At 38.4% G+C, this 72,089-nt stretch overlaps 1 protein-coding gene and 1 long non-coding RNA gene across 4 annotated transcripts; both read left to right on the top strand.

Annotated features, from left to right (window-relative positions):
• The first annotated feature begins 16,076 nt into the window (after positions 1-16,076).
• Positions 16,077-26,809, top strand: LOC107761354 (uncharacterized). Of its 3 annotated transcripts, none has more exons than XM_075234237.1 (15): positions 16,077-16,296; positions 17,584-17,708; positions 17,951-18,115; positions 18,281-18,411; positions 18,576-18,720; positions 18,835-19,094; positions 20,342-20,466; positions 22,554-22,597; positions 24,213-24,344; positions 24,453-24,530; positions 25,207-25,289; positions 25,371-25,493; positions 25,754-25,814; positions 25,911-26,089; positions 26,461-26,809. In XM_075234237.1, exons 1-14 carry the CDS (start codon positions 16,203-16,205, stop codon positions 26,076-26,078), a joined length of 1,734 nt encoding a protein of 577 aa, XP_075090338.1. In that variant the 5' UTR covers positions 16,077-16,202; the 3' UTR covers positions 26,079-26,089; positions 26,461-26,809. The 3 variants fall into 3 exon arrangements, with proteins under 3 accessions (XP_075090338.1, XP_075090337.1, XP_016435070.2); XM_075234236.1 differs by having other exon boundaries at positions 16,083-16,296; positions 17,569-17,708; XM_016579584.2 differs by having other exon boundaries at positions 16,107-16,296; positions 17,557-17,708.
• A 569-nt stretch (positions 26,810-27,378) lies between these two features.
• On the top strand, positions 27,379-29,759 carry LOC142171533 (uncharacterized). Its single transcript, XR_012701171.1, has 3 exons — positions 27,379-27,503; positions 27,582-27,664; positions 29,625-29,759. It is a non-coding gene; the product is annotated as an uncharacterized LOC142171533 (long non-coding RNA).
• The last annotated feature ends 42,330 nt before the right edge of the window (positions 29,760-72,089 follow it).

Consider the following 72,089-nt stretch of genomic DNA (forward strand, 5'->3'; position numbering starts at 1 on the left):
AGGATCACAGACTCCTGTCGTTGGTTCCCCAGAGCAACGAGTCCAGGTTGACCAGGTCCTAGAGGTCATACCAGTGCAACAGGTTGTCCTAGTTCTACCTGAGGTTAGGGCAGTAGCTTCTGCGGGGAGCAGCTCAAGCTCGAGAGGTACAAGAAGTATCACTCTCCTACTTTTAGTGGTTCGGCTTCAGAAGATGCCCAGGAGTTTCTTGAGGAGTGCCACCATATCCTCCGTACTATGGGTATTGTGGAGTCGAGTGGGGTCGTTTTCACTACGTTCCAGCTTAAGGGAGCAGCTTATCAATAGTTGCGGGTGTATTAGTTGGGTAGCCCAACTGAGGCAGCTTCACTTACCTGGAATAATTTCTCAGAGATGTTTATGAGGGAGTTTGTTCCCTAGAGTCTTAGGGATGCATGGCGCGTAGAGTTTGAGTAGTTGCGCTAGGGTTCTATGACCATATCAGAGTATGCAATCTGGTTCAGTGATTTTTCCAGGCATGTACCAGCCTTGGTTGATACTGTCAGAGAGCGAGTTCGTCGATTTATCGAGGGGCTCAACCCTGGTATTAGATTCATCATGACTAGGGAATTAGAGATGGACATTCCATACTAGTATGTAGTGGAGATCGCTAGGAGATTAAAGGGTATATGGGCTCGGGATATAGAGGAGAGGGAGGCCAAGAGGCCTCAAGATTCTGGCACATATAGTAGTGCACGTGCCCCAGTTACAGCCCGTCATGGTAGGGGCTTTGTGAGATACCATGTTCATTCAGCACTTCTAGTGTCTAGCGGTATTCTAGCCTCTCCCAGGCCTCAAGTACCCCATTATGCACCGCCATTATCTAGTGCATCTCCTGCATGGGGTGATTTCAGCGGTCAGTCCAGCTAATCAGGCCCAAGCTAGTTCCAGCAGCCACGTCCTCTAAGGACTTGTTTTGAGTGTGGTGACAGTCGTCATATAGTGAGGGACTGCCCCAGACTCAAGAGGGGTTCACCTCCACAAACTACTCAGGCCCCTCATATTCCACAGGGCCCTTAGGCTTCTCAAGTCGTGGTTACCACACCAGTTGCCTCTCCACTTGCACAGCTAGCCAGAGGTGGAGGTCGGACAGGTAGAGGTCGACCTAGAGGGGGAGGCTAGGCCAGATATTAAGCTCTTCCTGCTAGGACGGAGGTGGTTGAATCTGTATCACAAGTGTTGTTCCGGTTTGTCATAGAGATGTATCAGCCTTATTTGATCCAGGCTCCACTTATTCCTCTGTATCATCTTATTTTGCTCTGTATTTGGGTATATCCCGTGATTCTTTGAGTTCCCTCGTCTATGTGTCCACGCCTGTGGGAGATTACATTGTTATTGACCATGTGTATCGGTCGTGTTTAGTTTTTCTTGGTGGTTTTGAGACTAGAGCCGATCTATTGTTGCTCAGTATGGTAGATTTTGATGTTATTTTGGGCATGGACTGGTTGTTGCCCTATCATTCTATCCTTGATTATCACGCCAAGACGGTGACGTTGGTTGTGCCAGGTTTGCCGCGATTAGAGTGGAGAGGTACTTTAGCTTTGTAGGGTAGTGTCTTTCCTTAAGGCACAACGGATTGTTGGAAAGGGATGTGATGCATATCTAGCATATGTGATAGATGTCAGTGTTGATACTCATACCATTGAGTCAGTTCCGGTAGTGAGGGATTATCCAGATGTATTTTCGGCAGATCTTTCAGGCATGCCGCCCGATAGGGATATCGATTTTGGTATTGATTTGTTACCGAGCACTCAACCCATTTATATTCCACCATATCGTATGGCCCCAACATAGTTGAAGAAGTTAAAGGAGCACTTGCAGGAGTTGCTTGATAAGGATTTCATTCAGCCAAGTGTATCACCTTGGGGTGCTCCGGTCTTGTTTGTAAAGAAGAAGGATAGTTTTATGCGTATGTGTATTGATTATCGCCAATTGAACAACGTTACGGTGAAGACCATGTATCCACTGCCACATATTAATCACCTATTTGATTAGCTACAGGGTGCTAGAGTGTTCTCAAAGATTGACATGCGTTTATTCTATCATCAGTTGAAGATTCGGGAGCTAGATATCCCGAAAACTATCTTCAGGACTCGGTATGATCATTACGACTTCCTTGTGATGTCATTTGGGCTGACTAATGCCCCAACAGAATTCGGGCAACAGAATTCATGCACTTTATGGACATTGTATTCCAGCCCTATCTTGACATAACATAATGACGACATTCTGGTGTACTCCTGGAGCCGGGAGGATCATGAACAGCACCTGAGGACATTGCTTCAGACCTTGAGAGAAAAAAAGTTGTATGCAAAATTTTCAAAGTGTAAATTCTGGCTTGATGCGGTGGCATTCTTGGGTCATGTAGTGTCAAATGAGGGGATCAAGGTATATCCGAAGAATATTGAAGTAGTGTAGAGTTGGCCAGACCGTCTTCAGCTACTGAGATCCGGAGTTTTCTTGGTTTGGTAGGGTATTACCCCCGATTCGTAGAGAATTTCTCAACTATTGCTGCACCTATGACCAGATTGACCTAGAACGGTGCTCCGTTAAGGTGGAACGAGGAGTGTGAGGAGAGCTTTCAAAACCTCAAGACTACTTTGACTACAACCCCATTGTTGGTATTACCTATGAGTTCGAGGTCTTATATTGTGTACTGGGATTCGTCGCGTATTGACCTCGGTGCGGTGATGATGCAGGATGGTAGGGTGATTGCCTACACATGTAGACAACTGAAGGTACATGAGAAGAACTGTCATGTCAACGACCATGAGTTAGAAGCTATTGTTCATGCCTTGAATATTTGGCTACACTATTTGTACGGTGTTCCTTGTGAGGTTTATACCGACCACCGGAGTCTACAATATTTGTTCAAACAGAAAGATCTTAACTTGCGACAGCGGTGGTGGTTAGAGTTGCTTAAGGACTATGATATCACCATTTTATATCATCCTGAGAAGGCCAATATGGTGGCCGATGCCTTGAGTCATAAGGCGGAGAGCTTGGGTAGTTTAGCATATCTACCGGCAGCAAAGAGGCCATTAGCATTGGATGTTCAGACCCTAGCCAACCAGTTTGTTAGATTGTATATTTCGTAGCGAAGTATAGTTTTGGCTTATGTGGTTTCTCGGTCTTCTCTATATGATCGTATTAGAGAGCGTCAGTATGAAGACCCCCACCTTCTTGTCCTAAAGGACACAGTTTAGCACGGCGATGCCAAGGAGGTCACTATTAGAGATGACGGTGTGTTACGGATGTAGGGCAGGCTACGTGTGCCCAACGTAGAGGGTTTGTGTGATCTGATTCTTCAGGAGGCTCACAATTCGCGGTACTTCATTCATACGGGTGCCGCCAAGATGTATCATGACTTGAGGCAACACTATTGATGGAGGAGGATAAATAAGGGCATAGTGGAATATGTATCTCGGTGCCTAAACTATCAGCAGGTAAAGTATGAGCGTCAGCGGCCAGGTGGATTGCTTTAGAGTTTAGAGATTCCGGAGTGGAAATGGGAGCGGGTTACTATAGATTTTGTTGTTGGGCACCCACGGACTCAGAAAAAGTTCGATGCAGCATGGGTGATTGTGGATAGGTTAACCAAGTCGGCTCACTTCATTCTAGTGGTGACAAGTTATTCTTTAGAGCAACTGGCTCAGGTTTATATTCGCGCGATTGTCAAACTTTATGGCGTACCGGTATCCATCGCGTCTGATCGGGGTACGCAATTTACATCGCGCTTCTGGAGGGCCGTATAGCGTGAGATAGGCACACAGGTGGAGTTAAGTACAACATTTCACTCTCACACGGACGGACAGTCCGAGCGCACTATTCAGATATTGGAGGATATGTTTCATGCATTTGTTATGGAGATCGGGGGTTCTTGGAATCAGTTCTTGCCACTTGTAGAATTTGCTTACAATAACAGCTACTAGTTGACCATTCCGATGGCTTCGTATGACGCTTTGTATGGGAGGAGGTGTCAGTCTCTGGTGGGTTGGTTTGAGACGGGTGAGTCTAGGCTATTGGATACAGACTTGGTTCAGGATGCTTTGGAAAAGGTTAAATTGATTCAAGATCGACTTCATACAGCCTAATCTAGACAGAAGAGTTATGCGGATCGGAAGGTTCGCGATGTTGTATTCATGGTTGAGGAGCGGGTCTTGCTCCGGGTTTCGCCCATGATGGATGTTATGAGGTTCTGGAAGAAGGGCAAGTTGATCCCGAGGTATATCGGACCTTTTGAGATTCTTGAGAGGATTGGAGAGGTGGCCTACAAGCTTGCACTACCACCTAGTCTAGCTGCAAATCTTCTCGTATTCCATGTTTCTATGCTCCAGAAGTATCATGGTGATCCGTCTCATGTGTAAGACTTCAGCTCAGTCCAGTTGGATAAGGATTTTTCTTATTTTATGGATCTGGTGGCCATTTTGGACAGGCAGGTTCGAAAGTTCAGGTCGAAGAATATTGCTTCAGTGATGGTTCAGTGGAGGGGTCAGCCAGTCGAGGATGCAACTTGGGAGACCGAGCATGATATGCGTAGCTGTTATCCTCATATTTTCACCACTTCAGGTATGTCACTATACTCGTTCGAGGACGAACGTTTATTTTAAGAGGGGGAGGATGTAACGACCTGGCCGATCGTTTTGAGTGTTTGAGCCCCTATCCCCTATTTATACTTCCTCTATGCTACATTGTGATTATGTGACTTGCCAGGGTGTTTGATTTTGGTTTCGGGTGAGTTTCGGAGTGAAATGGGACACATAGTCCCTAATTTGGAGTCCTAAGTTGTTAGAGTTGACCGTAGTTTGACATTTATGTAGACTACGCCATAATGGAGTTTTGATGGCTCCAATAGCTCCGTATGATGATTTTGGACTTAGGATCATGTCCGGGTATTGATTTGGAGGTCCGTAGGTCATTTTGGCGATAATTGGCGAAAGTTGAAAAGTTGAAGGTTTGAAAGATTTGGAATGTTTGACCAGAAGTTGACTTTATTGATATCGGGGTTGGATCTCGATTTTGGAAGTTGAAATAGTTATGTAATGTCACTTATGACTTGTGTGCAAAATTTGAAGTCAATTGGAGTTGATTTGATAGATTTCGGCATCGATTGTAGAAGTTGGAATTCATTAATTTTCATTAGGCTTGAATTGGAGCGTGATTCATGTTTTGATGATGTTTGATGTGATTTAAGGCCTCAACTAAGTTTTTATCATATTTTAGGACTTGTTGGTATGTTTGGTTGAGGTCTCGGGAGCCTCGGCTGTAATTCGGACCTAGTTCGGCGCATTCAGAACCTTGAAGGTTTTGCTGAAGCTGTTGAATTTCCTGATATCTAGTTTTCTTCATCGCGTTCGCGAGAGATGTCTCGCATTCGCTAAAGGCAGAAGGGAGGCATGAGAGGTTTTTTCTTCGTGTTCGCGAAGATGGCCACGCGTTTGCAAAGGTGTAAGAAGTTGTTCATTGCGTTCACATATGAGGGGTCGCGTTCGCGTAGGCTTGGGCTCAGTGTTCATCACGTTCGCGTAAGGAATTTGGCGTTCGCGAAGAGGATTTTGGCAGCTATGTATTTTTGTGCATCGCGAATGCGAGGCTCATTCCGCACTCGCAATGAAGGAATCACTGGGCAGCAAATTTAAGTTTCATATTTTGGACGTAGAGAGCTCGGTAGGAGGCGCATTTTTGGGAGATTTTCAGAGAGATTAATGGGGTAAGAATTCCTAACTCGGCTTTGATTAATTTACATGAAACTATTGATAATTTCATCATCTAATTAGGGAATTGAGTTAGAAAATTGGGGGGGAAATGGTAGAAACTTCTTAGGCCAAATTTTGGGGATTTGAGTGGCATTTTGGTATCGGATTTGAGTAATTTTGATATGGTTGGACTCGTTACCGAATGAGTATTCAGATTTTGTAATTTTGGTCAGGTTCCGAGATGCGGGCCTGGGTTGACATTTTGAGTTGACTTTTTATTTCTTCGCAAAGATCGTAATTTTATTATTCGAATTAGTTTCCTATAGTTTATATTTATGGTATGAAGTTATTTTGGCTAGATTCGAGTCATTCATTGTTGGATAATCGAGGGAAATGCCTACTAGTGGATTGATTTAGCGTGATTTGAGGTAAGTGACTTGCCTAACCTTATGTGGGGGAATTTTTCCTTAGAATTTGTGTTGGTTGTGATAATTGTGATATGTGAAAGCCGTGTACGCAAGGTGACAAGTGTGTACACAGGCTAAATGTGAAAATTAAAGGTTTTAGCTATCATACCGTAATTGAGTTACCTTAACATGTTATAGTCATCATCTCTAGTCTATTTTCACATGTCTACTTGTCTTATTCTCTTACATGCTAATTGCCTTACATGTTTAATTAAAGTTCTTGTTTCCTTTATTCTGCATTCACTATTTGATCGTTGAACTCTTTACTTGAAGTTTTTAAATCGTGGAATATCTTGGTTTTGAAATTGGCATTGAGATATAAAGGTCGTGATTCACATTGAGGCAAAGTGTTGAGTTGTGAAATACCATTCTGTTGAGTTATTCATTCTAGTTATTATTGTTGAGACTCTTATGTACATTGTGGTTGAGGCATGGGCTATTTACTGTGAAAATATTGTATTTGTTTGGTTTCTCTGGCAAAATTGTGATATTGGGCACTTGAGGTGCGATTTGTGGTACGTTGTGATATTGATACGCATGCAGTGGTATAAGATTTTGGGGTTGAAACGCATGCGGTGAGATAAGGTGGACATAATATGCGTGGCTGGTAGGGGAACTACTAGAAGTCATGCGGTGTGATAAGATGGGCTAAAACGCGGGATACTATTTCGGGAAAATAATTTTCAAAACTAAATGTAATGGCTCCCGCGGTGATATAAAGAAAGATTGTGAGTTATTCTTGTGATTAGGACTACGAGGCGGTACCTCGGTAGTGACCCTTGTTGATCTTTCTCTTTTTGTTGTACTTTTCTTTGGTTGTTTATTTCCTTAACATGTCAAATCCTTGTTTCCTTCCGTGATGTATTATTTGCCTTGATTCTTTGTAGTTAACTTGTGGTATACTTCTTACTTGTTTTATTTCCTTTGTCATTATGATTATATTGTTAAATCTTTCATCACGTTTCTTATTATTTCCAGTTGGGCCCTGACCTAACCTAACCTTGTCACTACTCTACCGAGGTTAGGCTTGGCACTTACTGGGTACCGTTGTGGTGTACTCATGCTACGCTTCTTCACATCTTTTTGTGCAGATCTAGGTACCCCTTACCAGTCCGAGCGTCAGTGAGTAGAGTCCGTTTGGTAACTTCAAGGTACCCTGCCAGCGTCCGCATGCCTCGGAGTCTCCCTCCTCCTGGATTATTTTACTTCCTTGTCCTTATTTAGACATTATTGTATAGAGTTATTTCGTATTACTTCATAGGGGCATGTGACTTATATTTTGTCGGGTTTTGGGAGTTGTACATGTTGAGTTGCAGATTTTATTTTATATAATTATTAACGTTTTGAGACTTTAAATTATTATTTTAATTATTCCGCATGTTTGTTAGGCTTACCTAGTCTCAGAGACTAGGTGCATCCTACGGAGAAAAAATGGAGTCGTGACAAAATCGGAGAGATAGAACATTAGAGAAATGATTTGTTGGTTGTAGTTATTGATCTGAAGGAAACTGTAGAGGAATTAAAGAAAGAAAATAACCTCTTAAAGAATTCAATGGAAAAATGCATGAACTCCTTTAAAGAAAGGAAATGGCAAATGAGGCATACCTTAAGCTTGAAAATGAACTCAAAAATGTAAAATTGAGTCTTGTTGCTGAACTTGAAAGAAATAGACAACTTCAGAAGATTTAAGCAGAGTTAAAAATGATCTAGATAAATCTCTAAAGTGGACTCGGTCCTCTTATACAATCACTTACGTGTATAAAGGTAACGGGGGGAACATGCAATAAATTGGGTTCCACAAAGAAAAGGCCCCCAGTAACCCACATAGCAAGTATGTTACTGTGCCTGATAACTGGCTTTGCACTCACTGTGGTAAAACTGTTCATTTCAAAGATTCCTGTTAAGAAAAATTTCAATCACAATAGAAAAACAATTTTTTTCTCGAAAAAGTTTCTACTGCTAAAGAACCTGATTCTCTGAAAAAGAAATGTGTGATGCCTGTGTGGATAAAAAGATATCTGATTCTCCCTTTCCCTCATTAAGAGGGACCCAAACTTGTTTGGGTTCCTAAGACTAATCTCTGATTCCCTTATGCAGTCAGTAGTGAAAGGAAGCAGTCAAAAATAGTACATGAATAGTGGCTTCTCTAAACACATGAGTGAAAGTATGTATGATTTTCTTTTACTCAAAGCCCTGCACGATGTGAGTGTGTCCTTTGGAAATGGCAAAAAGAGATATATTCTGGGAGTTAGAAAAATAGGAAAAATACTCACTCACTCAGTTGAAAATGTGTATTATGTGAATGACTCGAAATATAGCCTGTTAAGTGTCTCTCAAATCTACGACAAAAAACAAAGTGGAGTTCTTGTCAAAGTCTTGCACTATCACCAATCTTATAACTGGTGAAGCGGTTTTGCAAAAAGATTTTAAAATATCTATGTTATAGACTTTGATTCTCTGAATAGTAGTGATCTTATATGCAGGAGTGTCGTTGATGATGATGTTGAACTATGGCACAGAAGGTTGGGACGTGCAAGCTTTACTCTGTTGAACAAGCTAATCAAGAAGGACCTAGTTCGTGGGTTGCCAAAGTCAAAGTTCAAAGATCATAAGATATGCGATGCATGTGTGAAAGGGAAGCAAGTCAGTTCCTCATTCAAGCCAAAGAAGGAAGTGAGCACCTCAAGGCTACTGGATCTTCTTCATACGGATCTATGTGAACCTATGAGGATGCCCAACAGAGGAGGAAAGAAGTACAACTTCATTATTGTTAATGACTACTCCAGAGTCACGCGGACCTTATTTCTCAGAACTAAGGATGAAACCTTTCCAGTCTTTATTGCTTTTGTGAAGCAGATTCAAGTAAAGATGAGCCATAATGTTGTGAGCATTAGATCTGATCACGACACCGAGTTTGACAATGCAAAATTTGATGAATTATGTGCTGAAAATGGTATAAGTCATAATTTTTCCGCTCCCAGAACACCCCAACAAAATGGTGTTGTGGAGAGGAAAAATAGGGCTCTTGAAAATATGGCGAGGACGATGTTGATTGACAGTGGTGCACCAAAGAGTTTTTGGGCTAAAGCAGTGAACATTTCTTGTTATCTGATTAATAGGTGCATGATCAGGTCCCTCTTTAATAAAACCTCGTATGAATTGCTTAATGGGAGAAAACCAAAGGTGACTTACCTAAGAGAATTTGTATGCAAATGTTATGTTCTCAATAATGATAAGGAGGCGTTAGGAAAATTTGATGCTAAAGTGACGATGGAATCCTTCTTAGCTACTCTTCACAAAGCAAGGCATACAAGGTCTACAACAAAAGGACTCAATGTGTAGAGGAAAACATACATGTAATCTTTGATGAATCATACCACTCAAGTGGGAAAGATTCACATGATAAAGATGATCAAGATGGAGATTAATCAAAGGTCTTTGGAGAGGTTATTGATATGGAAAACAGTAAGGCAGATCTAATGAGTCAAGTCAAGGAATCCAATGAAGAAGATTCAGCAGAACTTTCAAGTGATTTGGAGGAACTTGTTCCCTCCATCACAACAACTGAAGTTGATAATAGAGTTGTTGATGGTGTATCATGCACTCCTGGTGTAGATCAAAGAAGTGGTATTCACACTTCCATCGATGCCAATGATGGGTCTCACATGGCGAAACTTGGTCCCTCACATCCTGAAACCCAGGTGTCTAACTGGAAGAACAAAAGCTCACATCCTCTCCAAAATGTAATCACTCCTTTGGATTCAGGGATTCAGACTAGATCCAAGGCAAGAAATATGTTTGATTTCTCAACTTTGTTGTTCAAATTAAGCAGAAAAACATCATGGAAGCATTGAAAGATGCTGACTGGATTGTTGCCATGCAAGAAGAGCTCCATCAGTTTGAGAGGAACAATGTGTGGCACATGGTTCCTCGACCCTCAAAAAGAACTATTATTGGAACTAGGTGGGTATTCAGAAACAAGCTTGATGAGTTTGACAATACAACAAGGAATAAAGCCAGGCTGGTGGTCCAAGGCTATAATCAAGAAGAAGGAATTGATTATTATGAAACTTTTGCTCCGATTGCAAGAATGGAAGCCATCGGAATTTTTATTGTTTTTGCATCTCATATGGAATTCAAACTGCTCCAAATGAATATTAAGTATGCATTTCTGAATGGATATTTGAAGGAAGAAGTTTTTGTCAAACAACCACCTGGTTTTGAATACCATGAACATCCTGAACATGCCTTCAAGTTTGACAAGTCTTTATATGGATTGAAGCAGGGCCCTCGTGCATGGTATGAAATATTGTCCAGGTTCCTTTTGGAGAATGGCTTCACTAGAGGAAATATTGACGATACTCTTTTCCTTTTGGTGCAACAAATGACTCTTTGTGTGAGGAATTTGCAAAGCTTATAGGAAGCGAGTTTGAGATGAGTATGATGGGGGACAAACAAGCAGCAAATGACATTGCAAATTTTTAAAGGATGATGCTCATAATTTCAAAATCAGTCAGGGAACCTGGTTTCCATGACTCAGGTTAGTAGTTCCTCTTACACTCATACGTATGTTTGAACTTCTAGTATTCCACATTATTAATTGCCTCTACTTCTTCTCATATCTCTTAAACTGACCTGACTACTCATCCCTTTTTCTCACACCTTATTGTAACTAGTCCCTCGTTTCCCTCTAAATACCCCAAACCCTCTTTTTGTGTCTTCCCTCTCGCAAAATCAACCATGTATTCACCACAATTTGAGTCTCCCAAATCTACTAAAGAAATCCATGTTGTGTCTCCGTCTCACGAAGCACAGCCATTTGGATTGGATTGTCGGTTCCTGTTATGGTAGATGGTGTGCATGTGTCTGGTGTTTCTGAAACTCAATGTGCTCAGGGGTTTGATCTTAGTATTTTATAAGTTTAGTGGGAGGTTCTTTGACCAATGATGTTATTTCTGGGACTCGGGGGGGCGAACGAGGGAATGGGGACATGGTGCATCAAAATGACCAGGTAGTGGTCTTTACTACAAGGGAGCCTATAGATGGTCCTGGTCCCTCTTCCAAAGAGGAGTTCTCTGCTCCTACTTGGGATGAAACTCCAAGCTCTATTAGATAGCTCCTAGGTAGTACTGACCCTACCTCTTCCCCTCACCTTGATACAACCCCTTTAGAGGTTGTGTACCCTGAAATAAAGTCAGTATCAGAAAGGGATGTTGGTAACAGTGAGGAGGATGTGCCTCCAGTGGATGTTGTAGAGGTTGATAATGAGGAGATGGCACAGGAAATTTCTCCTCTCGTCAGGAAAACATCTAAGAAAGAAGCTTTCGTGAAATAAAAGAAGGTTCTATCTGCAAAAGTTGCTGAAGTTAGTAGTGAGCAAGAAGTTGAGAAGGAGAAGACAGTTGAGAAGGAGAACATTGTTGAGAAGAAGAAACCACATAGAAAGAGGCCAAGTAACAGTGAGGAACCTGGTTCCAACAATGCTCATGGAGAAGAGCATGCCCGTATGAAAGCTGAAAATGTGGAGTTGCGGAACAAAGTGGAGAATCTGAATGAGCAGCTGATCAATGATCAAAAGAATGTTAATGCTCACATGGGCAACCTCCTCAAAGCCCTTGTTTCCTAGTCTTTCCCTTCTCCATCCAGTGTCCCATATCTTACTCCTCTATCAGCTCCTGTTTAATCTTACCATGTCTTGTTGTTGTCATTCCCTTTCGATTATGGTACTCTAGTTTTGTTTTACTTGTGTATGTTTGTAATTATGGTACTGCTACAATGTTCTTCTTTCCCTAACTGAATGAGCATCGTTGTCTATTAATGTATGTTATACTCTTGCGTACAACTTTTAGCTATGTTGTGTGCACACAAGTGGCATGAGTTAACTTTGTTGGACTTCTTTTTGTATTTATTGTCTAATTTTTTTTATGATGCCAAAAAGGGGAAGTAAATTGAAGTTGAAAGGGAGGAAATAGGTTCTCAAGGGAAATATGGCTAATTGTAGGGGGAACAATGTGAAGATCTGGTTCTCAGGGGGGATATCAATTCTAAGTTTGTCATCATCAAAAAGGGAAAAATTGATAAGCTATGTGTCTTTTTTTGATGATTTAACAAACTTCATGAGAGAACCAGATAGGGAACCTGATACAATTGGTTCCTCAGCGTTTAGAGCAAAGCGTAAAATGTCCGGTTCAATTCTCAATGAAATCAGATAAGGGAACAGCAAAGGGAACATATAGAGATCGGTTCCTCCGATTACAATACAAGTCAAATCTAACTGTTGTTAAAGTTGTTGAACCATACATGCAACAGTACAGTAGCACTGTTGAAGCATGTAGTGTGGTCACTCCCTTACATCATCTTGATGACCTCACTTATATATTACCAACATGAGGTAGGGGATTATACATACTTGCAAAACCTATAATTGATTTTCTCTCTCAAGTGTGCAGCCGCCTTCATTCTCTCCAAGGCATTGAAGAACAAAGCAGCAACATAACAAAGGACCAGATTCCAACATTGAATATGTCGTATGTCCTTTAATATTGTTATGTCTTTGTATTGTGTTATAAATTGTAATTCCTACGCGGCTTGTTTAGAAGCATTTCGCAGGACATCTCTTAAACCATATTATGTGTAGTTGTTTTGACTAGAGTTAGTCAAGTGGTTAGCTTTGTAATAGAGTTATTACAAAGAGACTTACAATATAGTTATTATGAGTAGGTAAGGGATTAAGAGTTTAATTCCTAGATTATAATAGGTTGTAATCTAAAGTTTGCTTATTTAGTGAAGTTGAAATCCTACCAATGTAGGTCGTGGTTTTTAATCCCGTGAGCTGGGAGTTTTCCACGTAAATATTGTTGTATTATTGACTTACAGCTGTGTTCTGTGAGAACTGATAGAGAATCAGAAAATCAGGTTCTTTATACAATTTGGTGGACTTTTAGTTTACATCATCCCCAAATTTCTCTTTCAAATCCCCTAATCTATATGTAAAAATCTATGGGGAAACAAGATATAATGTTAAAAGCAAGTAGAAATCACTTATCCTCTTGTCTTGTGTGAAAATTCCTTTCAAAATTGCCCATATCCAAGTCTAGGGCTCAAAATATAAAATAATGGGTCTAGGTCCCAAAATTAGAACTCTTAAAGTGTGCTCCAGATGTACCATTCGCGAGCGTGGCACTGCCTCGCATTCATGAATCACAAAATTCTACAACTTCAAATTACTCCTACGCGAATGCGGCCCCCAGCTTGCAATCACAATGCCCAAACACCATAAGCCTACGCGAACGCGGTCCCCTCCCGTGAACGCAAAGGCCAAAGACCTGACCCTCCTCAGTCGGCCTCACTGATACGTGAACGCGATGCCCAGGTCGCGAAAGCGAAGGCCATTCAGCTTCACCCTAGTGCCAACACGACCCTTGTGTCGCGAACGCGAAGAAGAATATCCTTGTCCTACTAAAAATACTCTGCGATTGTGATCCAGACTCCGCGGTCTCGAAGAATGAACTGACACCAGAAAAATTCACAACTTTTCAAAATGCTCCGAGTGGTTCGGAATCCACCCGAGCCCTCCAGAACCCCATGAACTATCGGATATGGGGTAGACCACCCCAGCATCCAACCACTTGACAATCTCCTTCTTGAAGACTTCTTGCATAGCCTCATTGAGTCTCCTTTGATGTTCAAGATATGGTTTGGCGCCATCCTCCAAATTGATCTTATGCATGCAAAAGGCGGGGCTTATCCCTCGAATATCCACCAATGTCCACCCAATAGCCTTCTTCCTCTTGTGTAGTACTGCCAATGTGGAATCTACCTGCACAATAGTCAAACAAAAGGAAAGAATAACCGGTAAAGTAGAACAAGGGACAAGAAATTCATACCGAAGATGTAGAGGCAATGGCTTCAACTCCAAGGTGGGAGGCTCTTCAATTAGAAGGCTTTGTATGAGGAGTTGCCCTATTTTTAAGATCCAAGGACAATTTCCGGGGTGCATAGTTGTACGAGCCCACTCCTTACAAAGAGTTCACACATTCCATGGAGACATCCATCTCTTCATCATCAATGTTGAGCAATATATCCTCCAACAAATTACCAACATTGATTGTAGCACTTATGTCATCAACAATTACATCGGTCACCAAGTCTACAAAAGAGCACACCTCATTGTTATTTGGTTGCCGTATGGACTCACACACATGAAAAACCACTTTTTCATCACCAACCTGGAATATAAGTTCTCCAGATTCAACATCACAAAGAGCCTTCCCCGTATCAAGGAAAGGTCTTCCAAGAATAATCGGCACCTCATAATCAACTACACAATCTAGAATGACAAAATCTGCCGGAAGAATGAATTTATCAACACGAACCAAGACATCTTCAATCACTCCCAAGGGTCTCTTCATAGTACGATCGGCCATTTGCAATCTCATAGATGTGGGTCTTGGTTTCCCAATCCCCAAATTCTTGAAAACTGAATAGGGCATAAAATTGATAATTTTCCCAAGATCACAAAGAGCTTTAGCAAACTCGGCACTTCTAATTGTACAAATAATCGTGAAAGCACCGGGCTCCTCCAACTTAGGAGCCATTGAATGCACAATTGCACTCACTTGGTGAGTGACTTTGATCGTTTCAAAATTCATTGACCTCTTCTTCATGAACATTGCATAACCAGGCATTTTCTCCAAAGCTTTAACTAATGGCACATTGATTGAGAGACTCTTCATCATTTGAATAAACTTATTGAATTGGTTTTCACCATTTTGCTTGGCAAGTCTTTGGATGTGTAAACTTTTCAATAATATTTATTAATTTATTTATTCTCTTTATTTTATTTTTTAAATTAATTCAAAGTATAAATTCCCTCACATTATCTTCACTCCCCTCTTTCATATTATTTTCCCTACTATAAAATTTTATATAATTATTTCATATAGTATTTAATCCATAAACTACATGTGCTCATACTTTACACTTACCAAAATATGGAAGTATTTTTTCGTCTTCGGAGTTTTCTTTTCCAATTCAAAAACTTGGATTTTATTTTATTTCTCAATTCAAAAGCTTGGATAAGTTTTGAGTTGATTTGGTTTAACAAAATAAATAGATAAAAGATGTATAGATAATAATAATAATAATAATAATAATACAAAACCAAAAAAATACATAAATCTAAATATGTAGCTTAACGCATATGCAGTTGTTTCAAGCTAAATTTCCGTTCTCCTTTATTTTTAATATAGAATATTCAGTTTCAATTAATTTATAACTATTTTTATAACTATTTTTATCTTAGATGCTAAAATTTCGAGGCAAAATTTAAAAGTGATTTACTATTATCTTTCAAAAAAATAGTATTCTCAATTCAAATATTTTTATCTCTCGCTATATATTTTAAATATGTTAGTTAAATTAACTTTAAACCTTAATACTTTAGATTAACTTTATTTGATAATTTTATTTAATTACGCTTTAAATAACTTTATTCAATCACTTTCATTAATTATATTTTCTTTTCTAAGCCTTAATTATTATTTTTTCCCTAAAATTACAAGTGACAATATATATAATAAAGTATTCTCTTATTATATATATTTCGGGGCAAGTGCACAGATAGCCATTTTGAGGGATGATATTTAGAAATTAGTCAGTATTAATTTTGTCCTGAAATATTAAACTAAAAATCTCAATTTTAGGACAATTCAGAATATTTTTGTCCCAAAAATAAAAATTAAAAAATTAAAATTCGAAACGCATTAACTAATTTCTAAATAACAACCCTTTAAAATGACTACACGGTATTATATCTATCCTAATTTCCTGCTATAGTACTAGTCTTATGGCGGACGTGAGCTTTATATAACATCCATCCAACGTAACGAAATTCTACTTTGACTTATTTTGCGACCTGAAGTCGTGAACCGGAACCTACCGAGACTGACAAAAAAATAAAAAATGAAAAATAAAAACACCATAACCACGGAGATCGCCGATTTAATTACCCGCTTCAATTATGGCGTCAATAAGGCGTCTCGCAAGAGCTCTTCACTCTCATTACAGAGTCCTAGCTTCTCCTTCTCCTATCCTTCAACTCCCTCCGCACAATGGTGTGTTCTATGCTTTCTCTCTGTGTCCCTTTGTGTTTTTCCCCCCTCGGTATCGATTATTAATGCTAGCATATTGTTCATATGTAGGCGTTGTTTATGTACTTTCTCGATTGGCTTAATTTCTAGTACTAGTTGTAGCTAAGCCGTTACCGAATTGCTGTAACTTAGCCCAGCCTCGGTGAGCATACATGTGATCATGCATTTGGGACTCATTTACAATTATGCCCATTGTCTCAATTGCCCAACTTCCTGATTTTTTTTAAGATTTCGTGATAATAAGAATTGACCATTTACTTATTCCAAGTTCATGTATACCTGTATAATTTAATTAGAGTTTGGTAGATTATGATAGGTTTAGTTCTGACATAAGACTGCTATTGAATATTAATCCCTGAACCGTAAATCTTAGAGCTATGATGTTAGAGATGGAGCATTTCAAATTTGATTCTAGTTATTTTCTTTTTCTCATTTTCTGCGGAAGCTTCTCTCATTGTTCTTCATGCCAAAAGCAAAGAACATGGGCATGTAAAGGTTGGTTAATCACCAAATATATTGACTATCCTTAACAATTCCTATATTGGCCGTATCCGCGGGACCATGTAATAGTGTTAAAATTAGTCTTTTGTTTGATTTTCCATGATTTCAAAAGTTAGCACGCAATGTTTCTTAATTGAAAAAAAATCCAAAATCTTCTCAGAAGTGCTTTTCTTGTTTTTGATTACAAAAGGTCACATCTTAATTAACCTATGATAATATCATAGAGTAGAGATTGAGCGGCTGCATTTTTTGTTCAATGGAAAGCCTCTACTTTCTAGAAAGCCTCATCGTTAATACACTTTGTTATGTTTGACATTTGTCAGGAGTCTCTTTATTTGGTTAGGTATTCGTATGTATGGATAAGTGTGAAGCTTAGAGAATCTTTAGTTTTAGAGAATCCTTAACCTGTCTTAGAAAATACATTATTGAGTATTGCAATGAAGTGAACCCAATTAGAGTGGTATGGATATGGATGATTCATATATCCGAAGCTTTCTAGTAGCCACTTGGCCTACATCTTACGTTTGCAGACTATTATTGCTTGGGAATATTTATATGCTCTTATAAATGTTGCAACGGATATTTACTTGTTTATATACATATCAATCTACTCTCTTCTCCTTGTTGAGTGATCAAGATTTACTGTTATCATTTCTTTATTCAGGAAGAAACAGAATATTGTGAAACTTCGGGTAATTTCTAATGATCTACTGAAATTTTCAGATTTTATACTAGAATTAGTGTTTACAGGAACTTTTGGGTGTCATAGACATACATTTTATTCAAGATCGTTGCCTTCAACTGCTATTCCTGCCATTTTAGCTGGACTGCTTGGAGTTGGAGGCTTGGATGTAGCTTATGCAGATTCTAATGAGGTCAGTATGCATTATTGATGTTGATTTTTGTCCATAGGTGTTTATGTTGCCATGACGTGTCACTCTGTAATCATGATTAATCAAGCACACCTCATTATTATCATGGAAGCCTTCATAGGTACAAATGATAATACATTTGAATGCAGGAAATGAGCTAGTCACTAATCAGATCTTTGGTGTTCTTAGTTGAGAAAATGATAAAATTTTGAGAACCAGTACTGAGTTAACTTGCTGTTCTATAGGTTAGTCCCAAAGTTCCGGCTTCTGATTCTCTTCCAACTCCAAGCCACAATCCCCTTGAAGAAACAGCAAAAAAGGAGAGACGTAGATTAGAAAACCTGCTCAAGAGCAAAGGAGTGCAGTATGGTTCTTATCCTCGTTTTACTGTTGCTGTAAAGGGTCAAAAGGTTATTTTCTTGCTTTTTCTTCTAGACAGTAGACGCTCAAAGTTTTGTTTGCTTGAGCCATTTAGCACATTCTTCAACAGCTTTAACTTTACTTTTCAAGAGGAATAAATTCATTGCAGACTATGGCTGAGTTTTCACCCTAGCTGAATTCATGCAAATTTGCAGGTCACTATCAAGTTCCAAGTTCCTCCAACCTGTGAAATTCCGCTACTAATTGCAAATCTTGTTTCACGACTTGGGGTAAAACTTGAAGATCCTAGTGCAGCATCAAATATGATGTTACGGGCATGGGACAGGTTAGTTTAATCTCTGCTTTAACGATGTCTGATCATATTGCTCCATTATTACAGTTCATGTCATTTGGAAAATTTAAATTGCATTTTAATATTCATAGCCTGTCTTATTTGCTTCATCGAGTGAATGCCCCTAATTTCCTTAAGGTTTATTCTGTATGTCGCAGTGGGGTTGCCTGGCAACTGGCACTTAGCCATCCTCAGAAGAAAAATGAAACTGCAGCGGAGCAGGCAGGAGGAAAGGATACAAATCCTTATGAGGGAGAATTATGCATTCTCATGTTTCGTCCACTCATTAGCGCCGACAAAGCTGTACATCTCCTTACCTTTTGAACCACATTTGTTGGAGTCTCTTGCATTACTGTGCTTCCTCTTGCTTGCAAAACCTGGCTTGACAATAATGAGAGTTTCTGCAATTATGTGCAGGAAATTGAGTTTATGAAGCCTGGGAGCTTTACTGATGAGGAACTTGACGCTTTGGTATCTGTGCTACAACTAGCAGGACAACAAAAAACAGTGGACATGAGAGCAAGAGGGGATGCTGATCGAGTTCCTTCTGCAGATAAAACAGTTGCTACTCTAGAGTCTATGGGAGTAAAAATCTTTGGTATTAATGCGTCCAATAGTGGTAATCCAAAAGCTGATATTGCCTGGGATAATATTGCTGGATATAGTTTGCAGAAACGGTAAGTGACTCTGATTTGAATCATCACATTTGTGCATTTTGGTTCTGCAACTGTGGTTCAAGATGAAGTACTTATCTTGTTCCGAATTAGCAAACTGTTAAACTGGAGATAAAAAATTGGTATTTGTTTTGGTCTTTCTTTTCCCTGAAGGGTAGACAATTTGGATTATCTAGACAATGGAGATGAAGGGTGGGAGGAAGGTAATTAAAAGAGAAATATCGGTTATTTCCCTTGTTTGATAAGGGAAGACCATTTAGGTGGCATTTGTCCTGAAATTCTTTTAGAAATCTTGCAAAAAGTTTTTCCAACGATGTGTTTATTATAGCTTTTTCAAGAAGTGTTTGAAAAACAGTTTGTAAAGGTCTTTTTCCCTGAAGTTCTCTTTAGGGTGTTTTATCAAGAAAAGGTCTTTTTCCACCCACAAATACTCAGAAATCTTCAATAAAACTATGGCTATCCAATACATTTTCTTTCTGCACAAACGTTTTTCCCACTTTCACAACTTTGCCAAAAGGTTGTCCAAATGGCTACTTTATTTCCCCTTCCTTGCCCTAATCATCCCTTTGATAAGTAGGAAATGTGATCTAAATTAACAAACGAGAATTCACACAATTATTTGATCATACGAGAACATCTTAAATGACAGGCTAGAATGTTTGAAAAGTTTCAAATTGAGTAATGGCCCTTTGTCAAGCTTTAGATGGATCTTCATATGGACAGTAGGTGCATGTGATCTTCCAAGTCTGTGATATCAAAATACTAGTAACGTGGGTACCAAGCTTACCTTTTCTTTCTTTAGGTTGTATTTTTGACAAAATATGTGTTTCTAAATCTAGTGTGACAAATCCTTCCTCTAATCTAGATATTTGTTGCCTAAATCAATTGCTTTATCTAATAAAACCATACCCTACCATTTTCAGTACTAGACATGCATAGTTAGTTTGGATTGATTTAATTCATGAAAAAAATGTAGAGTTGAATGTAGCTGTTTCAACAATAGCATATTTGAAATGTTCTCAAAAGAATAATAGTATATTTGAAATCATGCAAGCGTCTAAGTGACATTGACTTCAATACTAGTATATACTTTATTGGTGAATGTGCATGTGCCAAGAATAGTACAAGTTTACTGGTGAATCTACGTCTCGTCGAGCATATTACAAGTTTACTGGTGAATGTACCTGTCGTCAAGAATAGTATCTACATTGTCTTGAAGTGTCACCTTTTGTTGATTTTCTAATTTGTAGGGAAATTGAAGATACAATATTGCTAGCTTTGCAAAGTCCTGAAGTATATGATGATATTGCTCGTGGGACCCGGCGCAAATTTGAGACGAACAGGCCCCGAGCAGTCTTATTTGAAGGTCCACCAGGTTTGACCCCTATGCCTGAATGTTGAATGCATATATCTGTTCAGTGCTGAGCCTATTCAAAATATATTGCTCTGATGCTCTTGCATTTATATGTGTATTTATGTTATCAGCCTGTTGTAATTATGATGCTCAAATTTTACCTTTCCTTTATATTCATCTTGATGCTTTTGTATTTGTGGAATCAGCCTGTCGTAGTTATGATGCCCAAATTTTAGCTTTCCTTTATATTTATCTTGATGCTGCTGACATGCTAACAATAGCTTTGCCTACTAGCGCTGTTAATTTTTCTTTGTTTAATTCAATGGTGAATGGACATGGAATGACCTAACTTGAGTTTGACTGCTTTTATTTCTTGCAAATCTATTCTAGTGTGCATGTGGAAAAATAGAGATCTTCCAAACCTTCTACTAGCTTTCTTTTCTAGTGTGCATGTTTTTTTTTTTGTTTTTTTTTCCTTTTTGTTTTTATTAGCTTTCTTGTCGAGGGGGTTTGAATTTGCCAAGTTGGCATGAGCTAATTACACCAGCAACTGTACATGTAAAAAATGACAGCCTGGTGCACAAAGCATCCCGCATTCACGTAGAGTTCAGGGAATATAGTTTAGAGTAAGATGTTGGTCCCACAAGGATTAGTTATATATACTTTACAAACTCACCTTGCCTTTAAATTATCTGGAAGTTCGATTAATTGTAGGTGTATATGTGAATCTGCAAATAACTATTGAACAAGTTAACTTATGGACACATGAAAGAAGGGCTAGGATTAAGGCTTTAACGGTGATGAATGAGATAGGCAAATCAACTTCACTCTAATGGTAGATCAAAGATTCATATGCATATTCTTCACTTTTTAGCTCAATAAATATAATTGGTTCTCTCAATACTATAAACTATTATAAGCTCAGGAAACATATTCCTTTCTGTTAAGTTATGTATTTAGATTAGATCGTTCATCAAAGAGAATGCATTAAAAATCGTATTAACTTACATCAAGTGGTAGGATTCCAAATATACTACAATGTCCTCTATTTTGATAGATCTAGCACAAAAGGCTTCTTCCTCGGTTAAGGTCTAAAAAGACCATCTTAAATACTTTTGCTTTATTTGAATCGAACAAGGTTATACACTTATATCCCTCTTGATTTAGGATTTATCCCACCATCTAGTGTACAAGCCAAAATAATGTAATATTAGATGGCTAAGGGCCCTCACCAGCTATCATTATCTATTGCTCAAAACAAGTCAAACACACATGGATCTACTGCTTAATGCAAGCACAAATGAAGGTCTAATTATAAAACTTCAGATCTGAACAAAAGGATTCATTATTCCCTAGTAAAAAGTGCTTTCTCCATTATGGAGTTACATGTGATAAGGGAAAGCAAAAAAGTTGAGAAGATATGATAGAAATTTCAGATTTTGGATCTCTTTTTTTTTTGGCCTCTTCTTTCTCCCTTATATCTCTCAACAATGAGTGGTGTCAAAGCTTCTATCTCCAAAGTTCCAAAAAAGTCCCTAAGTATCTGAAAGTCCATGTATCTCACCAGCTAGGGGCGTATGTAGCATTAAGATGATGGGTTCAACTAAATCCATAACTTTCGATGCAGAGCATAAATTTATGTGTAAACATTTACTAAAATTATAACAAATAGTAAATATTAACCCATAGCTTTAAAAGTACAATGGTTTCAATTCTAAAAATCTTAAAGGTTGAACCCATAGAGTTTAAATCCTGGATCCACTCCTGGCACCAGCCAAAAGTAACTTGAGAAGATGTCTGCCTGTGGCAAACACCATCAGGCGCCTTGACACTCACTTTCGGGCGATGCAGCCGGCACAGCGTCTCGTGAAGCTGAGTTCAAATGTGATCACTATGGCGCCTGGGAGTCCTACTTCCATCCAGTGGTTGGGCGTTGAGCCCTCCAAAATCTTGACTGTTTTATTTCAGATTTTCTTGGACCCTTATGCAAAACCAAAAAAACTGAACATTTTAATTAATTTTGGGGGGTCTGAAGGGTGGTTTATTCCTGCAATATCCACCTCTGCTAGGGAGTTAATAATGCTTGTTCATCTATGTACTTCTTTTAGGTACTGGAAAGACATCCTGTGCACGTGTTATAGCTAATCAAGCGGTACGCCAGTTAAATCTTTTATAGCTTCATCTACCATTTTGTTGGTTTGTGCTGTTGTTCGCCATCACCTGCAGATGTAGGTTTGTCAATGTAGAACACATTGTCTCTCTGTATTTATATTATGCATACTGGTCTTTGATTAATTTTTCTTGCTGAAGATCAGATGTTATATCTAAGAAGAACCCTTGATTCGCAAGAAATTACTGATTTCTGTCCTAATCTTAAATCATTTGTCTGCCATAATAAACCCATCCAATGAACCAAGTTCAGAATATGGATAGTGTAAATTAGTGTACATAAACCTTGTCACGCCGCAAAATGGACTGCGGCGTGACCGGCTCCCAGTGCCTACCAACTTGCACCGAGCGAACCATTGTAGCATAATACATACCCCAACTCGTAATTGTGTAGCTCAATCCATTTAATTAATTGCAATATTAGATGAGAGAAATGAGATAAGCTTCATTAACAATAAAAGTTCTTCAAAAGCATAAACTAGACATAAGTAGAAATGTCATCCGCGATGCCATGAGTACCGATTACTCCAAAATAATACAAATCCTCTATGGAGCCTCTATGACTCTACAAATGAAATAATAAAGTTACGGGGCTTGCCCGCGCTATACAAAATTATACAACTGAAATAAAGTGGTCCCACGAGTACGAAGGTGGGCTCACCGAAAGAGAGGAAGCTGCAGGAACTCTAGCCTATGTGCTGACCATCTGAAGGAAAATGCCAGCTTATGCATTTCGGTCGTTGAATAGATGTAAACAAAAATTGCTTCTATGACAGATATTACCTTCCTGAAACTTAAATTCAATTTTTTGCATCTTAGCAGGCTTTTCTCTGCCGCTGCATCACAAAAATCATCTATGTCCATTTATCCCAAAAAATAAACCATAAAAGAAATTTAATTCCATTTGCATTTCACTTTAAAAAGCAAGTGTCCGAACCACATGTATAGGGAGAATGTCTAACCAAGTAATAAAATGATTCATACGCTCGATTTATGTCGGTGGTTGCAGGATTCTTATAGAGTGCAGCCAGGATGAATCTAAGAGTTGGATCTATACAGAGGTTGTAGGGAAAATTTGGGTTAGACTATTAGTCAGTGATGTCACGGGAGTAATAGCACGTGCTGTACCCGCCAGTATGTAGGAACTAGGAAGTTAATACTAGTATTTTTATGCGATTTACCTTATAAAAAAAGTATTTATATGTGATCTATGTACTTGATAAGGCTCAATTAATATTTCTGTTACCTTCAGGAAAATAGTTTTTGCATCCACTTGCTTCCCTCAATCTTGAACATGACATTGCCTATCTAGGTGAAACTTCGTAGTGCAAATGTGCCCATGTATACCGGGCCTAGCATCGTGATTATCTTTTTACGTGCTTCAACAATTAGAGATCCATACCCCCATACCTAAAAAGCAGGAAACTTATAATCGTAGAGACAGCGCGGCGAGTTAGGCAGGGTTCATGGGTGTTTTGGAGTTTTCATGTTAATCTATTCTAGGTATTACTTTTCCACCTTGCCCTGTGCAGCAACAATAGTTGTGCGGCTTTACAATATTTTGGTTGGTTTGATGAGCTTCTCTTCTGATGTTGCAGGGTGTGCCATTGTTATATGTGCCGTTGGAAATTATTATGTCAAAGTATTATGGTGAAAGTGAACGCCTGTTAGGGAAGGTGTTCTCACTTGCCAATGATCTCCCAAATGGTGCTATAGTGTTCCTTGATGAGGTAATCCCTGAGACTGCAGAAACATAATTCTCTCTATTTAATGTTCAAGATTGTCTTCCAACAAATCCAATATCCTTGTATCAATTTTTTGAACCACACATATGGCAGGTTGATTCTTTTGCCACTGCTCGTGATGGCGAAACACATGAAGCAACACGCAGACTTTTGTCAGTGCTATTACGGCAGGTATTGTTGGAAATCCTAAATATGCTTAATCACTAGCATTAGTATATGTGCATGTGATATGTGAAAGAGTTGCAAAGGTTCAGACATAGTTAGTACCCCTCAGGGAAATTGTTAATATTGTATAATACCCTGAAGGAAATTGTCAGTACTCTCTTGTAAAATACAGAAAGGCTTTGTAACTCGAGTCACATTGTGGAAGAAATCACATCACCTAGCTTTATTATGGTTTATTATTGGACCATAGCTCCCTGTATTGCTAGACACTTGTTGGAAAAGATTAAAGGAAAAATTTGAGCTAATAGCTTCTTAAAGGATGTCTTGGAGGATTAGCTTGAAACAAATGTTGCTTATTTTAGTTTTATACTCTTTATGTGGCTTAGTTTGACTGGGCACAGAGTTTAAGAAAGAAATAAAGATTGTTGGAACTTGTCTTAAACCATACCATGAGATTTCTGTGGCGCTAAAAACATGCCATTAAGGGTAAAAGAAACTTAAAATTAAATTGTTTCCAAATATGAAAAAGTGCCGTTATTTTTTGAATGGACTAGTAAGAAAAGAGTGCCACATAGAATAATGGGGAGTATTCATTTAGAAAGTGCTTCTACTGCTACATTTATTAATATGATGACATTAGAAGGATTCATATGGTGGATTCTTAAAAATTTACTTGGTGCAGATTGATGGATTCGAGCAGGAGAAGAAAGTAGTGGTAGTGGCTGCTACTAATAGAAAGCAAGACCTTGATCCTGCTTTAATTAGGTAAATGAGGTTTTAGATGTCTGAATGATACCTCATGAAATTTTGGCTCTTTCTGATTCATCATTTTCCTGTTGATTCCAGCCGATTTGATTCCATGATTAGATTTCCGCTACCTGATCAACAGACTCGTCAGGAAATAGCCGCACAGTATGCAAAGCATTTGACAGACTCTGAATTATCTGAATTTGCAATAGCCACGGAAGGGTAAGAATTTATTGTTCAACCCTCTTCACTCTTACAACGAATTAAAGTGCCTACTTGCAGGGATTCTCAAGTTCAGCAGATGAGTTGGAAAATGTGGTTCAAGCTAATGTGGTTCTCCAGTTCAAGTTTTCTAATAGTTTCTTAGTATTCTTCCACTATTTTTTGCTTTTATTTCCTCAACTTGGAATAGTTGTAATAGATAGTACTAGTTAGCAATAAGTGAAAGTTCTGCTGATCACTCTTTCGGTTACTAACTTCAGATTGTCTGGGCGGGACATGAGGGATGTCTGTCAGCAAGCAGAGAGACATTGGGCATCAAAGGTGTCACTTTTATATTTAGACTAGATTTGTTCTGCTTCTCTTTATTGGATATTGACATTCTCCCCCTTTTACTCTTTCTTGGTTTGGATGCCACAGATCATTCGTGGTCAAGCTCCTAAAGATGAAGGTATTGGTGGTTCTCTTCCCCCTCTCCAAGACTATATTGATAGTGCTAGGAACCGGCAAAGAGCTCTGCTTGATATTGAAATTCAGAACCAAAGCATGAATCCTGCTGCAAAGAAGCCTCAGTTTGATTTTGTATAATATATCTTCAGGTATGTCATCTCTTGTATGTGCATATAAAACGCTTCATTCCTCACTGTAGTGATTATCGTTGGGTGCTATGCAATTAATTATTCAGATGGCCCTAAAGGCCTCCATTTTGGCTATAGGTTTATGTATGATGCCTGCAAGAAAACAATGTGTTCAATACCATATTCTAAAATTGTATATTACAGCATATATTTCCTTCCTTGACATTGAACCAGTGTTCAAGTCTGTTCAGCCCATTGGGCTGAAGTGTTTAGTTGTAGCAGTTCATTTTATTCGAAAGTTAGCTTATGCTTACAAAAATACGTACATTAATTTTATTTGTAGTTGTTTTCTTTAGCTTTTAATTGACGAATTTAAATTGCCAAATGAGCAGATTCTCATCTCGGGAAATCCGAACTGCCTGCGGAAAACATTCACAAAAGTTGTCTCTGTAGCGTGAAGACCATGCGAAGATGGGTGTAAGTAATACCAAATACAGTGAAACCTCTCTATAACAGCCTCGTTTGTTCCGAATTGTTTTTGGCTGCTATAGTGAAGTGTTGTTATAGAGAACATATATTATAACATAACATAAAAGATTGGTTCCAAAGAAAACTTGGCCGTAAAAGTGAAGTGTTGTTATTAAAGATGACTTTTATAGAGAGGTCTGACTGTACTAACATATTTGTGGAATCATTGCCCTTAACTTATTATAGATTCTCAAATCATATCATGCAGTCAAATTCCAAGAATAGTTCTGATCCAGAAGTCCATTGCTAGAAGTACACACTTACATACTTAATTAACAATCCTTATGATGGAAATTACTGGAAACGTATATATGGGCGTTGAGAACGACAAAATTGTGATCTTTGTTATTAAAATGTGTAAATAGGGAGTCCTTTGCATGTGGAAGCCTGTTTTGCGCTATCCTCTTATTGGGGTCCTTGTTTTGCTCATCAGCCTTTTATTAGGTGTCCTCATTAGCTGCTTTTTTAGTATTTATGTTTGCTCTTTTTCTTATTTCCTTTTCACGCGAAGGACCTTGGATTCTAGATGTGCAACTGTTTGGTAGGCAAGGATTGGAGCAAATCTATATATATTTATAAAGGAGGGACCTTAAAGGAGTGATGTGGCATCTTTTATTGATTAAAAAATGTATTTATATATTATCTCAATTTTTTAGGAATTTAAACACAATAAGCTCAATTACTAAAAACTTTTATAAAAAAATCCATTATAACTCAATTTAGAAAAGGCGTGTCCTTCAAATTTCTCAAGAAACGTTTCAAACCAAAACTTCACCTCAACCCAACATTATATTCTCTTCTCCAATCTTCCCCAACTATTGTGTAACATCTCTATGAAATTGAACTTTGCAATGTTTCCTAATTTTCCTCCATGGCCTGAATTACACACCGTGAGAAAGGTCAAAAGGTATGAACCATCATGTTTGATTGGTCTTTGACTTCATGTGTATCTGTATTAAATTTTTTTTTCTTTTTTCCATCGCAGTGCTTTTATTCTGTTCCCAAATCAGAATGGACATCCGATTCAAAAAGTACTTTAGTGGAACCACACCACATCTACTTAAAATGGTGCACATTATCTCTTCGCATTTTGCCTTCTAACTATGTGCTTGCATTATTGTGTCACTCCAGTGTCTTCATTTTTCTCTTTAGTCCTTTCTATTCTTTATATTTATAGGAAAAATGATGGGTGTGTTAGAGTTGTAGAAGGATCTAAATAAGAAAAGGAAAGTATTCTTTGGTGATTTTATCAGAGAGAAGAACGATAGTTTTGGAGAAGAAATTAGATGAGGAAGAATGTGATTTGATTGGTGAGAAGAGAATGGTAAGGTAAAACATAGTAGCGTATTATTTTTTCCTTTTTGTCAGTCTCTCGGCTGATGTAACATACTTGCATTTACTTAGTTGCATTTACTTGAATCATATTTTTTGTAAAATTGCTTTAGGAAAAGATATTAAATTAAATTAGACTCACGCTCACTGTAATAGGTGTAAATGCTTAATATTGTTCAAAATGTCGATTAATTTGATTTAGGTAAAACAACAAAGAAAAGGATGGTTGTTGAAAATGAGTGTCGATATGCATTTGCGTGCGCGTATTTACTGCTAAACTTCATCTTATCATGTTACATGACAAGTTTATTAATGTCCTATGACATTCACTTCGGTCTTTTAAATGAAAGATGAAAGTGATTGTTAATCAGTACATCCTATGGAGTAGAGTCACATTCTATTCATTCTTGAGTTCTAACCGAGATGTTAGGGATGACTCCTTTTGAAATATAGAGGCAGCTCCGGAAATTTTTTAGAAAAAAGAATCAATCTTTTAAAGCAGTAGTCAGTAAATATGATTGTTGTTGGTGTTGCAGTCCTAGAAAACAAAATCTAAATTCATAGAACATAGTAGCACAATCTCCTCGCAAAAGTACTAAAGATGATCTGCCACCCCAACTCAATGAGAGCCGATTACATGCAAGGATGGTGTTATAATTTTGCCCTAAATGGCAACAGTAGCATGTATCTCGGTTGAATCTAACAGAGTAAGTGTATAGGTACAAAGTAGAAAAATATAAAAAAGGAATGGACTACGAAAGAATTTAATAACCCCGTAAAGGTTCATCCTTTGTGGAACTTCATGGGTCACTCCGGGTATACATAGTTGAATTTAAAATGGGATTTGGTGAGATTCATGAACATTATAGCATTTGTAAAAGTTTTTGATTTGGATAAACATGGGAAGATGGATTGAAATTCAGTAATATAATCGAGATAATTAATGGTGTGTTTGGGTTGCGCGTGAGAGCAACTCTGGGGGCATCGTTGGTAAATATCTTCGTGATATTGAAGATCTAAAAACGGTTTCTGGAATACAAGCATAGCAAAAAAGGAAAGATTAAGTCTACTATTCAACTTGGTCAATGAGTAAGAGAGATGGAGACCAATAAACGTGAAAGGGTGTAGAGAAAACTTAGTAGAACAGAATTTTTTTTAGATAATGTGACGAGTCAAAAGGAGGAGATTGCTCGAAACTACAATGCGGAAACCCGATAAAAGGTAAGTAAAATAGTTAGAACCAATTATCTATCCTAGGATGTGGAAAGATATATACAATTAATTTATTAATATTCGATAAAGAGAAATCATGACACGATATCTATTAAGAGATCTGACTCGATTTACCTCTACAGATTTGCCAAATTTATTCATGCACATATTCTTGCCAGAATGAAGAGCTTAATCTCTTTAGATTTTGAAGTTTGTGGAACCTGTATAAGTCTTAGCTTAATGTATAGGTTGTTGCTGGAAGATAATTTGATATGCTAATGGAGAACATCTTCAAGCCATCTAACTTTGAGAAACATTTTCATTCTTGAAGTTCGCGAGCAAAGGTTCTGACTTATTAGACTTCAAACTGACTGGAAAACAACTATACGAACATAACTTATCTTATTTTTTGTCAGCATATTCATTTCTCAATCAATATAAATATAAATATTCTACAAAAATTTATGCCAATACATTGTTTCAGAAATGAATATGCGAGGAGAAGGTCAATTTAAGCTTTATCAGAATCTACTTCCAGAAGGGTAAGCGCCTATTGATACAACTAGAGCCAAGTAATCAAGATGCTTCTTTGTTTTTAAGATGTAATGCTGAGAACGAGTAACTGTACCACCAGGCTGAGGAGTAGGATGAGTCAGCTTGTGATTGTTTCTTGTATCTATATAAATGTGGTCTAAACTCTAATTGAAGGTTGTTGCTTGTATCTATATAATTCTGGTCTCAACTCTAATGAAAGGCGATGTGGTGTATCTCTTAGACCGAGAAAAACGTACGTCTTTCTTTTCCCCCATTTTTTGTCATTTGCCTTTGATTTTTCCGTTTTCTTTTCTTTTCAAGGCGCGACGGTGATTGTGATAATTAAAGTGCTTCTGAATAATGGGAAGGTTGCAACAATAGAATTGTTTTGGCAATTAAAGGTTAACTTTTAAAAAAAATCTTTTTTGTACTTTCACATAAGAAAATGGCTGCAAAAATAGGAAAAGAACACAAAGAAGGGAAACAATAAAGATATGGAAAGAACTGAAATCAAAGGTGATTACCTGAAACAAGAGAGCAAAAGTTGTCACAAGAATATAAGCTGCCTTCTTTTTCTGATAAGTACTCTTCCTCACTTTTGATGTAATTTATATTTATGTGAATGAATGTGATCAAAATGAACAATCATATAATCCATTTATCTGTAAATTAAGTTCATTTTACTCAAAAGTTGGAAGAACCAAGCACTATCGCACAAAATGCAGGCACACTACGCCTTTTTTGAAGGTGTAATTTTTAATTTTTTTACTTTGGTGTCACAAGGAAATGTCCGTTCATTTTTTGAGAATTAAATACAAAAGATAAAGATACAAAAATAAAAAAAGTACTATTGAGTTATACATCTCTTTCTCAGTGAATCAAAAATTACTATAAGAAGGTATTGAAACTAAAACTTATATTGACTTTTATGTTTAGTATTCTCGAATTGATATAATATCATTAAAATGCAATTATTAAGTTTTAAATGTAACATTTCTCATAAATTATCTACAACTTTTAAATTCAGCATAAATTTAGTTTTCTATGAATATGTATAGTAATATTTTTTTTGTATTTTATGATATTATATAAATTACAAGAATACGAAATTTTAAAAAAGTCAAGACGAAATATGTTCTTCTTCTCTTTTCAAATTAGTATTAAATTCGAATATTGGATATAGTAACAGTATACAATTGATAAGGAACCCATATATATATATAATCTACTTTAAATAATTCACATTATGATGAACCCAAATGTATGTTGTTTATAAGCATTTTAATTTTTTTCATAGAAAAGAGGGTATGAATAAATTTAAATATATTTTTCACGATCGCGCGAAGCGCGGGTAGATTAACTAGTTCACTTATAAATTGGACGGATTTGGTACTGGCCGTGTTTGAGGTACACCACAACTTGTGACTTGGTTAGAGCTTTAGTTACGATAAACTATCTTAATTCTTAACTAAATAGTGTGTGAAAATGTCCTAGTAATCTAGATTCGGTGCTTCTTCTGCATCAGTTAACAGAATTTTATCGGATGTACCCGAAGAAACAGGGCCCACTCCAAGGATAGTCATTATAAGTTGAAAATGAATGCACGATTAGGGACGATGGGAGTAAAGCATGTAAATCAGTTTCCCTTATTGTTACAATTTGGCAGAGAAGGAAAAAAACAAAAAACAAGAAGGGGGATTTTTTTATTTTTACACTACAGAGCATAATCCCAGTATTTATTTTTTACAAGTTTTAGCATGTTTGCACTGTGTAGTCGATGTATGTATATTTATTGCATAATCTGTGAAAAATAACCACTGATTATACACTTATTTATTAACCGGCTGGCTAACAAATATTAAGCTCTCAAAAGAAGGCGACAAGTTGAGGAGTTAAAAATAACTTGAATTCATTCTAAAAACATCAGGATCTCTATAATAGCAATGACACTTGCAGTACTATTATCTTATTATTGTTATATTTTGGTAATTTCTTATTATTGTTATTGTTATCGCTGCTACACCATATATAACTTGATCATTGAGTTCACTAATATTATGGAATGTCAGAGAATAAAACATTTTGACTTTACGAATAAAACTTGTGGTTCAGACCAAACTAAGATAAAACACAACGTTTCTTGGAAATCATAATCTTCGATAGGTAATTGTCCATTAGTATTTTACCTGTTCTACGATTTTACCCAAAGTACTTAATTTTGCTTTGCATAAAAGGCGAATATTAAAAGGAATCTTACAGAAATGTCTCAAATAAGTTCTAACTTAGTAAACATTGCATGAGGCGTCCTATTTAGTCGCCTCCATTTAACTTATATCCATATTTTTAAAATTATTTAACCTATACCCTAATTTTGACAACTTCAGATCCTGCTACCTATGCGCTCCTTTCTTCCTCCTCTTCTTTTCCTCTTTTTCTTTTCTCTCTCAAACATGTTATCCTGTAGGTTACACATGTGTTCGTTTCTGGAAATTTGACAAAGCGACAAATCAAGAAGAAAGAAAGACTCGTCACTGCCTTTCAAACATTAAGACATCCTAACACAATGTACGTAAATAAAAAAACAAGAGTTTATTGTCAAAATTCGAAGAAGCATCAACTGAAGTTTGAGATTGCAGGGACAAACTTCAGACATTACCAAGTTAAATTTTGTCTGAAGTTTGCAATTATCATGCCAGAAAAAATTATCTGAAGTTCAAATATAACAAGTTAATTTTGTTTGAAGTTTGCACTACAAACTGAAGATCTTCAGACTAATTTGTCTGAAATTTGTACCCCAACACAAAGTACGTAAATAATAAAATAAGATTTTATTGTTAAAACTCGAAGAAGCATCAACTGAAGTTTGGGACTGCAGGGCCAAACTTCAGACATTACCAAATTAAATTTTGTCTGAAGTTTACAACTATCATGCCAGGAAAATTATCTGAAATTTAAATATAACAAGCTGATTTTGTCTGAAGTTTACACTACAAACTGAAGAATTTCAGACTAATTTGTCTGAAATTTGCACTACGAACTGAAGAACTTCAGACTAATTTGTCCGAAGCTTGCACTACGAACTGAAGTTTTTTTGATTGCTTTTGCAAGTCAGGCCAAATTTCAGACGAAAATATCTGAAGTTTTAGTTTGATAAGGTCACACTTCAGGCAAAAAATTCTGAAGTTCAAACTTCAGGCATAAATTCTTGCTACTTCAGACCCCGTATGCCTGAAGATATCCGAAAAGTGGGTACGCTTGCAATTTATTTTGCAAAGCGGGTATAAGTTAAATTATGACCCAAAAACTAGGTATAGATGCAAATCCCCCCTTACTAATCTCTAGTAATTAATCACGGACTTATCAAAACTAACCAAGCACATATAAAAATTGAAAACCCAAATAAATAAGGTTCTTTCTCTCCAAGAATCCACACACAAAGATCTCCTTTCATATTTTTAAGCGTGATTAGCAACATTAGATGCAAGACGAAAAGGAAATTTCATGAATGAGGTAGCAAATAAGGTGATGAAATACAAATATATATATATATATATATATATATATATATATATATATATATATATATATATATATATACATACATACATACATACATACATACATAAAATGACCCGTTTTAATGGATATTATTGAAATTTATTGAAAATATATGGATGAGTCAATATACAAAATTTGAGGAAGATTGGTGGTGATTTGGATTGATTTGGTATCAAAATTCATAGTTAAAATCGAGTTCAAAAAATTCTTTTGCGACACATGCATTCTCACACACACAAGTATACATGGATATATATGTGGTATACATTTGATATAAATATGATACATATGTGATACACATATCATCTTTAACTTCGAATTTTCAATTCAAACTACCTCAAAGCTCCCCCAAATTATCCAAAAACTGAGATTCAAGCTCCTTAAAATGTACCCAATATATTCTAATAATACTCACTCAAAAGGAAGCAAAACAAATGACCTTTTTTGGCTATAAATAGCTAATTGGCTAATATTAATAATATTTGACTAATATTAATAATATTTTATGAGTTGACCAATTTTTATAATAAGCTACTTATAAAAGGACATAGCTAATAAATTGGAAAATTTTAAATGTAACAAATGAGCATGAGAAAGTTTTGACACTTAGTATGCTGTAATAGATGTAAACACTAGTCGTATGTTGTAATATACACTACTTAATAGGCTTTCTCCATGATAAAGGGGTCGGAATATATAATAAGCATCTTGGGACAAGAAATTATGATGTTTTCTTGTGTTCTGGGCACCTTTTTCTAGATACTTTCTTGAAATTGATATCCAATATAACAATGCAAAATCTAATCGAAATCTTTAATCGAATCGAATCGAACCGATTTGACTTATTGGTATCAGATTATTGGGGTAATGAATGAAGAACGAATTGAGATTTTATAATTAACGGCTTAACGGTTTGGAGGTGAATTACTCAATTTTCTTATCGGGTAAACCGTTAACCCGTTAAGAATTTTTATATTTACACTTTTAGCCATGTATATATAAAGTATCATTGTTTATCTATCTTTCCTTCCCATTGTTATTTGTAAATTACTAATTTTTTTTCCAACTTCTTGATTCAATTACAACCGGCCGCCCAGTTTTATATGAATATTAATTTTCCCCACATGTTATACCTTTATCTATTTGCATATTACAGAAGCTTTGAGGACGAAGGCTAAAGCTTTTGCCTTTTGATTGATTATGAACGAATGCCCTTTTGAAAGTTTGACTGATTACTGAACGAATGTGCTTTTCTGATTTTACAAATTTGGTTAATTTGTGTAATGACATAATGTGTAGTCTTGGTATTGATTGAATGATTGTTCAAAAAAAATTTATTTGGTTTAACCTATAAGCCACCCGATAATTATTAATCGGATACCAATCCGCTCGTTGTCTTATTAGATGGCTAGCGGATTACTACATTTATAATCCGATAACCATTAAACCGAACCGTTAAATGTAATTATCCGCCTCATAAGTACCCCTAATCCTATAACATGTTCTTGTCAATTTAAGTAATCATATATGAGTAGGTGAACTTAAGCTGGTCAAAATTTAAATATTGTAACTTTTTATATTTCTTTTATATTTCTCACAAAATTACCAAACTATGTACTCATATCGTTTACTTATGAAAAAAATACATAAAACATTTCATAAGAGATCAGATTTATAAAATCACTAAACAATGGTCATGATTAGTGCCTTAATTTGTTCCAAATTGAACAACTCAGTGCCAAAAGGCCATAACTCGAATTAAAATGTCATGAGTTCAAAGTTTGCCATCTTTGGGATATTTTCTTTTGTTTTTTCATGAATATTTCCTTTTTTTCTATTAACAATTTGTCAAATAAATTGATACCTCAACCTCAATGCAGATTTTCATGCTTGACTTGAAGACTTGGTGAAAATTCTAATACAAGCAAGTAAACTTAGAATTAAAGCTGCTTAATACCGAAAAAGGAAAAATCTTACATGAATTCGATACATGTATTAAATATATTAATATATCATGATTAAGTAATAAAAAAATTAATAGTAATAAATTAAGGAATAGACTCATGTAATTATTATTTCGGAAAAGGCCAAAACGCCCTTCAACTATGGGAAATAGAGTATATTTGCCTTTTATCTTGAATTTGGTCCCAAACATATCCTTATCACTGGTAAATTTGTTCATATTTGTCCCTCAACGATGGAAGATAGAATAAATTTGCTCTCCGTTTGGTTTTGGTCTCAAATATGCTCTTATTATGAATGGAGTAGCTCATATTAGCTTTCAAAATTAATGGACTTTCTGTAGTAAAAATATTGGATTACGAACAATAAGATTTAGCTTGAGTCGTGCCAAAGACACTGTCCTTAAGGATATTTCGTCCAAACCGTAATGAATAAAATTAGGCATATTCCCAGGATTCAACAAGATCTTCTAGTATAAACTAGGAGCATAAACAACAAAGATCAATCAAAAGAAAATCCAACACAAAAAAATTAGAAGAAAAGTTTTTACTTTTTTCACACACTCACAATAAACACAAACTTATACATGTATATAGTCCAAAGTTGGACATCTATTTGTTAATAAAGAAACGTTGCCGAGGAAACGTTACCAAAGTTCAGAAACATTTCCAACACCAAACGTTAAAGGCAATTAAGTCAAAAATGTTATCAGATCAACTTTGGTCAGATTCAAAGTTATAAATAAAAATAACTGATTTTGATAGCCATTCAATGTTAATAAAACATTATATTCAAAGTTATTCTAATTTACTGTTACACGCATTAAAATATATTCAAATTGATTGTATAATAAATACCCATTAACATAATATCAAAAGAATGAACCTAGACATCATTTTGAATATTTCTCTTTGAGTTATCAAATTATTTTTCTAACAATCCCCCACATAACTCAAAAAGCATGTTAAGTAATAGAGTGAAATAAAAAATTTCGCTGGTTTTTCACAAATAAGTATAATGCGTCGAATCTGTTGTCTCTAGGACTATGAACCAGACCTAGTTAAAATAAGAATAAACTTATAGAACAATTGGTGAAATTTAAAACTTCTATGAACCAAGAATTCTTTGATAAGTTTAGTGTCTTATCTATCATATTATACCCCACACACTTTGTTATTTGTCACGGTTTTGTGCTAATAGGCCATATGCGTGCCTGATTTTCATCAGTGCTCTAGAAATATTTTGCCATTAATTTCATAGGAGCGGTCCCACTCCACATTTATATAGTTCCATCCATCAAGTGCATTCTGCAGTGCAATACACCACATATAAAAGGCTATCGATTATTGGATTAAGAGTTTAATAACTCATCCTCCCATTTCTTGCGGTCTAGCACTATATACACACACCATAGGAAGGGACATAATTTAATAATGCACATTTTATCAACTAATGACTTGTTATTACCCATATAAACCTACTTCATGGGATCTCCAATCACATAGGTTGGGTTACCATCATTGTTGATATAACTCAAATTGGCAATAATCTCATTCCCTCGATGTTTCAAATATTAATTTTTTCCCCAAAGGTTTAGTCAGAGAATCGACCAACTTCACTTCTGACTTCACATAATCTATGGAAATAATTTCATCTCTCAGTAGCTGCTTTATCACATTATGTCTCAGTTGAATATGTCTCATCTTCCCATTGAAGGATTTATTTATAGCAATCGCTATTAAATCCAATCATAATGCATCGACACAGAAGGTGCCGGTTTTATTCCTAATGGAATACTTGCCAAAATATTCTTTAACCATTCGGCGCCATTGCCAACCAATTCCAATGCCACAAACTCATATTCCATGGTAGATCTAGCTATTATTGTTTGTTTAACTGATTTTCATACCACGACATCTCACCAAGGGTGAACACATAACCACCAGTGGATTTTGTCTCATCTGAATTAGAGATCCAGCTAGCATCACTATATCCTTCTAATACAGTGGAAAATCTACTATATTTGATATCGTAGTTCTTGGTACCTCTCAAATATTTCATTACTCTTACTAATGCATTCCAATGATCATTACTCGAATTTTGAGTATATCTACTCAATATACACACAACATATGCAATATCAGGGCTAGTAAAATTCATCAAATGCATTACGCTATCAATAATTTGATCATGTTTATTTTAATCTACAACATCTCCCTTATTCTTTTTTAATTGACTACTAGCATCATAAGGAGTGCTTAGAGGTACCACGTCAAAAATGTCAATTTTTTAAAGAATTCTTTAGGCATAATGTTCTTGAGTCAACATCAAGTTATTACCATCTCTTATAATTTTCATACCTAAAATAACACTAGCTTCTCCCAAATCTTTCATCTCAAAATTAGAAGACAAAAAATATTTGGTTTTATGTACCAAATCAAGACTGAAACTAAAAATAAGCATGCCATCCACATAAAAACAAATAATAACACAAGTACCATTTACACATTTTATATAAATACATTTATCTACTTCAATTGATGAAAACCCATCATTAATCAATACTTGATCAAATATTTCATGCCAGAGTTTAGGTGCTGATCTACACCATACATAGATTTTTAGCAATTTACATATTTTATTTTCTTGGCCAGACACTATACAACCCTCACGTTGCTCCATGTAACTTTATTCTTCTAAATCACCATTTAAAAATACAGTTTTAACATCCATTTGGTGAATAAGAGTTTATAAATAGAAACCAAGGCGAGTAAATCACAAATTGAGGAAATTCTAGTTACAGGAGCATAAGTATCAAAAGAATCAATATTTTGGTTTTTTGTAAAATCTTTTGCAACAAGTCTAGTGTAACGACCTAACCGGTTGTTTTGAGCAATTGCTTCCAGTTCGGTAGTTTGAGGTTATGAGTAGCTTCATATAGTGTATAATGACTTGTGTGCATCATCGACTCTGATTTTTGAGTGGTTCAGAATTGATTTTGAGGGATGACTCTTATTTGAGAAGCTTGAATTTGAAAGAATTGATCAAGTTTGGCTTTTATGTATTTGACTTCGGATCTAAGTTTTAATGATTCTGATAGGCCCATATGGTAATTTTGGACTTGGGCATATGCCTGTATTTCCATCTGGATATTTCTAGAAGGTTTAGGCACTATTTGACGGAAGTTGGCAATTTAAAGATTTAGAATTTTCTTAAGTTTGACTTTAAGGCTATTGGGTTCGGATTTTGATTTCGGGACTTGGAATAGGCTAGTTTTGTCATTTGAAACTTGCCTGTAAATTTTGGTGTCATTTGGAGTTGGTTTGATGTGGTTCGGATGCTTGGTTGCAATTTTAGAAGTTCTTTATGGTTTTCATGCGCTTTGGTGTCCGATTTGTAGTTTTAGATATTATTTAGGTATTTTAATCGCGCGAGAAAGTTCGTATGAATTTCGCATTAGTTTTGTAGAATTTGGAGTGCTGGTTCCATCGAAATTGCGAAGTTTTTATCGCAAATGTGACAATCACATTTGCGAATCTCGACTGCTGGGGAAGTGTCACGATCCGGAATTTTCCACCGTCGGGACCGTGATGGTACCTAACATTTCACTTGCTAAGCAAGCCAGCGTTAGAGAATCATTAAACCAAATCATTATTTCCGTTCAGTAAATAACAATAATTAGCTAGGATGAAATATAATAAGTGCGGAATAATATAAAAATTCTATTAATTACTACCACCCGGATCTGGAGTCATAATTCACGAGCATTCTAGAATTCACTACAAGTAATAGTCTGAAAGAAATACAACTGTTTGGATGAAAGAAATAGTAAAATAGAAAAGAAAGACGGGGACTTCAAGGTCTGTGAACGCCGACAGATATACCTTGAGTCTCCGGATACCGGGTCCAACAGCCAAAATCTCGATCAACCCAAACCGGTACCAAAATTTATACAGAAAGTGCAGAGTGTAGTATCAGTACAACCGACCCCATGCTCGTGTGATCAAATCGCCAAAATAACACCTAGAACTATGAATTTAGCACCAAATCAAATGAAATTCTCAAGAACACTTTAAAATTTCTATTTTCACAACCGGACATCCGAATCACGTCAAACCAACTCCGTTTCTCACCAAATTTCACAGATAAGTCATAGATATTATATTGGACCTATATCGGGCTCTGAAACCAAAATATGGACCCGGTATCAATAAGGCCAAACATCAACCAATTCTTAAAAATAATTAATTTTCAGACTTTTAATTTTTATCAAAAATTCATAACTCGAGCTAGGGACCTCCGAATTCGATTCCGGGCATACGCCCAGGTCCCATAATTTGATACGGACCCACCGGGACCGTCAAAACATGGATCCGGACCCGTTTGCCAAAAATATTGACCGAAATCAACTAAAATCAACTTTTAAGGCAGAAATTCTTATTTTCATCAATCTTCAACATAAAAGTTTTCTGAAAACACGCTCGGACTACGCACGCAAATCGAGGAGGATAAACATGAGATTTTTAAGGCTTAAGAGCACAGAATCAAGTTCTAAAGCATAAGATGACCTTTTGGGTCATCACATTCTTCACCTCTAAAACAACCGTTCATCCTCGAACGGACATAGAAAAGTACCTGGATAGTTGAAAAGGTGGGAATATTTGCTCCGCATATTGTACTCGGACTCCCAAGTAGCTGCCTCAACAGGCTGACCTCTCCACTGCACTCGAACTAAAGGGTAACTCTTTAATCTCAACTAGCGAACTTGCCAGGCTAGAATAGTCATCGACTCCTCCTTGTAAGTCAAATCCTTGTCCAACTTGACAGAGTTGAAATCTAACATATGGGATGGATCGCGGTGATACTTTCAAAGCATGGAAACATGGAATACCGGATGAACAACTGCTAAACTAGGTGGCAATGCAAGCCTGTTAGCCATCTCTCCTACCCTCTCTAGAATCTCAAAATGTCCGATATACCTAGGGCTCAACTTGCCCTTCTTTCCGAACCTCATTACACATGTACTTCCCTCCAAAAGTGCAAGGTGAACTACATACCTCGATCAGAAATGATAGACACAGGCACACCGTGAAGACAGACGATCTCACGAATGTAAATCTTTGCCAACCGCTCCGAAGAATAGGTAACTGCCATAGGAATAAAGTGCGCTGACTTGGTCAGCCTGTCCACAATGAGCCAAACTGCATCGAACTTCATCTGAGTCTATGGAAGTCCAACAACAAAATCCATAGTGATACGCTCCCACTTCCACTCAGGAATCTCTAACCTTTGAAGTAAACCACCGGGTCTCTGATGCTCACACTTTACCTGATGGCAATTTAGGCACCGAGCTACATATGCAACTATGTCTTTCTTTATCCTCCTCCACCAATAATGCTGCCACAAGTCTTGATACATCTTGGCGGCGCCCAGATGAATAGAATACCGGGAACTGTGGGCCTTCTCAAGAATCAACTCACGAAGTCCATCCACATTAGGCACACAAATATGACCATGCATCCTCAAAACTCCATCATCTCCAACAATAACCTGTTTGGCACCACCGTGCCGCACTGTGTCTCTAAGGACAAGAAAATGAGGATCGTCATACTACCGATCTCTAATGCGCTCAACAAAGAAGACCGATTAACTGTAAAAGATAGAACACGGTTGGGCTCAGAAATATCCAACCTCACGAACTGATTGGCCAAGGCCTGGACATCCAATGCAAGCGGTCTCTCACCAACTGGAATATATGCAAGGCTACCCATACTAACTGACTTTCTACTCAAAGCGTCGGCTACCACATTGGCCTTCCCAGGATGATACAAGATGGTGATATCATAATCTTTTAATAGCTCTAACCATCTCTTCTGCCTCAAATTCAGCTCCTTCTGCTTGAACAAATAATGCAAGCTCTGATGATCCATGAATACCTCACACGGCATGCCATAAAGATAGTGCTTCCAAATCTTCAGCGCGTGAACAATGGTTGCCAGTTCTAGATCATGAACAGGGTAATTCTTCTCGGGAACCTTCAACTGCCGCAAAGCATATGCAATAACCTTGCCACCCTACATCAATACCGCACCCAGACCAACATGAGATGCGTCACAATATACTGTATAATATCCTGAATCTGAGGGTAACACCAATATCGATTCCGTAGTCAAAGCTGTCTTGAGCTTCTGGAAGCTCGCCTCACACTCGTCCGACCACCTGAACGGGGCACCCTTCTGGGTCAACCTGGTCAACGGGGCTGCTATGGATGAAAACCCCTCCACAAATCGATGGTAGTAGCCTGCCAAACCCAAGAAACTACGGATCTCTGTAGCTCATGTGGGTCTAGGACAGTTCTGGACTACCTCAATCTTCTTACGATCCATATGAATACACTCTGCTGATACAACGTGACCTAAGAAAGCAATTGAACTTAACCAAAACTCGCATTTTGAGAACTTAGCATATAGCTGGCTGTCTCTTAGAGTCTGTAGAACGATCCGAAGGTGCTGCTCATGCTCCTCTCAGCTGTGGGAGTATATCAAGATAATAAACACAATCACAAAGGAATCCAAGTAGGGCTTGAACACCCGGTTCATCAAATCCATGAATGCTGCTAGGGAATTTGTCAGCCCAAATGACATCACTAGAAACTTATAATGCCCATACCAAGTCCGAAAAGCTGTCTTAGGGACATCGGATGCCCTAATCCTCAACTGATGGTAGCCAGATCTCTAATCAATCTTCGAAAACACCTTGGAACCCTGAAGCTGATCAAATAAATCATCAATCCTCGGTAATGGATACTTGTCTTGATGGTGACTTTGTTCAACTGCCGATAATCTATACATATCCTCATCGATCCATATCTCTTCTTCACAAACAACACAGGTGCACCCCAGGGCAAGACACTAGGTCTAATGAAGCCTTTATCAAGCAGATCTTGCAACTGCTCCTTCAATTCTTTCAACTCCGGCGTGGCCATGCGGTATGGCAGAATGGAAATGGGCTGAGTTCCCGGAGCCAAATCAATGCAGAAATTAATATCCCTATCGGGTGGCATCCCCGGCAGGTCTGCAGGAAACACCTCTGGAAACTCACGAACAACCGGCATTGAATCCATGTAAGGAACCTCCGCACTAGAATCGCGGACATAAACCAAATAAGCTAGACACCCCTTCTCGACCATATGCCGAGCCTTCATATAAGAGATAACCCTGCTGGTAGAATGGCCAAGAGTCCCTTTCCACTCTAATCGAGGCAACCCCTGCAAGGCTAAGGTCACCATCTTGGCATGAAAATCTAATATAGCATGATAAGGTGACAACCAATACATACCAGTATGACATCAAAATCAACCATATCGAGAAGTAGAAGAACTACACGAGTCTCAAGACTCCCAATGGTGACCACACACAAACAATAAACATGATCCACAATAATAGCATCTCCCACTGGTGTGGACACATACATAGGAGCACTCAAAGAATCACGAGGCACGACCAAATAGGAAGCAAAATAGGATGACACATAGGAGTAAGTAGACCCCAGATCAAATAGAACTGAAGCATCTCTACTGCAAACTGAAATAGTACCTGTGACAACAACATCAGAAGACTCAGTCTCAGGCCTGGCTAGGAAAGCATAATACCGGGGCTGGGCCCCACCACTCTGAACTACATCCCTGGGATGACCTCTAGCTGGATGGTCTCCACCTCTAACGACCTGACCTCCACCTCTAACAGTCTGGACTCTACCTCTGGCTGCCTGACCCCTGCCTCTGGCTGGTTGAGTAGGTGGTGCATCAACTGGTGCCGGAATCATGGCACGAGAGCTTTGATACTGTGAGCTGCCTGTTGCCCAAGGGCAAAATCTAGCAATGTGCCTAGGATCACCACAAGTATAACATAACCTCGGCTAATGTGGCTGCTGACCCTGAAACTGACCCTGTCGACCTGAGTAACCACCCTAATAACTTTGGAGTGGAAGTGCACTAATAGGAGCTGGTGGTGCACTGTAGGCTAGTTGGTCGGAATAAGGCATATGAGGACCACGACCACCTGAGGCACCGTGGGATGCCTGGAGTGCTGAATGAAATAGCCTGGGAGGATGGCCTCTACCAAAAGTACCCCTACCTCTAGATGAGGCACCGCTGAACTCATCGGAATGACGAGGTCTCTTGTCAGACCCCTGACCTCCCTGAGCAAGAACTATCTCAACTCGCTTGGCGACATTGGCAACCACTTGAAAAGAAATCTCACTCCAAGTATCCTTAGCCACATGCAATCTGATAGGCTGAGCAAGTCCGTCAATAAACCTCCTCACCCTCTCTCTCTCGGTGGGAAGCAGAAGAATAGCATGACAGGCCAAATCCACAAAACGGGTCTCTTACTGAGTAACAGTCATACTACCCTGCTGGAGACGCTCAAACTGATGGCGGTTCTCCTCTCTCAATATGATAGGCAGAAACTTCTCTAGGAAGAGTTGGGAGAACTGGTCCTAAGTAAGAGCAGGCGACCCAGCTGGTTTGGTCAAAACATAATATCTCCACCATTTCTTGGCGGAACCAGTCATCTGGAATGCAGCAAAATTGACCCCATTGGTCTCCACTATACCCATGTTCTGTAGAACCTTGTCACAGCTGTCAAGATATTCCTGGGGATCCTCTAAAGTAGCACCACTGAAATGAACTGGGAAGAGCTTGGTAAACCTGTCCAATCTCCACAAAGCCTCAGAAGACATAGCTAACCCATCACCGGTCTGTGGCACAACAACCGACTGAAATACTCAGACTGGATAAGCTGCTGGAACCTGATACTGGGGAGCTATCTACTCCAGAGCGGGAGTAGTGGGAGTCTGGGCTCATCCCCCAGCCTGAGAGACTGCTGGTACCATGGGAAATGCGCCAGTCTGGGCCACACTCTCCATAAGGCCCACCAAACGGACCAAAGCGTCCTGAAATACTGGGGTGGCAATGAACCCCTCCGGAACCTGAGCTGGTCCGGCAGGAACAGTCTGGGTTGGAATCACCTCGTCAAGTTCTATCTGAGGCTCCACTGCTGGGGCTGCTGCTCGGGCTCTGGGATGAGCCTTGCCCCTGCCTCGACCTCTTGCATGGCCTCGGCCCCGACCTCTGCCCCTCGTAGGAGCTGCCACTGGAGGCTCTAGCTGCTGCTCAGCTGAGGAAGCGGAACATGTTCTCACCATCTGTGAGAGAATAAGAGTAGAAGAGTTCAATCAGTATTGAGAAAACAACATCAAACGACAGAGAAGAATAGAAGGGAAATTTGTTCCTAAACTTCATAGTTTCTAGAAGATAAGCACAGACGTCTCCGTACCGATCCTCCAAACTCTACTAAGCTTGCTCGTGAATCGTGAGACCTAGGCAACCTAGTTCTCTGATACCAACTTGTCACGACCCGAAATGTTCCACAATCGGGACCGTGATGGCACCTAACATTTCACTTGTTAGGCAAGCCAACGTTAGAGAATCATTAAACCAAATCCTTATTTCCATTCAGTAAATAACAATAATTAGCTAGGATGAAATATAATAAATACGGAATAATATCAAAACTGTATTAATTACTACCACCCGGATCTGGAGTCAAAATTCACGAGCATTCTAGAATTCACTACAAGTAATAGTCTAAAAGAAATACAATTGTTTGGATGAAAGAAACAAAAAAACAGAAAAGATAGACTGGGACTTCAAGGTCTGTGAACGCCGACAGATCTAACTTGAGTCTTCGGATAGCGGGTCCAACAGCCAAAATCTCGATAAACTCGAACTGATACCATAATTTACACAAAAAGTGCAGAGTGTAGTATCAGTACAACCGACCCCATGTACTGGTAAGTGTCGAGCCTAACCTCGATGAAGTAGTGACGAGGCTAAGGCAAGGCACCTACAAATCAACCTGTACAATTTAACAGTGTATATACAAATAACAGAAATGAAGAACTAAATAGGAAATGTCGGGAGGGGGGAACATGCTGGGGGAAATATGAAATAAAGAGCTACAACAATGAGAACTAGAACAACCAATATTCTATGAATCAACAGGAGCACGAATACAGTAAAGGAAAAATGCACGGCATCACCCTTCGTGCTTTTACTCTCAATCTCACCATAAAATCAGTAAAAACGACACGGCATCACCCTTCGTGCATTAACTCTCATATCATGGCACGACATCACCCTTCGTGCTTTTACACTCACAATATGGCACGACATCACCCTTCGTGCTTTTACACTCACAATATGGCACGACATCACCCTTCGTGCATTAACATTATCCCTTACCATAATACAATGAACAAATAACAAAAGGGAGATAGAATAACAAGTACAAGCCTTACTTCAACATTTGGTTCCATAATATCAACCTCAACTTCGGAATCAATACTCAATTATCACCATAGAATCTGTAAACATGATAAGAACGATCAATTTAACAACATTAGTCTAAACACGTAACAATTAGGCATAGGAAAGAGACAATATAAGAAAAATGGGAGAAAATAGGGAAAACAGGTAAATTGGCGGTGCATAAGTACTCGTCACCTCACATATACGTCGCTCACATGAAATTCACATAGAAAATTATGGGAGGTTCCTAATTCCCTCAAGTCAGGGTTAGACACAACACTTACCTCGCTCCGAAGGCCACTTAATACTCAATCACAGCTTTTACTCTAGAATTCACCTCCAAATCACTCGTATCTATTCAAAAACGACTCAATAATATCAAATATGGCAAAAGGAATCAATTACATTGCATAAATTTAGATTTCCCAAATTTTCCTCCAAAAAGTCAAAACTTGACCCCGGGCCCGCTTGGTCAAAACCCGAGGTTCGGACCAAAATCCATTTACCCATTCATCCCCAAGCCCGGATATATAATTGGTTTTGGAATCCGACCTCAAATTGAGGTCTAAATCCTTAAATTTCCGAAATCCCTAGTTTCTACCCAAACCCCTAATTCTACTATGAAAACTCTAGATTTTAGGTTGAAAATTTATGAAGTGAAATTGGTAATTGAAAGAATATGGTTTAGAATCACTTACCAACACTTTGGGGAAGAAAATGACTCTTGAAAATCGCCTCTAACCGTTTGGTTCTTGAAAATGTTGAAGAAATGGCTTAAGCCCCGCTTTGATTCCGTTTTATGCACTGGGCGACAGTGTGCATCGCCTTCGCGAGGCCACTGTCGCGTTCGTGAAGAGCAGAGCTGCCAAGCCTTCGCATTCGCGAGACTTTGCTCGCATTCGCAATGGTTACTCCCCTTGGCCTTCATGTTCGCGAGACATTGCTTGCATTCGCGATGAAGGAACGACCAACCCCCCCCCCCCCGGTCCCAAATGCTTTGCGTTCACGATGAGCCGGACGCGTTCGCGAAGGGTCAATCCCCCATCACTTCGTGTTCGCAACCAGGCCTTCGCGTTCACGAAGAGTAAAAATCAGCCATTCCAGTTTGTATTTCGCGTTCGCGAGTCTGCCTTCGCGAACGCGAAGAAGGAAACCAGAAGTCATCAGAATCTGCGAAAAACCAGATTTTCCAAAGTCCAAAACATCCCGTGGCCTATCCGAAACTGACTCGAGCCCTCGGGGCTCCAAACCAAACATGCAGACAAGTCTAAAAACATCATACGAACTTGCTCGCGCGATCAAATCGCCAAAATAACACCTAAAACTACGAATTTAGTACCAAATCAAATACAATTCTCAAGAACACTTTAAAATTCCTATTTTGGCAACCGGACGTCCGAATCACGTCAAACCAACTCCGTTTCTCACCATATTTCACAGATAAGTCATAAATATTATATTGGACCTATACTGGGCTCCGAAACCAAAATACGAACCCGGTATCAACAAGTCCAAACATCAACCAATTCTTAAAAATAATTAATTTTAAGACTTTTAATTTTCATCAAAAATTCATAACTTGAGCTAGGGACCTCCGAATTTGATTCTGGGCATATGCCGAGGTCCCATAATTCGATACGGACCCACCGGGACCGTCAAAATATAGATCCGGACCTGTTTGCCAAAAATATTGACCGAAGTAAACTAAAATCAACTTTTAAGGCATAAATTCTTATTTTCATCAATCTTCAACATAAAAGTTTTCCAGAAATACGCCTGAACTGCGCACGTAAATCAAGAAGGGTAAAAATGAGATTTTAAGGCTTAAGAGCACAAAATCAAGTTCTAAAATATAAGATGATCTTTTTGGTCATCATAGGAAGGGAGCTCGCATTTGCGAGGACTTGTTTTGCATTTGCGAATACACGGGGCTTGCTTTTGCGAGATAATGGTCGCTTTTGCAATGAGCTTCTGGGTGGAAAAACTTCACATAAAAACTTTGCAAATGCGACGTTAGTAGGCCTGGATGGGGTCACTTTTGCGATCCTTTTTCCGCAATTGTGAGGGTCGCATTTGCGAAGCCTATGTGACAAATGCGACACCTACAGCTGGTTTATAGCTGAGCACTCCGGGACTTAGCTTCATTTTATCATATTTTGAACCCTAGACTCGGTAAAAGGCGATTTTGTGAAGAGATTTTCATACCAAACTATTGTGTAAGTGATTTTAATCAATTTTCAACTGTATTTCATGATTATATACAAGATTTAACATCAAATTCATGAGAATCTAAGAGAAATTTTGGGAATCTTTGTCTATATTTTGAAAAATAAAAATTTGAGATTTGAGAGTTGAATTGGACTCGGATTTGAAAACCAAACACATATATGAACTCGTGGGGCTATGTATAGTCGAGATCTACCCTTTGACTCAGGTTTTGACCGTGCGAGCCCGGGGTTGGATTTTGTTGAGTTTTGGAGAATTGGATAATGATCATAGTTTTATTAATTGGAATTGATTTCTCTTGTACTGTTTGATATTGTTAAGTCTTTTTGGCTAGATTTGAGTCGAGTAGAGGCGAATTTTATAGGGAAAGCTATTTTAAATATTGATTTGGCCTAATTGAGGTAAGTATCTTGCCTAACTTTGTGTGGGAGAAACTACCCCTTAGGATTTGGGTTGATCGTACTATTTGAATTATGTGGAAGACGTGTACACGAGGTGACGAGTGTGTACACGAGCTTATATGTGGCATTTGACCGGTTTAGACGATTAGGCTTCTTTATTGCATTTAATTGAAGTGGTTAATATATGTTCTATCTTTTATTGTCAAGTTTGCTCCTTACCTGCTTTAATTGTTAATTGCAATTACTTATTGAATTCTTGCCTTATCTGTTATGTATCTTAATTGTTAATTGATTCTTTGTAATTGTACCTCTATTTATGAACGTCATTACTTGCTATTTGACTTTGTGAGTCATCATGTAACTATTTTATCCGCTTGTGACCTTCTTTGTTTAGTTTCTTTATTTCGTTTAATTTTGTGATACGTTGTAGTTGGTTGTAGTTTATTTGATTACATTTATATTATTTGGGGATTGGGTTGCACGCTGCAACGATATTGAAATGATATGAAAAGATATGATATGGAGCGATAAGAACGGATGATACGATATAGGTGGGATCGGGTTGCACACCGCAATAGATTGATATCTTGTAACTGTTGTGATAGTAAATTTATTCCCGGTTGTGATTCCCATGGTACATTTTATGTTGGAATGGTTGATCGGATGAACAGTTATTGTTGTTTCTTAAATCATTTCACTTGTATTTTGATCATATTTGGTTAACTGTCAGTATTCTAGTAATGGAACAATATTGACTTCTTGTGTGAGTCATGCATTTTACGTGATTTGTTGTGTTACTTTAACATGCCAATTTATGCCTCCCTTATTTCTTTGTAAATTGACTGTCAAGGTGAATTTACGTGTGTGGGGTCATTAAATCATATTCAGTTCAGTTGTTGGTAACTTAGCGGTTTTAAATAAAAAAATTCTTAAGGTTATTTACTTATGTGACTTTCAAAATAAAACTCGTTATCTCACTCGACGATTTACTATTTTAAATGGTTATCTTCTTTTTACTTTAATTGGGTTTTCAAATTATATTCATCACCTTAATTGATGTTTACTTTACTTGTAAATTTTCATCACATTTCACTTTTAACGAATTATATATTTAACTCGTTAATTTAACGGGCGTTTTACTTTATTTAAATACAATATTTTTATTCATTTTATTGGTTCTAAACTAAACCTATCTGATACTTCATTTGGTATAACTTGTTCTTATTTTACTTTATTTGATTTCTAAAATAAACTCATTATCTCATTTGATGCCTTACTTTGTTTCATATTATTATTACGGTTATTTGGGTTCAAATATATATATCTCTCGATCACTTATTTGACACGGATACGACGTATATGATAGCATGTGGTCCTTGACATGCGAAGGTGATTATTATTGTGGACACGAGGTGCCAGACGTGACAATTAGGAAATTGACTTATGATTTGTGATTACGAGGTGTGGTGCCTCGGGGTAATTCTTGTTGCAAGTCCATGTGTTGGGAACAATTTGATTAATTGAGCTGCCATTTGTTTTCCTTATTTGAGTTCATTCATATCTTCTCAGTGTTCTGATTATGTTACTGCTTGATTCACATCTACTTCTTGCTGCTATTTGTGCTTCTATTATTTTCATTGTTGGTTGTAAATCAATAATGTTTCCGTTGTTAGTCTTACATTAATGTTCTTTCCATTGTTTGCTTTATGTTATATCTTGCACATGTTTATATGTCTAGTAGGTGTCTTGAACTGGCCTCGTCACTACTCTATCGAGGTTAGGCTTGATACTTATTGGGTACCGATGTGGTGTACTCATGCTATACTTCTGCACATATTTTTTGCATATCCTAGTACTTCTGATCGAGTTGATTGTGAGACTTATATCTGCACGACTGGAGACTCATGGTATACCTGTTTAACGTTCGCAGGCCCCGAAGTCACCTTATATTGTCTTTCATTTTCACTGTATATCATTTTTTCGAGACAGTGATGTGCTTGATATTCCTAGTTACTATTAGAAAAGCTTATGACTTGTACTACCGGTTTTGGGATTGTATGATTGATTTTGGTTCAGCTATGTTATTTTAATTATTAATTAATGTTTTACAGTTAAGTTAGTTAAATAATGTAAGTTCTCAGTATGTGTTTGTAACGACCCGACCGGTCATTTTGAGAATTAACGTCTCGTTCGGCGGCATAGGTCTCGAGCAACTTTGTATTATGTGTTATGGAATTCATGTGCGGTCGAGTTTAGGTTTCGTATGATTCAGGATCAATTTAGAAGAGGGATACTTGTTTTAGAAGCTTAAGCTTATCAGAGTCTTTAATTTTGTGTAAGAGACTCCAAAGTGGCATTTTGATGATTCCACTAGCTTTGTATGGTGATTTTGGACTTAAGCGTGCATCCGGATTTGGATTTGGAGGTCCGTAGGGTAATTTGATGCATTTCGGCGAAAATTGGAAAGTTGAAGTTTTAGGATTCGTAAGTTCGATTAGTGGTGCGATTTATAGTTTTGACATTGTTTGATGTGATTTGAGACCTCGAGCGGGTCCGTGTTATGTTATGGAACTTGCTGGTATGTTTCGACGGGGTCCCGGGGGCCTCGGGCGTCTTTCGGATGGGCTACGGGCCATTTTCTCATGTTTTTGGATGGTTGATCTAATATCGGATGTCCCTTATATGCGATCGCGAAGTTCAAGCCATGTTCGTGTAGGCTGTGATGGGACTTACCATTTTCCTTCTTCGCGTTCGCAGTGTGTGGTCCGAGATCGCGTAAGTGTGAGTTTTGTTTCATCTCGTTCGCAAGGGAACATCTGCGTTCGCGTAGCACAGCCCTAGCAGTTGGTTTATTTTCTCGTTTGCGATCGCGTAGTATATTTTTTGGGGCAGCAATTGTTCCCTTCTTTGTGATCGCATGCTTTTGTTAGCCATAACGTAGTACATTTCTGGGCAGTGTGTAAATCGTTGGGTAGCATAATATATTTCCAAATTCGTGGGTTTTGTTCATTTTTTATCTTTTGAGCTAGAGACCTCGGTTTTGAGCGATTTTTGAGGGGTTCTTCATGTGGTTGATTGGGGTAAGTGATCTTTACTCGGTTTTGATTTTATTTGATTATGTCTTTGTTTTCATCATTAAATTAGAAAATTAAGTTGGAAATTTGTAAATTATTTGAAAATTGTAAAATGATGATTTGAACGACGAATTGATATCAGAAGTTGATAATTTTAGTATGGTTGAACTCCTAACGGAATGGGTGTTCGGGTTTTGTAAATTTTTTCAGGCTATGAGGTGCGGGCCCGGGGGTTGACCTTTAGGTTGATTTTTAGTTCTTGTTAAAGATTGAAGCTTTATTATCCAGAACTGTTTCCTATGAGTTTTATTTATGATTTGAAGTTATTTTTGCTAAAGGTCATTTTAGAGTAACGACCTAGCTTCTTTGAGGGAAGTATCTTGCCTAACTTTGTGTAGTGAACTACCCCTTAGGATTTGAGTCATTTGTGCTAATTATATCATGTGAAGGCCATGTACGCTAGGTGACGAGTATGTGCTCGGGCTTAATTTTGGAAATTTGACCTTTTAGGGCTCTTAGGTTCTTATGTCCATTAAATGTGAAGTTTTTTTGTCATGTTAAATTCCCCATTTACTGAATTCACCCTTACGTGTCTTATTTGGAAATAATTGCTTCATGTTCTACCCTTATTGCCGATTAAACTCTTATGTGCCTTAACTGAAGTTATTGCCTTTTTTATTGCCATGATATCCTTTCCGTAATTATTTATCCTTGGTTGAAGTCATTATTATCTTCTTCTATAATTTGCTTATCCTTAATTGAATTTGTTGTATCTCTTCCGTAAAAGCTCTACCCTAAATGAAGTTTTGTTATCCCTTATCATTGTTGATCTATCCTTATTTGGAATCATTGATTCATGTTATCCCTCTTACCGTTGAATTGTACTTTTATGGAATCATTACTACATATTTTATCTTCCTTGTTGAGATATTTCTATGTTGTACCATTATTTCCTGTTGTGTCTTTCTTTGTGAGTTCGTTATTTCGTTTTCTTTGTATTATGAAGTTACTAAGTTGATGTTGATTTATTTGTCGTATTCTCGTATTATTGTCGTTGTTGTTGTTGTTGTATTCAGTGTTGTTAAGCCGAGGGCTATCTGTGGTTGTGATAGTGAAACTGTTTTGAGGAAATATTATGGCATGTGGGCACATATTGTGAAAGTCATTTATTTGAGTTGTTATGTTTTTTGGCATACGTGTTTTTTTGCGAGAATTGTTATGTTGTTTGCACGAGGTTTCTTCGTTCGGTTGTTATTGTGTTTGCACAAGGTTTCTACTGTGAGATTGTTATTGTGTTGCACGAGGTTTCTGTCGTGTTGTTGTTATTATTGATACGTATGCGGTGGTATAAGGTCTGGGTGTTGAAATGCATGCGGTGAGATAGAGTGGGCTTGAAACGTGTGGCTAGTAGGGAAACTACTAGAAGTCATGCGGTGTGATAAGGTGGGCTAAAATGTGGGATGCTATTTCGGGAAAATAATTTTCAAAACTAAATATAAAAGCTCTCGCGGTGATATAAGGAAAGTTGTAATTCATTTTACGATTTGAGACAACGAGGCGGTACCTCGGGAGGGCTCTTGTTGTCATTTCCCCTTTTCTGTGCACTTGTCTTTGATTGTTGTTTTCCTTAGCATACTACTAATTGTTTTCCTCAGTGATGCACTTTTTGTTTAGTTCTATGTAGCCAATCTTGTTGTGTTGGTCGCTGCTTCAAAATTCATTGCTGCTTTTATTACACTGTACATTTCGTGGTGATTGTTTCTTATGTGCCATTCATTGTCTCTACTCCTATTTGTTGACTAGAATTGTGGTAGAACACTTGCACAGGCATACACATTGCTAAATCACCCATATCGGTTTCAAAAGGTGAATCGCGACGTCACTAACCATTATACGTACTCTTGTCAACTTGCCTTCTGTGCGAGGAATGTTCTATTGGCATGTGAGTTGTCCGTGCATGTATGAGTTGTACTGTGGGCACAAGATGCCAAGTGATTAGGGTTCAAGAATTGGGACCCGCAAGTTGTGATTATGAGGTTCGGTACCTCATGGAAATGCTTGAACAAATCAGGTGTGACAACGGTTGTTCTCATTGAGTTGTTGCTGGTTTTTCCTTTATTTTGATTTCACCGGACTTAGACTGTGTCCAGCTTACTCTACGACATTATTACCTATCTGTTTCCTGTTAAATATTGTTGTTATTAGTGTCTCGTTGCAAGTATTGTTTGGTATTCCTTATCCTGCTTAGTTGTATATTAATATTGTTTTTCTTTGTTAGTTCACTTTCACACTTGTTCAGGTTTTTAGTCCGGTAGGTGTCTTGACTGTCCCTCGTCACTACTCCACCAAGGTTAGTCTTGATACTTAATAGGTATCGATGTGGTGTACTCGTACTTCTATATATTTTTGTGCAGATCTAGGTGGCACGGTTGTTGTTGATTATTAGTTGGCTGGTCGAGCTGTGGAGACTCAAGGTAAACCTGTCGTCGTTTCACATGCCTCGAAGTCACCTTCTGGTATTTTCATTGTACTGTTTAATTCTATCCCGAACAGTTGCATTTAGTGATTTTTTCTAGCAAACTCAGTAAATCTTATGACTTGTGCTATTGGTTTTAGGAATTGTAAGTTGTGTATAAAGATTTCCGTTTCATATTTATCATTGATAGTTGAATTCTTCTATTAATTTAGTAAGTGTTAGGATTTCCTAGTCTTAGAGACTAGGTTCCGTCACGAAATCCTACGGAGGGAAATTGGGATCGTCACAAGTTCGTATCAGAGCTCTAGGTTCATAGGTACTACGAGTCATAACTGAGTTTAGTAGAGTCTTGAGGATCGGTACGGAGACGTCTGTACTTATCTTGGCTACGTAACTATTAGGACAGTTTCACTTCCTTCATTCCTATTGTGCAAGTTTATTGATCTCAGAGTTTGAACCCTTGTCATTCCATTCTCTAACAAGTGGTGAAGACATGAGCTGTAGTTACCGACGACGGTGCCCCCAGAGCCGGTATTGCTAGGATCTAGGGCAGAGGCAGAGGCCGATGAGGAGCATGTGCTACAGCTAGAGCACCTGTCAGAACAGTTATTGAGGAGCCACCAATAGCTTTTGTTGGGGGACAGGCACCGAAGGCGCCTGTCGTGACCCTAGGATTTTAGGAAACTTTAGCACAGTTCCTGAACATGTTTGGTACATTAGCCCAGGCAGGGTTGATTCGAGTTGCACCAGCTAGTTCACAGATCGGGGGAGAAGCTCAGACTCCTACCGCCCGTACTCCGAAGCAACGAGTCCACGTTGGTCAGGTTCCAAATGTCATGCCGACACAGCCTGTTATCTCAGTTCCGCCCATGGTTAGGGCAGCAATATCTGAGGAAGAAAAACTCATACTTGCAACGTTCAAGAAGTATTACCCTCCTACTTTCAGTGGTTTGGCTTCAGAGGATGCGCATGGGTTCCTAGGGGGTGCTATCGTATTCTACGCACTATGGGTATTGTGGAGACGAGTATGGTTGCTTTTACTATGTTCCAGCATAAGGGGGGCATCATATCAGTGGTGGCGAGCACATGAGTTGGGTAGTCCGGCCGATACAGTTTCACTTTCATGGACTCAATTTTCAGAGGTGTTCTTCAGAGAGTTTGTTCCCCAGACCCTTCGGGAAATATGACACGTGGATTTTGAGCAAATGCGCCAGGGCACTATGTTGGTGTCAGAGTATGTCGTTAGATTCAATGATTTGTCCAGACATGCACCTGTTTGGGGTTCTACAGTTAGAGAGCGAGTCTGCAGGTTCATTGAGAGGTTCAGTCATGATATCCGATTCAGCATAGCTCGGGAGTTGGAGTCGGATGTTCCATTTCGGTAGGTAGTAAAGATCGCTCACCGTTTATAGGGCATGCAGGGTCAGGCGAGTAGAGGGCTCCCAAGAGGGGGAGGCCCGGCCCATTGATGTATTTTCTACGGTAGGGCTGAGGCCGCTGCACCAGATGATGTTGTACAGGTATGGTTTCGATTTGTTATAGAGGAGCATCATTCGTATTTTTTTTCGGTTCTGCTTATCGAGGGTGAGTCCTCCTATGTTACTTCACATATGGTGAGTTTAGTGATTTGGTACTTTGCTTATGTGTTTGCCCATGTTGGGAGATTATATAGTGGTAGCTTGTGTCTATCATTTTGTTTCTATTCATTATTGAGAGCTATGAGACTAGAAGTGGCCTTCCTGTTACTCATTTTGGTAGTTTTGATGTGATTTATGGGTGATGGGTTATGACTTGTAATTTAGATGCTCTACAGGTGTGGGAGTTCAGTATGTGTTGTGATTTTGTGGGCGGAATTGAATTAGAGAAAGGTTCCGGTTGGTATGATGTGTATTCTACTTGTGATTCAGAGTTGAGGGTGAGACCCTCACGGTTTCATGTGATTCGATGTGTTTTAATCGGGCTGTGTGCCGCGATGGAGTTATATAAGGATGAAATCCTTTTCATATGTTTTGATTCACCCTTGTAAAATTGATTTGTAGTATAATACTGATAGGGAGTGGTGCCTATCGGGCTTGTTTAATAGTTCTCATATGTGTTTCTCCTTGCACATTTAGTCGTATTCGCATTGTGCTTATTGGGTTTTAGCTTATGAGGTGTATGACCAGGTGGCGTTAGATGTGACTTGTTGATTCAGGTATATAGTTATGAGGTCTTCATGTTTCTTGCATCGTTGTCAGTGTTGAGAAGGTTTGGAACAGGGTTCTAGCAGATATGAGGTTAATTGCTTGTGCTGGGTTTGATTATGGACAACTATTATGATCAAAAATGTTGTTATAGACATATGTGTAGTGTGTTACGTTGTGAGTTTGTATCCTGTGGGTGTAGGAATAAGTTGTTGCATCTGGTTGAGGCTGATACCATGTGTGGATGTAAGAATCGGGTCTTTTGGAAGTAAACGGATGGTGAGAAATTTTGTTCTAAGGCCTATCAGTATGAGTGGAAGGAATAATCTTCAGTTGAGATGGTGTCGTCGGGCCTATGTGGGTTGGGGTGACGTGGGATCACCCGCGAGTGTAGGTATGGTAGTTCACTTAGTGATTTGACGACTTCTGATTGGTTCTTGGTACGTTCGAGGACGAACGTTTGTTTAAGAGGGGGAATGTAACGACCCAACCGGTCGTTGTGAGAATTAACATCTCGTTCGGTGGCATAAGGTCACGAGCAACTTCATATTATGTGTTATGGAATGCGTGTGCGGTCGAGTTCAGGTTTTGGATGATTCAGGATCAATTTGGAAGAGAGATTCTTGTTTTAGAAGTTTAAGCGGTAAAAGTTTATCGGAGTCTTGACTTTTTTTGTAGATGACTCCGAAATGGCATTTTGATGATTCCAATAGCTTCATATGGTTATTTTGGACTTAAGCATTCGTCTGGATTTAGATTTGGAGTTCCATAGGGTAATTTGATGCATTTTCGCAAAAATTGGAAAATTGAAGTTTTGGAAGGTTGAGAGGTTTGACCGAGAGTTGACTTTGGTGATATCGGGGTCGGAATGGGATTCCGAGAGTTAGATTAGCTCCGTTATGTCATTTGGAACTTGTATGCAAAATTTGACGTGATTCCGGGTTGATTTGATATGTTTCGCCGTGAATTTTGGAAGTTAGAAGATTTGGAAATTCATAAGTTCAATTCATGGTGCGATTCGTAGTTTTGATGTTGTTTGATGTGATTTGAGACCTCGGGCAGGTCCGTGGTATGTTATGAAACTTGTTGGTATGTTTCGACGGGGTCCCGAGGGGACTCGGACATGTTTCGGATGGGCTATGGGCCATTTTCTCATGTTTTTTGATGGCTGATCTAATATTTGATGTCCCTTATACACGATCGCGAAGTTCAAGCTGCGTTCGCATAGGCTGTGCTGGGATTGGCCATTTTCCTTCTTTGCGTTTGCAGTGTGTGGTCCGCGATCGCGTAAGTGTGAATTTTGTTTCTTCGCATTAGCATAGGATGTTCCGTGTTCGCGTAGCACAGACATGTAGCTGGTATATTTTCTCGTTCGCGATTGCATGTACTCGTTCGTGATCACGTAGTACATTTCTTGGGGCAGCAGTTGTTCCCTTCTTCGCGATTGTATGCTTTTGTTCGTTATCGCGTAGTACATTTCTGGGCAGTATTCATTCCTTCTTCGCGATCGTAATTGCATTTTCGCGATCGCGATGTGTATATCGTTGGGCAACATAATATATTTCCAAAATCAGGGTTTTGTCCATTTTCATCTTTTGAGCTACAGACCTCAGATTTGAGCGATATTTGAGGGGTTCTTCACATGGTTGATTGGGGTAAGTGATCTTTACCCGGTTTTGATTTTATTTCATGGTTTTATCTTTGTTTTCATCATTAAATTAGATAATTAAGTTGAAAATTTGGGGAAATTTGTAAAATCTTTCAAAAGTATAAAATGATTAGTTGAATGATGAATTGATATCAGAAGTTGATAATTTTGGTATGGTTGAACTCGTATCGGAATGGGTATTCAAGTTTTGTGAATTTTATTGGGTTCTGAGGTGCGGACCCGGGGGTTGACTTTTGGGTTAATTTTTAGTTCTTGTTAAAGATTGAAGCTTTATTATCCGGAATTGTTTCCTATGAGTTTTATTTATGATTTGAAATTTTTTTGGCTAGATTTGAGCCGTCCGGAGGTTGTTTCTCTCGAGAAGGTCATTTTAGAGTAACGATCTAGCTTCTTTGAGGTAAGTATCTTTCATAACTTTGTGTGGGGAAACTACCCGTTAGGATTTGAGTCATTTGTGCTAATTGTGTCGTGTGAAGGTCGTGTACGTGAGGTGACGAGTATGTGCCCGGTCTTATTTGTGGAAATTTAACCGTTTAGGGCTCTTAGATTATTATTTCCATTAAATGTGAAGTTATTTTGTCATGTTAAATTTCCCCATTTACTAAATTCACCCTTACATGTCTTATTTGGAAATAATTGCTTCATGTTCTACCCTTATTGCCGATTAAACTCTTATGTGCCTTAACTGAAGTTATTGCCTTTTTTATTGCCATGATATCCTTTCCGTAATTATTTATCCTTGGTTGAAGTCATTATTATCTTCTTCTATAATTTGCTTATCCTTAATTGAATTTGTTGTATCTCTTCCGTAAAAGCTCAACCCTAAATGAAGTTTTGTTATCCCTTATCATTGTTGACCTATCTTTATTTGGAATCATTGATTCATGTTATCCCTCCTACCGTTGAATTGTACTTTTATGGAATCATTACTACACATTTTCTCTTCCTTGTTGAGATATTTCTATGTTGTACCATTATTTCCTGTTGTGTCTTTCTTTGTGAGTTCGTTATTCCATTTTCTTTGTATTATGAAGTTACTAAGTTGATTTACTTGCCGTATTCTCGTATTATTGTCGTTGTTGTTGTTGTATTCAGTGTTGTTAAGCCGAGGTCTATCTGTGGTTGTGATACTGAAACTATTTTGAGGGAATATTATGGCATGTGGGCACATATTGTGAAAGTCATTTATTTGAGTTGTTATATTTTTTGGCATACGTGTTTTTTTGCGAGAATTGTTATGTTGTTTGCACGAGGTTTCTTCGTTCGGTTGTTATTGTGTTTGCACAAGGTTTCTACTGTGAGATTGTTATTGTGTTGCACGAGGTTTCTGTCGTGTTGTTGTTATTATTGATACGCATGCGGTGGTATAAGGTCTGGGTGTTGAAACGCATGCGGTGAGATAGGGTGGGCTTGAAATACGTGGCTAGTAGGGAAACTACTAGAATCCATGCGGTGTAATAAGGCGGGCTAAAATGCGGGATGCTATTTCGGGAAAATAATTTTCAAAACTAAATATAAAAGCTCCCGCGGTGATATAAGGAAAGTTGTAATTCACTTTATGATTTGAGACAACGAGGCGGTACCTCGGGAGGGCTCTTGTTGTCATTTCCCCTTTTCTGTGCACTTGTCTTTGATTGTTGTTTTCCTTAGCATACTACTAATTGTTTTCCTCGGTGATGCACTTTTTTCTTAGTTCTATGTAGCCAATCTTGTTGTGTTTGTCGCTGCTTCAAAATTCATTGCTGCTTTTATTACACTGTATATTTCGTGGTGATCGTTTCTTATATGCCATTCATTGTCTCTAATCATATTTGTTGACTAAAATTGTGGTAGAACACTTGCACAAGCATACACATAGTTAAATTACGTATATCGGTTTCAAAATGTGAATCCTGACGTCATTAACCATTATACGTACTCTTGTCTACTTGCCTTATGTGTGAGGAATGCTCTATTGGCATGTGAGTCATCCGTGCGAGTATGAGTTGTATTGTGGACACAAGATGCCAAGTGATTAGGGTTCAAGAATTGGGACCCGCGAGCTGTGATTATGAGGTTCGGTACCTCATGGAAATGCTTGAAGAAATCTGGTGTGACAACGATTGTTTTCATTGAGTTTTTGCTGGTTTTTCCTTTATTTTGATTTCCGTGGAGTTAGACTGTGTCCAGCTTACTCTACGTCATTATTACTTGACTGCTTCCTGTTAAATATTGTTGTTATTTGTGTCTCGTTACAAGTATTGTTTGGTATTCCTTATCCTGCTTAGTTGTATATTAATATTGTTTTTCACTGTTAGTTCACCTTCACACTTCTTCAGGTTGTTTAGTTCATTAGGCGTCTTGACTGTCCCTCATCACTACTCTATCTAGGTTAGTCTTGATATTTACTAGGTACCGCTGTGGTGTGCTCATACTAAGCTTCTGCACATTTTTGTGCAGATTCAGGTGCCACGGTTGTTGTTGATTGTTAGCTGGCTGGTCGAGATGTGGAGTCTCAAGGTAAACCTATTGTCGCGTTCGCAGGCTTCAGAGTCACCTTATGATATTTTCATTGTACTATTTAATTCTATCCCGAATAGTTGCATTTAAGGATTTTTTTAGAAAACTCAATAGAGTTTATGACTTGTACTACCGATTTTGGGAATTGTAAGTTGTGTATAAAGATTTCTATTTTATATTTATCATTGATGGTTGAATTGTTCTATTAATTTAGTAAAGGTTAGGCTTACCTAGTCTTAGAGACTAGGTGCCATCACGACATCCTACGGAGGGAATTTGGGGTCGTGTTAGTGTTAGGCTAGTCTTAATGACTATGTGTCATCAAGACTACCTAAGGTGGAGTTTTGGGGTCGTGACAAGTTGGTATCAGAGTTCTAGGTTCATAGGTGCTACGAGTCATAAGCAAGTTTAGTAAAGTCTTGCGGATCGGTATGGAGACGTCTGTACTTATCTTTGAAAGGATACAAAACTATTTTTAAACTCCGCTTCTTTCATTCCTTATCGTGCGGCATTGATTCTGCTTGAAGCCTATATATAATATTCCTTTGCATCTACTCGTGTATGATATTACGTACTCGGTATCAGCTATGCGTCGATGGTTCGTGATGCTGCAGATGGTCTATGAGTGGGCCATAGATACTTGATCATTATCTCGAGTATAAAGTGAGGGAGGATGTAATGACCCGACAGTCGTTTTGAGCAATTACATCCAGTTCGGCAGTTTGAGGTCATGAGTAGCTTCACATACTGTATTATGACTTGCGTGCATCGTAGGCTCTAGTTTTTGAGTGGTTCGAAATTGATTTTGAGGGATGACTCTCATTTGAGAAGCTTGAAGTTGAAAAAATTGACCAAGTTTGACTTTTGTGTATTTGACCTTCGATCGGAGTTTTGATAGTTCCAGTAGGTCCTGATGGCGATTTTGGACTTGGGCGTATGCCCAGATTTGCATCTTGATATTTCTAGAGGGTTTCGGCAGCATTTGGCGAAAGTTTGCAATTTAAATGTTTGAAATTTTCCTAAGTTTGACCATGGTTTGAATTTAAGGCTATTGGATTCAGATTTTAGTTTCGGGACTTGAAATAGATCTGTTTCATTATTTGGAACTTGCCTGCAAAATTTGGTGTCATTTGGAGTTAGTTTGATGTGGTTCGGACGTTTGGTTGCAATTCTAGAAGTTCTTGAAGTTCATTGTGATTTTATGCATTTTGGTGTTCAATTCGTGGTTCTAGATGATATTTAGGTGTTTTGATCACGCGAGCGAGTTCTCATGATATTTTAGACTTGTGTGGGTGTTTGGTTTGGAGGACCGGAGGCTCGGGTGAGTTTCAGATTGATTTCAGATTGGTTATGTAGAATTTGGAGTGTTAATGCTGGTTCCATCACAATTGCGATTTTTTTTGTCGCAAATGCGACAGCCGTATTTGCGAGGTAATCTTTGCTTTTGCGAATTTGGGCTCCTGGGGAAGGGACCTCACATTTGTGAGGATTTGTTCACATTTGTGAATATAGGAGGCTCTCTTTTGCAAGATAATGGTCACTTTTGCGACAAGCTGCTGGGTGGAATAACTTTGCATTTGCGCAGTTTTGTGTCGCAAATGCGACGTTAGCAGGCCTGGCTGGGGTCGCTTTTGCGATCCTTTTTCCGCAATTGTGAGGGTCGCATTTTCGAACCCCAGCTCGCAAATGCAACAACTGCAACTGGTTTATAGCTGAGCACTTCGGGACTTAACTTCATTTTATCATATTTTGAACCCTAGACTCGATAGGAGGCGATTTTGTGAAGAGATTTTCATACCAAACTATTGGGTAAGTGATTTAAATCAATTTTCAATTATATTTCATGATTATATACAAGATTTAACATCAAATTCATGAGAATCTAAGAGAAAATTTGGGGAATTTTGTCTATGTTTTAAAAAATACAAATTTGAGATTTGAGAGTCGAATTGTATTCGGATTTAAAAACCAAACACATATGTGAACTCGTAGGGTTATGGGTAGTCAAGACCTACCATTTAACTCGGGTTTTGAACGGGCGGGCCCATGGTTGACTTTTGAGAAATTGGATAAAGATCATAGCTTTATTAATTGGAATTGTTTTCTCTTGCACTATTTGATATTGTTAAGTCATTTTTGGCTAGATTTGAGCCGAGCGGAGGTGAAATTTAAAGGAAAAATCTAGTTTGAATATTGATTTGGCCTAATTGAGGTAAGTCTCTTGCCTAACTTTGTGGGGGTGGGGTGGGGTGGGTGGGGGAGCGAGGGAAACTACCCCTTAGAATTTGGGTTGACTGTACTATTTGAATTATGTGAAAGACGTGTACACGAGCTTATATGTGGCATTTGAACGGTTTAGACTCTTATGCTTCTTTCTTGCATTTAGTTGAAGTGGTTAATACATGTTCTATCTTTTATTGTCAAGTTTACTCCTTACCTGCTTTAATTGTTAATTGCAATTACTTGTTGAATTCATGCTTTATCCGTTACGTGCCTTAATTGTTAATGATTCTTTGTAATCGTGCCTCTATTTATGAACCTTCATTACTTGCTATTTGACTTTATGAGTCATCATGTAACTATTTTATCCGCTTGTGACCTTCTTTGTTTAGTTTCTTTATTTCATTTAATTTTGTGATACGTCGTAGTTGATTGTAGTTTGTTTGCTTAATTCATATTGTTTGAGGATCGGGTTGCACGCCGCAACGGTGTTGAAATGATATGGAAAGATATGATATGGAGCGATAAGGACGAATGATATGATATAGATGGGATCGGGTTGCATGCCACAACGGATTGATATGTTGTAATTGTTGTGATAGTAAAGTTATTCCCGGTTGTGATTCTCATGGTACATTTTATGTCGGAATGGTTTATCGGATGAATAGTTATTGTTATTTCTTAAATCATTTAACTTGTATTTTGATCGTATTTGGTTTACTGTCAGTATTCTAGTAATTGAACGATATTGACTTCTTGTATGAGTCATGCATTCTACGTGATTTGTTGTGTTGCTTTAACATGCCAATTTGTGCATCTGTTATTTCCTGAAAAATTGACTGTCAAGGTGAATTTATGTGCATGGGGTCATTATCTTATATTCAGTTGAGTTGTTGGTAACTTAGCAGTTTTAAATAAAAGAATTCTTAAGGTGCTTTACTTATGTGACTTTCAAAATAAAACTCGTTATCTCACTCGGCGATTTACTATTTTAAATGGTTATCTCCTTTTTTATTTTAATTGGATTTTTAAATTATATTCATCACCTTATTTGATATTTACTCTACTTGAAAATTTTCATCACATTTCACTTTTAACAAATTATATATTTAACTCGTTAATTAAAGAGGCAATTTATTTTGTTTAAACATGATATTTTTACTCATTTTATTGGTTTTTAAACTAAACCTATCTGATACTCTATTTGGTATAACTTGTTCTTATTTTACTTTATTTTATTTCTAAAATAAACTCATTAACTCATTTTACGCCTTACTTTGTATCTGATTATTATTACGGTTATTTGGGTTCGAATATATATATATTTCTCGGTCACTTTAATTGATATTGTACACGGATACAACGTACATGGTAGCACGTGGTCCTTGCCGTGCGATGGTGATTGTTATTGTGGTCACGAGGTGCCAGACGTGATGATTAGGAAATTAACCTATGATTTGTGGTTACGAGGTGTGGGTTATCGGGATAATTCTTGTTGCAAGTCCATGCGTTGGGAACAATTTGATTAATTGAGCTGCCATATGTTTTCCTTATTTGAGTTCATTCATATCTCCTCGGGGTTCTAATTATGTTACTGCTTGATTCCTGTCTACTTCTTGTTGCTATTTGTGCTTCTATTATTTTCATTATTGGTTGTAAATCAATATTCTTTTCGCTGTTAGTCTTACATTGATGTTCTTTCCATTATTAGCTTTATCTTATATCTTGCACATGTTTATATGTCTAGTAGGTATCTTAACATGGCCTCGTCACTACTCTACCGAGGCTAGACTTGATACATACTTGATACCGATGTGGTGTACTCATGCTACGCTTTTGCATATTTTTTGTGCATATCCAGGTACTTATGATCGATTTGGTTGTGAGACTTATGTATGCGCAGCTGGAGACTCATGGGATACCTGCTTGACATTCACAGGCCCCGGAATCACCATTATTTCTAGATAGTGATGTACTTTATATTCCTAGTTACTCTTAGAAAAGCTTATAACTTGTACTACTAGTTGTGGGATTGTATGATTGATTTTGGTTCAGTTATGTTATTTTAGTTATTAATTAATGTTTTATAATTAAGTTGGTTAAATTAAGTAAGTTCTCAGCATGTGTTAGGCTTACCTAGTCTCAATGATTAGGTGCCATCACGACTACCTAAGGTGGGGTTTTGGGGTCGTGGCATCTAGCTTTGTATTTATAAATGGAACCATCCTTATTGAGTTTCTTCTTAAAAATCCATTTACAACCAATGGGTTTAGCTCCCGATGGTAAATCAACTAAAATTCCAGTTTTATTTTGTAAAATTAAATTTATTTTTGCATCAAAAGATTCTTTCCAAGATGAGGCATAAGATGAAGAAATTGCTTCAGAATAGGTCAAAGGATCATTATCCACAAGATAAGTATAAAAATCATTGCCAAAAGATATTTCTTTCCTTAGTCTTTTACTTCTTCTTAAGTCCTCACTTTCAAAATTATTTTGAATAATTGGAACATGAGAAATATTATCACTTGGAATAACATGAGCATGAGAAATATTCTCAAATTTTAAAGAAAAAATATTTTCAAAAAATTCAGCATTCTTTGTTTCAATAATAATGTTGTGTTCAAGAACATCACTTTTAACTACTAAAAGTTAATATGTTGCACTACTTTCAACATACCCAATAAATATACAATCAGATATTTTAGATCCTATTTTTTTTTCTTAGAATCGGGTAACATATCTTTGGCAAGGCACTCCCACACTTTCAAATATTTCAAGTTAGAGAGATAGCCTTTCCACAACTCATAAGGATTTCTACCCGTTTTCTTATAGGGAATCTTATTTTGTAAATGACAAACAGATAAAATGGCTTCACCCCAAAGATTATCCGAGGCACCAGAACTAACAAGCATGTTGTTCATCATTTCCTTTAAGGTCCTATTTTCTTTTCTGCTACACCATTTGATTGTGGAGAATATGGCAAAGTTATCTCGTGTTGTCAAGACCCAAAATCCCGCCTTAGGCGTCGTGATGGCACATAGTCTCTGAGACTAGGTAAGCTGATTACTTGCAATAATTAAGCTAGTTTAACAATGATATTTTAAAATAGAGTTCAATATAAAAATCGAAATAAAGGTGAAACAAGCCTATGTGGCAATAATCACATCAACCTCTCAAGACTAGGTAATACGGAGTCACGAACTCTAGCTGAATACATAGAAAGATATCAAAAATTGAAATACAATACTGTTCGGATAACAAGTGTGATGACCCGATAGGTCATCTTATATTTTAGAACCTAATTCTGCGCTTTGAATCCTTAAATACCTCATCTTAACCCTTCTCGATTTGTGTGCGCAGTCCGAGTGTTATTTTCGGAAAGTTTTTATGTTGAAAACTGAGAAAATATGAAAATTTTGCGTTAAGATCCATTTGAGTTGACTTTGGTCAATGTTTTGACCAAAAGGACATGGATTCGTGTTTTGACAGTCTCGGAGGGTCCCAATCGTTATTTGGGACATGGGCGTATGTCCGGAATCATATTCGGAATTCCCTAACCCGAGTTATCGCACTTTGTTAAAATTTGAAAGTTAAAGGCTTAATGACTTTGAAATGTTTGACCAATGTTTGACTTTTTGGATATCGAGTCCGTATTTTGGTTTCGGAACCCGGTATAGGTCCAATACTATATTTATGACTTGTCTGTCAAATTTGGTGAGAAACGGAGTTGGTTTGACGTGATTCAGACGTCTGATTGTGAAAATAGAAGTTTCAAAGTTTTCTTGAAAATTTCATTTGATTTGGTGTTCAATTCGTAGTTCTAGGTGTTATTTTTGCAATTTGATCGTGTGAGCAAGTTCGTATGATATTTTTAGACTTGTGTGCATAGTTGGTTTAGAGCCCTGAGGACTCGGGTGAGTTTCGAATAGGCTACGGAGTGGTTTCGACTTAGAAAACCTCAGCTGGTGTTTCAGTTCTGGTGTAGGCCTCTGATCTCACATTTGCGAGAGCAGGCATCGCATTCGAGACCTCTAGTGGGTTCGCATTTGCGAGCAACTCATCGCATTTGTGAAGAGTAGCTCGGCCACCTTATGTTCGCACTTGCAAAAAATGCTTTGCATTTGCGAAGTGGGTCAGGGGGTACAGGATTGCAATTGCTATCAGGTGGTCGCATTTGCGGAAGGTCAGAGTTCGCATTTGCAAACAATTCATCACAAATGCGATGAAAGTAGAGATGTGCAGGTCTTCGCATTTGCGAACCCCAGGTCGCAAATGCGACATCTGCAACTGATCAAAATGGGACTTAGACGGGATTTCGGTTCATTCTCTCAAATTTTAAAAACAAGAAACCCTAGAGGCAATTTTTAAAAGAACCTTTCTTCCCCAAATCATTGGTAAGTGATTCTAAACTAGTTTCTTTCAATCTTTCATTACATTTCCTAAAATTTCAACCTAAAATCTAGTGTTTTCATGGTGGAAATTCGGGGTTTGGGTAGAATTAGGGATTTTTGTAAAATTGGGAATTAGACCTCAAATTGAGGTCGGATTCCAAAATAATTTACATAACCGGGCTAGGGGGTGACTGGGTAATCGGGTTGAGTGGACCTTTGGACCGAGGTAAGTGTAGTGGTTAACCTTGACTTGAGGGATTAGGACTTGTTTGTCTATATGCTACATGTTTAGATGTTGGGTACAGCGTATATGTGAGGTGACGAGTACTTATGTGTTGTTGTCGGGTTAAAGCATGCGGATGGGACTTGTTCCTTGCAATTATTGCTTACTTTGATCATGTTATCCATGCTTAGACTAGTTATTCATTAAATTGATCATTCATCCCATGTTTATGGGCTTTGTGATAATTGAGTATTGATTTCAAATGTTGAGGTTGGTATTGTGGAACTATTGTTGAAGTCAGGCTTATTCTTGTTGATCATATCTCCCTGTTATTATTTGTTCATTGTTATGTGTAAGGGAGAATGTTAATGCACGAAGGGTGATGCCGTACCGTATGTGAGTGCTAATGCATGAAGGGTAATGTCGTGCCATATTATGAGTGTTAGTACACGAAGGGTGATGCAATATCATGTTATGAGAGTTAATGCACGAAGGGTGATGTCGTGCCGTATCTACTGATTTACACTGAGAGTGAGAGTAAAAGCACGAAGGGTGATGCCGTGCAGAATCATTGTTTCATTGTGAAGTTGAGAGTAAAAGCACGAAGGGTGATGCCGTACAATTTTCTTCATTGTGCTTAATTGCTTTTACTGGTTAAAGGCATATAGACTGTTCTGGTTATCATTTTCGATATATCTCTCGTATGTTGTATCCCCTTAGCATGTCCCCCTCCCAATAGTACGTTTAGCTTTTATTTGTTGTTATCTTATACATATACTGTTATCTGCACAGGTTTATTATGTGGGTGTCTTGTCATAGCCTCATCACTACTTTGTCAAGGTTATGCTCGACACTTACGAGTACATGGGGTCGGTTGTACTCATACTACACTTTGTATTTCTTGTGCAAACTTTGGTACCAGCCCTAGCTATTCGTGAGGTGTAGCAGATTGGGTTTGCTCATTAGAGACTTGAGGTAGATCTACTGGCGTCCGCAGACCTTGGAGTCCCCTTCTATTTTTCCTATTTTACTATTTCTTTTCGTTCAAAACAATTGTATTTCTTTCAGACTATGTTTGTAGAAAATCTTAGAAGCGCGTGAGCTGTGACTCCATATTCGAATTATATAAGATATAATGGGCTTTATGTTATTCTGCATTTCAGTATTAGCTTCTATTTAGTTTAATTGATTATGTTGTTGAAATTGACTAAAATTGGTTTAAAGAATCCTCTGACGTTGGCTTGCCTAGCAAGTGAAATGTTAGGCGCCATCACGGTCCCGAAGGTAGGAATTTTGGGTCGTGACAAGTTGGTATCAGAGCACTAGGTTGCCTAGGTCTCACAAGTCACGAGCAGGCTTAGTAGAGTCTGGAGGATCGGTACAGAGACGTTTGTAGAGGCTATGAAGTTTAGGAACAAATTTCACTTCTATTTTTCTTTGTCGTGCGGTTTTGTTCTCTCATTGCTAATTGAACTCTTCTACTCTTGTTCTCTCGCAAATGGCGAGAACACATACTACATCTTCAGCTGAATAGCAGCCAGAGCCCCCAGTGACAGCTCCTACGAGGGGCAGAGGTCGAGGCGGAGGCAGGGGCAGAGCTCAGCCCAAAACTCGAGCAGCAACATCAGTAGTGGAGCCTCGGGTAGAGTTTGACGAGGAGGTTCCAGCCCAGATTGTTCCTGTCGTACCAGCTCACCGAAGGAGTTCATCGCCACCCTAGTACTTCAGGATGTTTTGGTCCATTTTGTGGGCCTTATAGAGAGTGTGGCCCATGCCAGTACATTTCCCATGGCGCCAGCCGTCTCTCAGGCTGGGGGAGGAGCACAGACTCCCACTACTCATACTCTGGAGCAGATGGCTCCCCAGTATCAGACGTTCAGCCGGTTGTTGCGGCACAGGCCGGTGATGGACCATCTATGTCTTCTGAGGGCTTATTGAGGTTGGACAAGTTCACCAAGCTCTTTCCAGTTCACTTCAGTGGTCCACCTTCTGAGGACCCACAGGATTATCTTGACCGCTGCCATGAGGCTCTGCAGAATATGGGGATAGTTGAGACCAATGGGGTCGATTTTGCTATGTTTCAGATGACGAGTTCTGCCAAGAGATGGTGGAAGGATTTTGTATCGACCAGACCAGCTGGGTCGCCTGCTCTTACTTGAGACCAGTTCTCTCAGATATTTCTTGAGAAGTTCCTTCTTGTCACACTGAGAGAGGATTATCGCAGGCCGTTTGAGCATCTCCAATAGGGCAGTATGTCCATCACTCAATATGAGACTCGTTTTGTAGAATTGGCCTATCATGTTATTCTTCTGCTTCCTACCGAGAGAGAGAGAGAGAGGGTGATGAGGTGTATTGAGGGACTTGCTCAGCCTATCAAGTTGCAGATGGCCAAGGAGACCGGGAGTGAGAATTCTTTTTAGATGGCTTCCAATGTCGCCGGGCAAGTCGAGATGGTTCTTGCATAGGGGGGAGGTCAGGGGTCTGACAAGAGGCCTCTTCATTCCAGTGGGTTTAGCGGTGCCTCGTCTGGAGGTAAGGGTACTTTTGGTAGAGGTCATCCTCCCAGGCCGTTTCATTCAGCACTTCAGGCATCCCACGGTGCTTCAGGTGATCGTGGCCCTCATATGCCTTATTCCGACCAGCTAACCTACAGTGTACCACCAGCTCCTATTAGTGTAACTCCGCTCCAGAGTTTTCAGGGTGGTTACACAGGTCAACAAGGTCAGTTTTAGGGTCAGCTTTAGCGTTAGCAGTCACAGCAGCCGAGGTCCTGTTATACTTGTGGTGATCCGAGGCACATTGCTAGATTTTGCCCTCGGACATCGGGCAGCTCACAGCATCAGGGTTCTTGTGTCATGGTCCTGCCATCGAGTACTTCACCGCCCACTCAGCCAGCTAGAGGTAGGAATCAGGAAGCTAGAGGTGGAGGTCAGGCCATTAGAGGTCGAGGTTAAGCCGCTAGAGGTAGAGGCCAGCTAGCTTAGTCTCGTCCTAGAGATGTAGTTCAGAGTGGTGGGCCACAACCCCGATGCAATGCTTTTCCAGCCAGGCATGGGGCTGAGACATCTGACGTTGTTATCACAGGTACTATTTCAGTTTGCAGTAGAGATGCTTCAGTTCTATTTGATTTGGGTTCTACTTATTCCTATGTGTCATCCTATTTTGCTTCATATTTGGTTGTTCCTCGTGATTCTTTGAGTGCTCATGTGTATGTACACATGTTGGAGATGCTATCATTATAGATCATGTTTATTGTTTATGTGTGGTTACCATTGGGAGTCTTGGTTACCATTAGCCTTGCCATGGTTTCCTCGATTAGAGTGGAGAGGGACTCATGGCCATTCTACTAGTAGGGTTATCTCTTACATGAAGGCTCAGCGTATGGTCGAGAAGGGGTGTCTAGCTTATTTGGCTTATGTCCGCGATTCTAGTGCAGAGGTTCCTTCCATGGATTCAATACTAGTTGTCCATGAGTTTCCAGAGGTATTTCCTGCAGACCTACCGGGGATACCACCCGACAGGGATATCGACTTCTGTATTGACTTGGTTCCGGGCACTCAGCGCATTTCTGTTCTGCAGTACCGTATGGCCCTGTCAGAATTAAAAGAATTGAAGGAGCAGTTGGAAGATTTGCTTGATAAGGGCTTCATTAGACCTAGTGTCTTGCCCTGGGGCACGCTTGTGTTGTTCGTGAAGAATAAGGATGGATCGATGAGGATGTGCATAGATTATCGGCAGTTGAACAAGGTCACTATTAAGAACAAGTATCCATTGCCGAGGATTGATGACTTATTTGATCAGCTTCAGGGAGCCAAGGTGTTTTCGAAGATTGATTTGGGGTTTGGCTATTATCAGTTGAGGATTAGAGCATCTGATGTCCCTAAGACAACTTTTTGGACTCGATATAGGCATTATGAGTTTCTAGTAATGTCATTTGGGCTGACAAATGCCCCAGCAGCATTTATGGATTTGATGAACCGGGTGTTCAAGCCTTATCTGGATTCCTTTGTGATTGTGTTTATTGATGACATCTTGATCTACTCCCACAGTCGAGAGGAGCATGAGCAACATCTTCGGATTGTACTTCAGATTCTGAGAGGCAACCAGTTATATGCCAAGTTTTCAAAGTGCGAATTTTGGTTGGATTCAGTCACTTTTTCGGGGCATGTTGTATCAACAGAGGGCATTCAGGTAAACCCTAAGAAGATCGAGGCAGTTGAGAACTGGCCTAGACCCACTTCAGCCACGGAGATCTGGAGTTTCTTGGGTTTGGCAGGTTATTACCGTCGGTTTGTGGATGGGTTTTCATCTATAGCAGCCCCGTTGACTAGATTGACCAATAAGGGTGCCCCGTTTAGATGGTCAGACAAGTGTGAGAAGAGCTTTCAGAAGCTCAATATTGCTTTGACTACGGCGCTGGTGTTGGTGTTGCCCACATGTTTAGGATCTTACACGGTATATTGTGATGCATCTCGTATTGGACTTGGTGCGGTATTGATGCAGGATGGAAAGGTAATTGCATATGCTTCGCGACAGCTGAAGGTTCATGAAAAGAATTACCATGTTCATGACTTAGAGCTGGCAGCCATTGTTCATGCACTAAAGATTTGGAGGCACTATCTTTACGGTGTATCGTGTGATGTATTCACGGATGATTGGAGCTTGCAGTACTTGTTCAAACATAAGGAGCTCAATTTGTGGCAGATGAGATGGTTGTAGCTATTGAAGGACTATGATATCACTATCTTGTATCATCCCAAGAAGTCCAATGTGGTGGCCAATGCCTTGAGTAGAAAGTCAGTAAGTATGGGCAGCCTTGCGTACATTTTAGTCGGTGAGAGACCGCTTGCATTAGATGTTCAGGCTTTCGCCAATCAGTTTATGAGGTTGGATGTTTCTGAGCCCAATCGTGTTCTAACTTGTACAGTCGCTTGGTATTCATTGTTTGAGCGTATCAGGGAGCGGAAGTATGATGACCCTCATTTTGTTTTCCTTAGGGACATAGTGTGGCACGGTGGTGCCAAGCAGGTGACGGTTGGAGATGATGGAGTTTTGAGGATGCAGGGTCGTGTTTGTGTGCCTAATGTGGATGGACTTTGTGAGTTGATTCTTGAGGAGGCTCACAGTTTCCGGTATTCTATTCATTTGGGTGCCAATATGT

This window comes from Nicotiana tabacum, chromosome 17 (assembly GCF_000715075.1).
Source record: "Nicotiana tabacum cultivar K326 chromosome 17, ASM71507v2, whole genome shotgun sequence".
NCBI classification, from domain to species: Eukaryota; Viridiplantae; Streptophyta; class Magnoliopsida; order Solanales; family Solanaceae; genus Nicotiana; species Nicotiana tabacum.

Coding starts and splice junctions, on each gene's coding strand:
- LOC107761354 (XM_016579584.2), top strand. CDS start 16,203: ATGGCGTCAATAAGGCGTCTCGCAAGAGCTCTTCACTCTCATTACAGA. Junction 20,467..22,553: donor CTTATTTGAAGGTCCACCAG/GTTTGACCCCTA, acceptor TACTTCTTTTAG/GTACTGGAAAGACATCCTGT. Junction 25,815..25,910: donor AGAGACATTGGGCATCAAAG/GTGTCACTTTTA, acceptor TGGATGCCACAG/ATCATTCGTGGTCAAGCTCC.